The following is a 72,089-nucleotide window of genomic DNA, read 5'->3' as shown; positions in this document are numbered from 1 at the left end:
ATTTCCCTTTGTGTGTGTATGTGGAATAAAGGTGTTCAGCACAATCCAAAGTGCCTCATCTCTGGCACTGCAGCTCTCTTGACAGTTTGCATGCGTCATCTATGGCATACTTGTCAAATATTGAGCATATGTGTATGTCTACTTCGGCAACATGCATGCAGTTCTTCATTGCTAATAATATCTATTGTGCATGAAGTCCCTGGTTGTGTATGTATTTGTGCAGGTTGCTCCACACAACGGGACTTGAACACATGCTGATGGTGTGTCTCCTGTGCGCAGCTCCGCATTTTGTTGCCTGACCCTGTGACCGTCATTTTTGGTGATTGGTCATACATTTTCTCGTAGTGACCCATGAGTTACCTGACACTCCTTCCTTTACATGCACCTGTTGCACTGTGTCTTTCTGACCTCCTTGTCTTTGTGTGCTACTTTTTGCCTAGTTTCTCACCCCTTCCGCCTGCTGCTGCCTCACCTGCGGCACCGCCCCGCCGAGTGCCATGATTCTGCAACCCACACGCCTCCAAAATGCTCCTCCCTTCCCCCCTCCACCCATTTTTAATGCAGCCAGCAGCTTGTCTGTGCCACTGTTGCGCCAACGCCGTGCCAAAGGCAGGACCGTGTGCGCCTGCAACGTGCACAGTGCCCGAGCCTCTGGTCTTTGCATGACCCACGTCACACAACAGTCTCATGCTGCAGCCAACCTCCAAGCAATGTCCTCCACACAATCATCCGCCTGCTATCAGGCAACCCTTAAGCGCACACACGACACCTTCGCATGCTGAGTGTGCAACTCCAACTGCCTACACAGTGCTGCCCAGCCTACCAGACCCTGTCAGAACAACCAGGTCATGTGCCTCCGACTCCACACCCGCTCCGTCCACCAGCACGCCATTGCACTCTGTTACCTCCTCAACACAACAGGGCCACACATCACCTTCATGACATTAACCTGGACATAAGCATCCTCAGCACACAACTTCTTCATTGCGATCTCAGACGGATACAAGATCACCCGCAGGGACGGCACCAACAATCCCGGAGGATGAATTGCAATTGATTCACAAGTACACCCTCAGAGTCACAAATCCGGGTTTGCAGCAACTCCCTGGCAACCCTCAGAATAACACTCATCTACAGATATCCAGGCCTACATCCACAATTGCGCTAAGCCATCAACACGTACATCTGCACGCACGCCCTCACCTCCACAGGCTACATGTGGCTGGGGGCCGGTAACTTCTGGCTGGAGGAGACCCACACCACCATCCATCATTGGTCCATCAACATTTTAATCGACGTCTCCGACAAGCAACACACTGCCCCACACCCTGCTAACGATCCCCCGAAGATGCTTGATGTAAGTCACCACAGACAAACTGTGTGGGACACTCAAAACAACACCAATGCAATACCCTGAAACCTCACGCACTGGATCAGCAACTGATCCAACAATCTTTCCACATTGACGGACTTTCCTGTGAAGCACAACAATAGTTAAGGCACCTGGGACAAGGCATACCTACTGGACTCCTACCGACGTAGCCGGACTCTTGTGCACACCTTGCAACACAAAGAGCCATCATTCACCTTACAGGCCTGGAAAAGACCACACACAGCCATCACCATATCATCAGCAAGGACAAGTGGAGATCCTTCAGATAGTGCTGAGACACCAAAACACACAACATCAAGGAGCTCATCAGCATTGTGAGTGAACTGACAGCAGATCTCCATCCAAGACACCCCACCCTTACAAGGCAGATCACATCCCTTGCAACTTTGTACCACTGCTAGCTCATGGCCATACACAACAGCCTTGGCACACAGAGGCAGACAGCACTATTATCCGCAGGACAAAATCCCCTCAGGGTCTGGACTCCCGTCAGCAGCAAGTACACCACCTGGCTCATGTGCACCATCCACTCTCGCTCTCCATCAGGCCCCTTCCCACACAACATCTCAACCACATCATTCCCCATCCTTGAAGCCCACGTCCAGCGCGTCCTGAATGTCTCCTTTGAGTTGGCCACATTCCATGGGTGCTGGAGGCATGCAGAGACAAAGGCCCTTCTTAAACAACGGACGGCAGTACCGCAGGATCTCCTGGTACATCAGCCTGCTTCCCTACCCAGCAAATGTCATCCGGAAGACACTCAACAAGCAACTGACTAACTTCCTCCACGCAACCAGCTCCAGGCAACCGGCACCAGACCATATTCCACAGTAATCGCACCACTGCAACTGTCATCATTGCCACCACCAACGACAACTTTGCCCTGCTCAACAATGGTGAGCCCACCCCCCTTGACCTCTCAACGGCATTGTACACCATGTGCTACCACACTGTCAGCTCACACATCTCCAACACTGGTATCCAGAGGAGGGTCCAGGATTCAATCAGAAAGTAGCTCACGAGCAAGGCCCAGGGAGTCTGCCTCCACCCTGCAGCATGTAGTACACTGGGGTCATGTGGCACATGCCCCAGGGCTCTTCTCTCAGCGTGACGATCTTCAATGTCTCCATGACCCCCCTCTCCACCATCACATGCGCACACTACCTCATGATCATCCCCTTTGCCATTGACACCCAGCTGCTCCTCAAACTCACCAAAGAGCCAGCCATTGCCAGATCCAACCTTCAAGAAGGCATGAGATCCGTTGACGAATGGCTGAACATCAGCCACCTGAGGCTGGACTTGGACAGGACTGAGGTCATCATCTGAGGATTGTCCCCTTACGGCTGCGTCAACTCCTTGTGTCCCACTGGTCTGGGCACCGCACCAGCACCCAGTGGCCACACACGCAAGCTGGTGTTCATCATGGACCCATCGCTCACAATTACCATGCAACTCACCACCATCTGTACCTCATGCTGCAACACCCTCCGCATGCTGCAAATGATCCACAGATAGATCCACTACAAGGCAAGACAGACCGTCCCCCAGGTCCATGACACCAGCCGGCTCAACTACAGCACCTGCCTCTACGTAGAACAACAGCAAAACTGCAGGAAAACTTGTCCACATCCAGGGTGCATCCGCACACCTCATCTTCAACATCCCCAGCCCCAGCCACATCACCATCCACCTGAGATAGCTAAAATGGCTCACTGTCTGCTGCAGGATCACCTTCAGACTCCTTAACCACACTCAGGAGGCAGTCCACAACCCCAGACCCAAAACAAACCTTGGACGTTTGTCATCCAACACCCGTTGGCCCAACTCCGTGCAGCCCACCTTGCCCTGGCCACCATTCATCACATCCACATAAACACTGCATGCAGGAGATAGTTCTCCCACCTCCCCAAACAGACCTGGGACTCCCTCCCCGGGCACATCAACATGACCCACGACCTCTACACCTTCATGATACTCTTCCAAATTGGTCTGTCTGAGCAGTATTGCAAGCCCCCCCTCAGCAGCTTGAGGCCATCACGGGTGAGTATTGGGCTCCATGTCTGTATTTAGTGATACATTGAGACACATGTGTGTCCTCGACCGGACTCAGATCCAAGTATATGGATGGCTGGAGTTAGTTCCACACTCAGGCATACTTTGACATATCCCCACACGTATGTTGTGGACTCATGCTAAATGACTGCAACATAAAATTTCACGTATTAATTATTTAATTATAGGTCTGGGGCGTGATTTATGCACTGAAAAAGGTGCAATGCAAGGACCATAGAATCCAAAGTTCACAGGGGGAGATGGGATCCTTGCCATTTGAAGTCATCAGAGTCCAGACCACAGTGTTTGGCATCATTAGTCAGACTGTGACCAGCAGGTCCATGTGGCAGATGACGTCAGTCAATGAGGTGATGCTGTCGCACATGAAGGCCAGGTGCCAGGCCAGGTGACCTGGGAGATGTGGATGGTCCGCTGCCTCTCACGGTCTTTTCCGTGGACGACCCACCCTCCTCCGGGGACCCTCAGATGCAGGCCTTGAGGATGCTTGGGACGCTCCGTCGGACGAATCCTCCTCCTCCTCCTCCTCCTCCTCCTCCTCCCTCCCTGTGGCTGGTGGTGGTCTTCGCCTGGTGGCACAGGGAGGGTTGCCCATGTTGTCGGCGATCCAACGGAGTGAATGGCTTATGTCCCTTTGCACCGCCAGGAGCTCAGCCAGTCTTGCCTCCATCCGTCCTTGGTGTTCTTGTTGACTGGCGTGTTGCTCGGCCTGCTGGTTCTTGATCTCTGTGAGGGTCACCACTACCTGGCTGAACTCCCTGGTGTCACGCCGGTATGCCTCCATGATGTTGTGTATGTGTGACATACCGGTCCCTTCAGCTGGCTGGTCAGGTTCTCGCCTCTGCCTGCCTCCACTCCCACCACACCTGCCCACACGAGCCTGGCCTGCCGTTGTGGGCACATCGGGTCTACGGGACCCCTGAGGGATGGCAGTGGCAGTGTTATCTGCCTCCTCCTGGGTGCCCGGCGCTCCTTGTCCCTCCTGGTCAGACTGGCTCAGTTGTTCACTGCGGGCAGGGCTCCGGGGTCATCCGCGGAATGTTGAGAGGCGTCACTGCCGGTGGGATCAGGTTCCTCCCGGGCCAGGGACTGTGAATCTTCACCCCCATTGTTGGGGGTAGATTCATCACGTTGCCCTGTTTGTGAGAGACAGACAATGTTAATGCTGTTTCATGCAACATGCATGTATCATACACATTCAAGTTGGCACTGTTCCTCCAGGTAGTTGTATGTGCCTAGCATTCTCCTCAATGTTCACTTGTGGATGGGTATGTTGCGGGGGACAGATTGATATGTTCTCCTGAGTCTTTGACATGTAGATTTTTGGCTTGGATGCTTCTTTGGCTATGTATTGGTGATGTTGTGTTACATGTCCATTATGACAGTGTGTAAATCCATTGCCTGTCCTGGGGGTGTCTGCTTGTGTAAGGGGTGTGTGTGACAGGGCCTGCTGGTGGGTGTAGTGTGATTTGGCACTGGGGCTCCCAGGTGATGTAGCTGTCCCCCCATGGAGCATGCTGCCATGACAGTGAGTATGAGTTCCTGTCCTGGATATCTGACCTTGTTGACTTGGTGTTTGTGTTTGCACTGGTCACAGGAGGGCCTTCTGCTGCCTACACCCGGGCCGAGTGTGAGCTATCTTGTCAGTACTTTCCCAATCCCTGTGCATTGTGCATGGTGCATGGGTATGTACCTAGGCCATATGGGATGAGGGCAATTGTGTCTGATTTGGAGTTCAACAATGTGTTTTGTGCCACCTACCCTCCCAGCATACGGGACATCCATTCTTGGTTTGCTACTTCATGTAGCATGGGACATAGCATGGCCTTGCTTTCTCAATGGAGCATACACATGTTAGTGGCATTAGCGTTATTTTTGACTGTGGTTCTGGCCGGTGAGGGCTTGGGGGTAGTTGCGTGCATTTTGTGCAGTTGGGTTGTGGATGCCATTACCCCCATGTTACGTAAGTTGTTTGTGTACTCACCAGGCTCTGGAAGTCCTTGCAGTCCATGTACTCCCACCGGCAGAAGCAGGGCCATCACCTTCTCCTCCCAGGGATGGTAATGTACTGGTCTGTGGGGCTCACCACCTCCAGTGATGTTGCTCTGGGCGTAGTCATCATTCATTTTGCGCTTGACCGCCCTCCGCAGATCGTACCACCTGGCTTGGCATTCATTCCTGGTCCTTCTGATGGGTGCAACAGCATTCACCCTATCGACGATCCTCTGCCACAGGCGTTATTTTTCAGCTATGCTGGTCTGTCTGACCAATCTTCCAAACAGCTGTGGCTCGATTCTGATGACTTCATTGACAAGGATCTCCAGCTCCTCCCTTGTGAACTTTGGATTCTTGTCTGTGGGCATGGTGTGGGGTGAGGGTGTGGATGGTTGTGGGTGTGTGGGTCTGAATGTGACGGTGTGGGTGTGAATGTGTAGAGGAGGTATGTGTGAAGGAGGTTGTGTGACGGTGTATATGTTAAGGTCGATGGGTGCAGTTGTTGGTGTGTGCTCCCTAGCTGCAGTGAGTCTGTTGCAAAGGCTCATGGTTTGTGTGTGTGGGCCCTTTTTATTGGTCAATTTGTGGGTGGGCCTCAGTTTGAATTTTTGGTGGGTGTGTTATAAGGGGTGGTTGTGAGTTTGCCCCTCTGTTTGCCTGTTTGGATGTGTCCAGGTCAGTCATTTCCATTTTTAGTGCACTGTAGACGTGTTTTGTGGTGTTGTGCGAGTCCAATAGACCCTCCTTGTGCTGTTTTACAGTGTCCGTGGTTCAGTACGGTACAGGGGTACGAGTCTTACAGGCACACACCCCCATGCGTTGTGTATGTACGGTGCGTACACGGTCATATCTATGTACGGTGCGTACACCGCCATTGCATATGTACGGTGCGTACACCGCCATTGCTATATACGGTGCGTACACCGCCATTGCTTATAAACGGTGCGTACACCGCCATTGCTATGTACGGTGCGTACACCGCCATTGCTATGTACGGTGCGTACACCGCCATTGCTATGTACGGTGCATACACCGCCATTGCTTATGTACGATGCGTGCACCACCATTGCTATGTACGGTGCGTACACCGCCATTGCTATGTACGGTGCGTACACCGCCATTGCTATGTACGGTGCGTACACCGCCATTGTTTTTTTTTCCGTGCGTACACCGCCATTGCTATGTATGGTGCGTACGCCGCCATTGCTATGTACGGTGCGTACACCGCCATTGCTATGTACGGTGCGTACACCACCATTGCTATGTACTGTGCGTACACCGCCATTGCTTATGTACGGTGCGTACACCGCCATTGCTATGTACGGTGCGTACACCGCCATTGCTATGTACGGTGCGTACACCGCCATTGCGTATGTACGGTGCGTACACCGCCATTGCTATGTACGGTGCGTACACCAACATTGCGTATGTACGGTGCGTACACCGACATTGCATTTGTACAAGTCATTCCCCGTGTACGGGATGTTTTCCGTACGAATCGTAAATCGGAAAGCCGGTCCGGATCGTACTTGTACGCTCGGACTGTCTTTTTACGATTCGTACAGAAAAGTGTCCGGGTCCGTCTCGTACAACTTCTCCCGCTGCGATTCGTACGGATCGGGCTGATCCGTATGTACTTTTTCTGTACGAATCGTACTTCACGGGTCGGACGTGACTTGTACGATTCGTACGGAAAAAAATACGGATACGAGTCGTACGGGAAAAAAAACATACAGGATCGGATTCGGCCCCTTAATGTATTTGTTAAAATTGATGTGTTTAATTTGTTACTAATTGTAATGTTTATTAACATTAATTGGTATGTGTTATTTTATTATTGTAAATAGTATTTTTATATGTTTCAATTTTATTTTCGATATGGTTAAAATGTATTTTATCGATTTTTGTGTTGTCAATATTGTTTGTATCGATATTTTTTATGTGTTTCATTTTATTTTAATGTTATCGATATTTTTGTGTTCTATATTTTTGTCGTCAATATTTTTGGTATCAAGATTTATTCAAACGATATTTTTTATTCGATAGTAGTGTTTTTTTTATTTTGTGTATTGTGTGTTGATATTTTTGTTTACGAAAATGTTGGCTCGATAATTCTGTAGTTCGATGTTATGAGAGTCAATTTTGTATCAGTAATTCGAGTTTGACAACCATGTCTGGGTTTAGGCTTCATGTTTCAAGTTTATTTTATTTATAAGAATGGGACTCCAAAGAGGTCCACATAAAATTACATACATATAAAAGAGATAAAATTCTTATTTGCAAATAAATACACATAGTAAAATATTCCACCTCAACATGAGATCTGACAATCATAGAAGATAAAGCAAACACAAACAGATGATAAAAGGAGCACTGAAACCTTTCAGACACTCACCCCTAGTCACAAATCTGGGTTGAATCCATCATCATTCTTTAGCTCACTTTGAAACCCCAGTTCAGACCCAGCTATATGCAAATCATTCTTGAACCTGTGCCTCATGGGAACATTGCAGCCTTACCTGCCAAGCCAGGTATTTCCTGGACCAGAAACTAGCATCCTAGGAACGGTTTCAGGGTAACACACCTCATCAGCCAGGCTAACTTGAATCCAGTGGTAAAGTGAGCAAGGGACTCACGTCTGGGCATACCCTGCCAACTTACGGGTGAACAAAGCAAGCGCAAGGAGCTGATGGACGGAACACTGAAACTCTTCAGACACTCACCCCCAGTCACAGATCTGGGTTGAATTCATCTTCGTTCTTTAGCTCACTTGATAGAAGGGCTAGGGCTTGATGTGTGATACCCAGGTTTTGGAGACGCTCAATCAAATGCAAAGTTGAGATGGTATCAAACGCTAATGATAGATCAAGGAGTATCAATGTCACGCCCTGTCCTTTGTCCACTAAGCGCCTAATACAGTCCGTGGCTGAAATCAGCGCAGTTTCAGTTCCATGGTGTTTCCTGAATCCAAATTGAGAGTTGCCAGCCAGCCCTGCTTTTCTGCAAATTCCATCAGTTGGATATTAAGATGTTTCTCTAGAACTTTTTCTGGACAGGGAAGCAGCGAGATAGGACGATAGTTTTTACAGTCCTTACTATCGAAGTTGATTTTCTTTAGGGGGGGCCTTATCACTGCCCCCTTCCATCTCCAAAGGGGAGACCTTGAGAGAATTGCTTTATTCATCAAATTGGAAAGAGGTGCCGACTGCCGTTTAAGGAATTGCTGGTGGACAGGATTCGAGTGTTGACCCCAATACAGGGGCCGATTCCGATCCGGGTCGGAAAGCGTTCCGACCGACACGGACCGGGACTGAAGTCCGACCGACTCGTACAGGCGCCGTCCGACCTGGCAAGTACGAAGCATCCCGGTCGAAATCCAACCAACTCGCACGGAATCAATCCAGACTGTCCGAAATATACAGAAAACAGTGTCCCGCTCGGAAACTGACTCGAAACCTTCCGACCGACACGGAACGGCTATAGTTCTAACCGACACGAACACCCGCCATACAACCTGCCAAGTACGATGCAATGCGTCGCGGGCGAAAGCAAGTCGCACAGAGTCCAAGCCGTACAACCGATTCGTACGGAACTGAGAGATTAGCAAGAAAACAAGCCCGTCGCGACCAGCGCGTACGTGAAACATGCAAGATTGCACAATGTCAGTGTGACCGACTCAGATCACCCCGCAAGTGACGTCACAGGCGTACAACCCGGTCTACAGAACGTCTCCATCAGGCCCTAAAGAAATCATGGGATTGACACAGAAAAAGGCCAACAGGCAGTTAGAAAACCCCAAAAATTCTAAATTTAAACCAAGACACACGCACAACTCCACCTATAAAAAGGCCAAAAATCCAGACCATGATCCCTTGCAAATCACACAGACCTGCAAACAGACAACACCACCACACTGAGACATACAGCCACAACCAACAAACCACACACCACTAGCACCACACAATAAGCACACTCACAGACACCCTGCCATACACATACTCTCCAACCCTCACTACCACACCCACCCACCTATCCATCTCCACCTACACCCATCACCATGCCCCCAAAGAAGAATCCAAAGTTCACAGACAGTGAGTTGGAAGTCATGGTAGATGAAATCATCAGAGTAGAGCCACATTTATTTGGCTCCTTGGTCCAACAGACCCCCCTATCTCAGAAAAACAAGATGTGGTCGAGGATTGTTGACAAGGTGAACGCACTTTCACCTAGCATGCGCACAATGGACAACATCAGGAACCGGTGGTACGACCTACACAGGAGGGTCAAGAAACTCATCGGCAAAGAACATTCCCTGAGCGACCGCACTGGTGGCGGCCCTCCTGCCAAACAGGTGCATTTCACTTCCTGGGAGGAGAAGGTGCAGGCCATGGTCCCACCAGTTGGCCTCCATGGATTGCCTGGAATACCAGAGCCTGGTGAGTACACAAACAATTATTCCAAATTGTGATGTAATAACAATCTGCACCCACAGACATTAATGTCAGGGGGACAGAGAAAACATTCACTGACATCAAGCCACATCAACCTAAAGATAACTATCCTCACATGTGTATGCCACCTAGAGAAACACAATACCTGCAATGTCCCAGTAATCCTGTCCACCAGCAATTCCTTAAACATCAGCCATCGTGCTACCACGGTTACACACACTGCCAGGGAAGCAGACTTACAGGAAGGAAGGTTTTGTGTCCCGGGAAGGTGGGTGTAGCTGAAAGCATGATGTGTTTTCTAGTCCCAGCCCATAGCCATCATCACACATGTCCCAGGAGTAGCCCCATGCACCATGCTCACCTCACAGGGAGTGGCAAAGTACTGACAAAATTGCTGAAACTGGCCTCTGGTGTGGGGTGCACAAGGCGTTGCTGGGACTTGGACTCCAACAAACACCAGGACACCACTGTCAGACAACTTGAACATGTACTCAGACTCACTGTCATGGAAGCATGGTCCATGGTGGACTATCTGGTCCGGGGGGAGGAGGGCTGCCACCTCAGACTATATCTCCCAGCAGGCCCTGTCACACACACCTCTCCCACCAAGAACAAACAACACAGCTCTAGGTGCACATAAAATGCATCTGGTCATCAGGACAATGTTCCGAACCCACATTGGCACCTGCCTGTGATAACTGAGGACAATGCCATGCACCGACAGTCATCATGAGGCATAGTACCAATTTTAATGTGTGTGATACGTTGATGTGTGCTGAACCACAGCATACATTGTGTGTCTCTTCCACCCACAGGGGCAGCTGGGGAAACTGCAAGAACAGACGAGGAAGATTCCCAGTCCCATACTCTGGTCGACACAGAGCTGGGTCAGTGTGGATGCCTCTCACTCCTCTGACGATGACCACGAACAACCTGGATCTTCCGGTGTGGATCAGCGTTCAGCATCAGTAACATCTGCACCCCCTGCCACCACTACTGCTACATCTGACAACACCCAGATGACCCCTACTAACACGGACAGACCAAGCCAAACCAACACCGAGGGCACAGCAACACAGGGCAACCTGGAGGTGGCTGCCAATGCTACCAGTGCCATCACAGGAGGAGTCCCAGTGTCGTCTGTGCCTGCAACAGCAGGACCTGCTCGTGGGAGTAGGGGTGATGGGAGTGGGCGCAGGCTGAGGGAACGTCATGCCCCTGGTGATGCACCCCAAGCTGATCCCCAGTTGGGACGCATCATTAATGCAAACCAGCAATGCAGCGGAGACTTTGGCCAGGTTGTGCGGCACCTCACGGACATTAAACAACAGCAGGCTATACATCATGCCAGATTGGACGCACACATGTCGCGGGTGGAGACACACATGGCCCGCATGGAGTCCAAGATGAACAAGTTGGATGATGTCACGGCGGTGCACAGACACATACTTGGATGCCTACGTCAGATTGCAAACAACATGGCGCCACCTCCCTGTGTGCCCACTATATCAGTTGCCGCAACATCTGCAAATGCCACAGGGAGGGAGGTGGACTCTGACGGAAACTCCAGCCTGCACCTGAGGGCCCCCTCCAAAGAAGACGAGGGGTCATCCAAAAAAGGACAAGTGAGAGGCAGCTGGCCATGCATATTCCCCAGGAAGTGAACACCTGTTCCTGATTTCCACCATTGTGCGCAAACCCTTCACCTTGTCGACTGTCCCCAAGTCTCCCACATGTGATGGAGGGTCTGTATTGAGCCAATGGGTCTAATGACTGTGGACTTTGCTCTGGTAATTTCAACTACCAACACTACCAACTCCCCTGTGAATTTTGGATTTCCATTGCACTGTACAGCACTTCATGTCACCTATATCATTCACACATGTTTGTAAATAAACACTTCAACTCACAATTGTAGCCTCTGTGTTAAATTTAACTGGGTTTGTCATGTATAGGTGATGATATGCTAAAGTAAGACTGTGCAGGCAAACTACTAGAGCAATATAAACACTGAAATGAGATTTATGTTGATGTGACACTTATGAGAGGTACACACTACTAGGTCAACACAACACAAATTCACCATACCCATCAGATTATTTGCCTCAGACACTGTGAACTGCAAGTGCACACAAATGCCGAAGCTGTGGCAATCAGCCCACAGGTACAGCATGCCAAGGATTATCAGATGTGTGGACACAGAGGAAGCCCACTACAAACAGGTGTGCACCTTTATTACACATACACAGCAAGTAAACTAAACATCTGAAGCAAGTTATCCTCACATGACAGTGATCCAAAAGTAACAAGAATGGCAGACATGCCAGCACCGGGGTGTGTGGGATGATGCATTTGTGAACCATGAAAGGTTGCACTCTGTGACCATATTGTGCAATTCAGAGGTAACATGTCACCAGACAACAGCCAGCGGACCCTGTGAATGACAGACATACAACAGTAGTGAAATCACTAAATCACTGCATACATCTACAATACACATTACAAACACTACTTCAAAGAGTTGTGAAAAGATACGAAGAATCATGGCAACACTGATTGGGCGGACATACTAACTCAAGGGACACATCAATGCAACAATCCGGACACGTAGCATGCAGAAACACATATGCTCTCACAGTGCACAACACAGACACATATCAGGTAATGCAAGAATTGTTGACAACATATCACTGTATACTCACAATTAGGAGAAGAAGTTGTTGATGAGCTTAGTCCGGACATCCCCCTCACCCTCATCGTCACTTGCAACATGTCCCAGGCCCGGGTCCTCCCATGCTGGTGGTTGATGGCCGTCATCATCTTCAATGAGAGGCACCTCCTCCCTCACTGCCATGTTGTGTAGCATGCAACACACAATAAATATCTTGTGCACCTTTCCAGGTGCATATTGGAGGGCCCCTCCTGTCCGGTCCAGGATGCAGAATTGGCTTTTCAGGAGTACAAATGTCCGCCCAATCACTCGCCTGGTCCGCCCATGTGCTTCATTGAAACGTATCTGCGCTGGTGTGATAGGGTTCCTAAGAGGTGTCAGCAACCACAGCATGTTGGGATACCCGGAGTCACCTACATACAAATAGCCAAACATGTCATGGGTCAGGAAAGAGCGTGTAATCCCAAGATACAAAAATCAGACTGGGTAAAGTGCAATTACACACCGACAAGCCAGGCACACTGGTTCTGCAGCTTTGACATCATATGTGGTATCCTGCTATTCCGCATGATGTAGGCGTTGTGTGCTGAACCAGGGAAACGGACACAGAGATGTGAAATTGTCATGTCCACAATACATACCACTAGGGCATTAATTGAGTGACAATGTGCAACCACGGCTGACCAGGGATGGTTTGATCATGAGTGTTCTCTGGCCAACCGTGACTTGCGGCTAGCCTTATCTGCTTGCCCGAGGAATCTGACCAACATGAAAAATACCAGGTCTCATTACAAACTGGCCATTAGCAGAAGGAAGGAGGAGATTCTCGAGGAACGCTGGGAGGTGTTAGTACAAACTGCTGCCCGTGGAAGGGGGGATATCTTTTGGGCCGCAGTTAAAGATTTGCGCTGCTCAGGTCAGCTCTCGACCCCAATGGACTGCACTATTCCCGGAGCTGCATGGGTGGACCATTTTTCTAAGATTTATGCGGTCCCATCTTCATTGACGCCTACTCCAATATTCATCAACCCTCCATGGGTTGACATATCATTATCGGAGGTGGAAGAGGCCATCGTACAGAGCGCAGGGAATAAAGCCCCAGGCTCTGATGGCCTTCCTATTGACATTATCAAAGCATATCCAGATTTATGGGCCCCTCTCTTGCTGAACGTTTTTAAAAACTTAACTTTTACCTCCCCACCACCACTAACTTGGTCATCGAGCATAATAGTGCCTATTTTCAAGAAGGGCGATCGGTCCCAACCGTCATGTTATAGACCGATCTCCCTTATTGATAATACCTTAAAAATCTTAGGCAGAGTATTGTGCAACAAAATTTTATCATGGGCTGAGGACAACCATATTTTGGAGTGCTGTCAGCTGGGTTTTCGCAATAAGGTTGGCACTGCCGAACAGTGCCTCAACCTCAACCTTATTTTGGGCAAATACACCGTTGCGCGTAAATGCCCAATTTATCTTGCCTTCATGGACCTATCCACTGCTTTTGACCTTGTCAATAGGTCATTGCTCTGGAGGGCCCTATTGGATTACGGTCTGGACGAATCCCTGGTTCACTTCCTGGCCTATTTACACAGAGACCTGAAGGCTTGTGTCAGGATTGGTCAGGGGGGCGAGGTTACTGAGTTGGTTAGAGTCAATAGAGGGGTTAGACAGGGCTGTGTCCTAGCCCCTCTTTTATTTATCATCTATATCAACGGCCTACACAAACATCTTGTTTCCCTAACTGGCGACGTCCCGACAATAAAAGGTAACCAGCTCCCCGCCCTGCTATATGCAGACGATGCGGTCCTTATGGGCCGCACCCCTAACGCACTACGCACTTTAGTGAATGGCTTTGTTGACCATATGGATTCCTTAGACTTGAAGACCAATTTTAAAAAATCTTTCGTAATGTCATGTGGCCCGAAGAGACGTCATATGGATAGCATCATAGTGGGGACAGAGAGATTGGGGTCAACTAGCAGTTTCCCGTATTTGGGCGTGGTCTTTGCTGCGAACAACTCCTGGAGTGGGCATATTGCCCACTCCAGGAGTAAGTTCTCAAAGTCCATTAACTCAATCCTGAGTCTCCCCCACCCCAAAATGTCTGGCACACTGGCTGCTATCTTAAAAATATACAAAGCCCAATGCGTCCCGGTCGCCACATATGGTGCTGAGGTCTGGGGTACAGCTAGATGTTCTGACATAATTGCCGAAGAAAACAGATTTTGCAGAAAGCTCCTCTGTGCCCCTATTACCTCCCCACATTACATATGTCATAAGGAACTGGGGTTGCATTTTATAGGGGATTTCATTCGTGCTCGCCCTGCTCTTTTTTGGCTGGCGATTTGGAAAAACCCTGCCGCCAATTTGAGTAGGGATATTATCGAGGATTGCTTACGTTGCGATAAGGGCATGGCTATCCCCTGGTTATCAGGGGTGCTGAGCGCATTTTGCAGCGTGAATTTGCAAAATGTTTTCCTAACACCCATTACCACCACGCTCCCTTCAAAAAGTGAACTTAAAAAAGTACTTTACATGTTATTTAACGATGAAAGGGTAGCGAGGGAGTCCTTGAAACCTAGTGTTTCCAGATATCTAGCCCGTAATCTCTTAAATTACCCCACACCCAGTTATTTAACTCTTCCACTAAGTCATTGGGAGCGTGGCCTTATATTTCGTCTCAGGGCAGGTACCATTAAACACGCTCTCAGTTTTCCTTTATGGAATTTTAATGACCAATGTGTTGTGCCTTGCCCTTGTGACTGCCGGAGTGAGCAAACAATTTTACATTTTTTATTTTTTTGTAAATTTTATTCTAAATACATCAAATGGTTTTTAATTCCGTATTTTAAAAAATGAAAACCAATTAGCCTGGAACTTGCATTTTCAATGATTTTGACCCTGGATGACCATGAACTTGTCTTTCATGTGAGCTCTTTTTTAAAAACTGCGGTTCGTGCTCGTTTAACAATGTCTTAAAAATTTGTATGGACTGTTGATTTTTTTGTGTACACAGCATCTTATTGGGTATTTTGTATGTTTTATTTGCTGTGCTTTTATGGATTATTATTGATCCGAATAAAGTTTCATTGACTTGACTTGAGTGACAATGTTTACGGTTGCGGTAAGTCTGCTCATGTGCCTGTGGTGGTACCAAAGCCACATGTGTCCCATCAATAGAACCAATGACATTTGGCATCCCTCCCAGTGCATAGAAATCTCCCTTTATGCCTGGTATTTGTTGTTGGTTCGGAAATCGGATGCATTGGTCCAGATACAACAACATTGCCTCCAAAACATCACGGAGAACACGACTGAACATGGTCTGTAACATCCCACCAGCACCAGCCACTGTGTATTGGAATGTTCAGTTGGCAAAAGAATGTAGGGCTGCCATCACCTTCACCTTGGAGGTCAGCGCAGTTGGATACGTACGCCCAGGTTGTAAATGTGGGGACAACTGCTCCTCCAAATCCTCAATCAGCTGGCTTGTGAAGCGGTACCGTCGGATGCAGTCACGTTCAGTCATGGTTGCAAGATCTGGGAAGGGTCTGTGGACATTAGGGCTCCTGCAGTACATAGGGAAACAAAGAAAGTATTTCAGTTCCCCCACATCTGTGGCTATGACCATGCTAAATACCACATGCTACATCACATCAGGACACAATTGAGTCAGGTGTGTGCAATTCAGCATGGACACATATGTCAGCCATTTGCCCCTCACCTAACATGTCAGCTCCACATGGTGACACTACAAGTGCCATGCTCTGCTGTTGACATTCTGTGGGCCCTGTCACAGTACATTTCAACATATGTCACATACCAAACACACACCTCAACATATAGTGAGGATAGTTGTGTTGTCAAAATGACAGGGGACTGGCAGTCACACACACGGGGAACATGTATTGCAACATGGACACAGTCACCATGTAACGTATGATGTACACGTTCCAACACCACCATTACACACAAGATGTGTAAACAGACTTGTCTGCATAGCAAACGTGGATGTCTGTGACACACAGATACAACACCAAATCACATTCCCAAAACTGATGGAATTTGGGGGGGATTAACAACTCCCAGATACAAATATGTCCATGTGCCTAGCACTATATGCAGACACTCATTATGTACCACACACAGCAAGCCCAGGGACACAATTGACATATCATATACAATGTATGGTTCATGTAACATAGCAATACATAATGTGCATGTAAACACAAATGGGGCTGTCCCTAGTTGGGATTCCTACAGGATTTCTAGAGATGCGTATCCTGTGGGGGCATCTCACAAAAAGTGAAGGACTGGCCTCACACACCACCTGGTGTCATGCTTCATTATAGGCCGTCCTCACCCTCTAAAAACTCAGTTTGATAGAGGGCGGGCATACACCTGGAGACAAGGATGCACTTCTAAACTAAGTGGTGGCCCGTGAGTTCGTGAAAAGTGATCTAAAAACCATTACAGTTGTCGATAAACTAACTTAATTAAAGGAACAACTGCATGGTATTAAAAGAAGTGGGCGGTGAATTGGGAACCAATTATCCCATCACCGTGCTAAATATGGTCAACATGTTTCTGCTTTAGGGTCCCCGGAGGGTACATAGCATTCGTCAGGACCAAGTGTTGTTAAAGGGCTCCGCCTTTTTACGCAAGTAGTATAAAGGATCAACCACTAAAAGACCAGGGGTTGTAAGGATCAATCCCCCCACTGGTGTGGTACTCACACGAAAAACCCTAGGTCACTATCCTACTTACTCCATGGGAGGTCGAGGGTGGAAGAGCCTACTGTGACATTTGTCATCTTCAGCGCCTCCAGCCATGTGTCCTACAGTTGTCCGCTTCGCCTCTCCACCGGTTAAACCCCTGTAACTGTGCCCAGGCCACGTGTGTTGACCAGCAAAGTCCTCAAGCACATTAGAGAGGTGCATCACACACAATGCCTTTTTGTGACAATGTAACATGACATATCCTGGTAGTGTGTACCACATTGTGCACACCAAATATGACATGTGTAGACATGTACCCACACATGTAATGAAGCATGAATAGTGATTGCCTGTACTGTGTGACAGGCTGTCACTGTGTTGTCCAGCCCCTCAGTCCTTGTCAAAACATTTAGGCTGGCAGCCTCTGACCATCGAATGTAATGGTCACATAGGCGTGGGCAATTCTGAAGGATGCGTCGGACGCCTAGGATCCAAGGCGTATGCACGCCTTGGTCACAGACTGTAATGTCTATATAGGCGGGTGCGATTCTAAAGGACACGTCGGACGCCTAGGATCCAAGGCTTACGCATGCCTTGGTCATAGACTGTAATGTCTATATACGCGGGTGCGATTCTGAAGGACGCGCCGGACGCCTAGGATCCAAGGCGTACGCACGCCTTGGTCATAGACTGTAATGTCTATATATGCGGGTGCGATTCTGAAGGAGGCATCGGACATCTAGGATCCAAGGCGTACGTACCCATTGGCTATTGGCTGTCATGGAGACGAGCCTTGTGTTTTGCTACATGTACAACTCTTGTGCTGCCAGATTCAGTTGGGGCACTACAACAATGTTGCAATTTCAATGGTGTCATGATGCTGAAAGTTTGAACGACGTTGAAGGCGTGTCCGATGCATTCAAAGACATGGATTGGGCTAATTCGGATAATGCGAACGAGTCTGACCTATCTCTTTGGTCGCATCGAACAGATACTGCCTCTGTAGCACAGATATAAGGCTGTGTGTTCCCCAGAGACTGCATTTGCTTGCACTACATGCCACAGGAGTGCATTACATCACACCACTGCTGCTGCCTCTGTATCCTCTGTATCCTCCAATGGCACGTACTGTGGAGAGGTCCCCAGCATTCAATGAGGAGGAGAACCAGGCCCAGCTGGACAGCCTCCTCCCACAGTACTGCAAGCTGTATGGGAAACCAGGGGAGCAGGTGAGTGTAGAGTCCACTGCCTTGGCATTTGAACGTGTTATCTGACTGGCACTCCTAGCATTGTGCTCACCAAGCAAGATCAAGATCAGGGCATACAAATTCTCCCTACTTCCACGGATAGAGTAATTTCACAGACACACGCACACACACTCATCACACGCTTGGGCCCATTTCACTAACATAAGCTCGATTACTCTATCAGCACTGAACCTGCGGAGAGAAAACTCCTAAACACCCTGTATCTACAGTAAGGTCAATGTGATCAGTTTGATACTGTCCTGAGTCATGATCTAAACAACAATAATCAAAATAGAGTACTCAATAATTGACAAGAAATAATCACCAACACAGTAATTCATAAATGAAATTTTATCTAAAATTAGTTCAAATGAAAGTCAATCAAAAGCAAAATCATTATTCTCATAGTTACCTATTCTAGCTAAATGTCATAAATGGGTCAGGACAGGTCTCTCAGTAAAGTCTCCCGAGTCGCCGTCCTCACAGTATCGATCCTCACCAACGCAGGTTTGGGAAGAAGTGGCCTTAGACCCTCTCTAGTCTAACAATATTTATAACAAATCTTACAAACTAAAGCAACATAAAATGTTCTGAATATCCGTTAAACCACTGAGCAGAGCGAGCAGGAAAGGATGTAGCATCGCTACATTTGGAAAATCTCCGCTCAGAAAAATCACAAAAATAAAAAGACGGAAGAAGGAAACTCGAGTTTTGCAAATGTTACTTTCTCGCACGCATTTCCTCAGCACCATAACAAAGCCACCGCTGTAATCACAAAGTTCATTGTGGCTCTCTTGTCCTCCAAGGTTATTTGGACGCTTGCCTGGAGTCGCTGTCATCACGGAAACTTTCAAAACTCCAGCAGAAGCCATGGTCAGGTGACTGTCAACCATGTTCAGCAAGGCCCTCTCATCAAAATTCGATCACTCGAGTGCAGGCTGTAAAAGGCAGCCATTTTGTTATAGGCCAAAACGGACCATCTTAATTAAAAGAAACAAAAACAACGTTACCACAGCATAGTGATTAAACAATGTTAACCCCACTAATACCCTTATGTGTATGTAATTATCTAGCCTTTTGCAACACACCAAAGCATTAGTACACGTTATTTCAAAAGCGTTTTGTGCTTTTATACAAACAGCACTTAGCAACATGCATTTAATTAAACCTGCACATTATTATTAAGCAACATACATGCATTCCCACGTGTAGTTCTTCTCTTGTTAGTTCGTTGGTTAGTCAAAGTTTTCACACAAAACCAATAATTATCGATTATAAATTAGTTATTTTAGTCACAACTTATAGACAAAACTGGAGCTAAAAAACCCGATAAATTTTCAACAGAAAACCCTGCTCCAGCAATCCCCCCTTTGGTGATATTATCACCAAATAAACAACCCAAAAAAAAAATTGAGTCCCATTTTAGGAGAAATTGGAAATGTCTTTTTTCTTCTCCACAACACTACACACCAGACTCCCTTCCATCATCCCTCTTCGTTTCCAAGTACACACTCTCCCTCAACTCTTCTAATTCTATCACTTGTGGATCTCTCCTTGACCTTTTTTTGTTTCTTTTCTGCATTACTTCTAATTTTTCTCTTTTTCCCTCCCCTGTTTTTACAACACAAAAACACCAATCTTAGTATCAATAAAGCAACAATTACACAGGACAGAGGAAACAATATCTTACCTATAATAGTACTACCTATCTTAGCAATAAAACTCTTAACAGCTTTAACTTTATTAGCTAATTTAGTCCAAATACTCTCAGCTTCCAGTGGTACCAATTCTTCATGCAAATCAGTAATATTTTTGATATAGACCTTCAAGTCTTTGCTTTCGTCAGGAATGTAAGTGCAACAATGTTGAACTTTCAGCATTCCACAGACTCCACCCTCCTTGGCCAATAGAATATCAAGGGCAAGTCGATTCTGCATAGACATAGCACGTACGGCAATCATCTCCGTATTCACCAAAAGAAACCCTCCAGCGGTACTTGTCGATAAGCGATCCACCACTGTTGACAGTTTCCGAATCCCATAAGCATTTAAAGAAATTCCCACTGCTGGAATTAAAGCTCCAAAAATATCACCTACAATTTCTGACCAAGTTTCTCTCTTAAAACGTGTTAGTAAATTAATATGTTCTAAATCTTCTATTTTATCTATATGGAAAATCTTTGGAAAGACCAGGCCCACATAACATGTGCCATACCAATGGTCAGGCAACCTGTAATAACCCTTGTTCCAACAAACATAATACACTCCTGGAAAAACTGGATCCTCTCCTCCCTTGAAACCCCATCCTGTCGCAATGAAGTATGTATTATGACACTCACTAGTCCCAACAAAATATGTATCATATTGAGATTTCTTTCTAGTAATGCATAGTTTACCCTTCTGTGGTGCATCTAGAGCCAAAGTTGGACTAGCCCCATTTTTCAACACTTTCCCCATCTCAATGTCCCAAATTGTCTCACTCACTCCATATTTCCCTGCTTTCTCATGCATGCTCATTCTCCTTTCCTCCACCATATTTAGGAAAGCCTTCTCCTCTTCTTTTAAACTGCAAGTTAAATTGTTCTTAAAAATTTAATCTAATGTTAATTCTTCTTTCTCAATAAAAATCTCTCCAAAAATGTTAGCTTCTTTAGCTGGATTCAGCCTTTTATTCATAGGCAATTGCCCAAAAATGTTATCTTTGTTAGACATCTCATAATCTATTTTCCCTAGCAAATAAAAAACACTACTTAACACACTACAAGAAATTCCATACGTAGCTGGTAAATGGTGATAAGTAACACCCTCTGAAACGGACGCAGGTAATTGCATACATACGTAGCAATCCCTAACTTCCATCGTCTTCACGTATTCATACAACAACTTTGAAAAAACATTGCTAGAAAAATCATTAATTGACCTATCTTTATGTATGTAAGCGTTACTAAGTCTAGTAGGAACTACTTTATGCGAACTCTTCTCTGCATTAGTCACATTCTCAGTGTGTATCTCAAATGTACCTATGGTAACTCTAAAAGTAACTAATAAAGCTAGTACACCCCACAATAGCATTAATAATCCAGTACAGCAGCAGCACATTCTACACCATCTTTTTAAGAAGGCACATCTACTTTGATTATTCTCTATGTTAGCCATTTTACTACTTTGACCGTGTCTTTTGACTTAGCCTGTATTATTTTACTACTGGAACTTTTGAAACTTTGGTTTACTTCAAACAGCTTAATTTCAGACTTTCTTCTTTTCACTTTTCTCCAAGTGACTCCTTTAGTTCACTCAATTTGGATATTCATCACTCTTCACTTCAACTTCTTCGACATCAAATTGTATTAGATCTCCAACAACATCCTCAATATCTGACTTTTCTTCAATGTCAGTCAAGATAACTTTCAGGATTTCACCTGTTTCTTCCTCAACCACTTCTCGTACGGTCTCCTCTGGATGTCCTTGACTTTCTGCCTCTTCACCTTCAGACAGTGCCACGTACGTCCATTCCGGCGACCTATACTTCTGGTTAGATTTTCTGATTCTTTTGATTTCTTCTGGTTCCTTCGATTCTTTCTGCTTTTCTCCTTTTGCTGGATTTTGACTCGACACTTCGTTCACTTGTTCAGCTTTCGATGTATTTGCTCGTATCAGTCTGTATCTCAGCCTCTTTATTCTGTTGTTAGGCCAAAGATCTCCTCTCACAACCTTTTTTGGTCTTACTTCTTTATTATTCCTTTCTCCAATCCAAGTTCTCTTTCTCAGAACTCGACCCTCTGATTTCTCATTCTCACTTTCATCTGATTCTGTCTCATTTGCCTCTTGTTCTTCAGCAGTTTTCTTAGCACCACAGTTTTTCCAGCCACCAATTGAGATTTCCCTAACTCTTTCCCTCCTCGGGTCTCCAACACGCAATCTTCTTGCTGTCTACTTGTCCCTTCACCTAACTTATCAGGAATATTCCCTACACCTCCGCGGGGGTCTTCCGCAATCTGTCCCTCTCTAGTTTCTACTGACCCTGCTTCTTCAGGTGTAATCTCAAGTGGATTTTCAACTTCTTCATCTGATTCAGAAGTAATCTCTGTGGAATTGCTCCTTTCTCTTCTGTTTTCTCCACTGCTCGTTTGAACTTCAGGCACTCTTACAGAATCCGATCTCCCTCCTGAGACTCCCAATGGTTCTCTTGAAGCCTCCTCTGTTTCTCTTTCAGAATTTCGATTTCTTCTCACTGACTCAGCTTCCTCATCATCGCTTGAATCTGATTCTTCAAAATACTCCTTACCAGTCCCATCTTTTGGATTTGGAACTCTCAGAGTATGACTTGCATGCACCCAGTTTTTCACACCGGCACACTTTACTGCAGTTGTCGTAGTAAGAATAACTTGTCTTGGCCTTCCCCACCTTGGAACCAAGCAATTTCTTCTTCTGTGCACTTTAATCCTCACCCAGTCCCCTGGACTCAGATCATGAGCTTGCTTCTTCTCAAGTGTTGTAGCGTCTTCTCCAACCTGGTGAAACACAGAATGAACTGCGTCAGCCAGGCCTTTACAGTAATCCAAAACCATGTCATCAGTTATTGTCATCAACTTATTGACAGGCACAAATGCATGACGCATTGCACGTCCCATCAAAATCTCATGTGGACTCAAACTAGTAGTTCTATCTGGAGTGGATCTAATAGTCATTAGCACTAGAGGCAAGACATCAGGCCATTTCATTCCAGTGGCTAAACACATCTTACCAATCCTGTTCTTGATTGTGCCATTCATCTGCTCCACAACGCCAGAAGCCTCTGGTCTGTATGCACAATGTAGCTTCTGCTGTATGCTCAATGCTTCACAAATTAAACTCATGAGCTCATTATAGAAGTGTCCACCTCTATCAGACTCAATCGTTACTGGAAACCCGTACCTAGGAATCAACTCTCTTAACAGTAACTTTGCCACTGTTATTCCATCATTTCTCCTAGTCGGATAGGCCTCCACCCATCTCGAGAACAAACAGACTACCACTAGAACATACCTCAATCTGTTCACTTGGGGCATTTCAATGAAATCAATCTGCATTCTCGTAAAAGGACCACCTTCTCTGCCTATCGTTCCCAGACTCACCACTGTCTTTTTCCCAGTGTTAAATTGCTGGCAAATCAAACATCTTTGACAGATGCTTTCTGCAATCGTCCTGAACTTTGCATTATACCAAGTCTGCTTAAAAGACCTGATCATCGCATCCCTTCCCAAATGTCCCTGGCCATGATACATTTTTGCCATTGTCGACAGCATAGAGTTAGGCATGACTGGTCTACCATCTCTATAGATCCAAACATGATCACTCTCTCTTGGGGCACAACCTGCCTTGATCCAATCTTTCTTTTCTTCTTTTCCTGCCTCATCCTGCAACTGTTTCACTTCATCCCACGTTTCTAGGACATTAGTAAACATCACAGAACACAAAGACATTTCCTTTTCTCGTTCCCTATTGATCGAGTGATTATTTTTAGCACAATACTGTGCAATGTCGTTTGCGAAACGATTTCCAAGTGTTACAAAATCATCTCCTTGTCCATGAGCAGCACATTTTACAACTGCTAATTCTTTAGGCAGCTGTATCGCCTCAAGTAATTTCCCAATCACTTCAGCATTCTATATTGGAGTCCCACTCGACGTCAAGAAACCTCTCTGTAGCCAAAGCTGGCCAAAATCATGCACGACTCCAAATCCGTACTGACTATCAGTCATTACAGTCACTCTCAGATTCTTCCCAATCTCGCAAGCTTTCGTCAATGCCACCAATTCAGCAACTTGAGCAGACTTCACTCCTTTCAATGACGAAGCTTCCATAACTTCCGAAACTTTGCACACTGCATATGCTGCACATAGCACACCATCATCATTCCTCAGACATGATCCATCCTTAAACAGCACATGGTCACTTTCAGGCAATGGAAGATCTCTTATGTCTGGTCTCGGCTTTGTACAGAAATCAAGCACATCCAAGCAATTATGATCATCTTCGTTCTTTACACCCACATTTTCAGTATCTGGCAACAATGTTGCTGGATTCACATTCACACATCTCTCAAGAGTCACATTTGATGCTCCCAGAATGACTTTCTCATATTTAGTCAGCCGACTATGTGACATATATTGAGTTCTGCTTCTCGTCAAAAGAATTGCCACATTATGAGGTACGAATACCCTTACAGGATATCCCATTATTATACCCTCACTCTGTTCCAGGCTTCTGCATGTGGCAGCTACTGATTTCAGGCAACCTGGTAAACCCACAGCTACAGGGTCAAGTGTCGATGAGAAGTACGCAATAGGCCTTCTCAGCTGTCCATGCTTCTGGATTAACACTGAAAGTGCACACCCATTTCTCTCACTGCAGTACAACTCAAACTCTTTTTCATAGTCTGACATTCCCAAAGCAGGGGCTTCACACATTCTGCTCTTCAACTCCTCAAATGCTGCCCTCTGTTCTCCATCCAGTTCAAATGGATCTTTCACCTCACTTTTTGTCAGCTTAATCAGTGGCTTTGCTATCAGGGAGAAGTTACTAATCCACTGACGACAATAACCCACCATCCCCAGAAACATCCTCACTTCTCTCTGGGTCCTTGGGGCTCTCATTCCCCTGATAATTTTGATCCTGTCATCAGTCACTTTTCTCAGACCCTTTTCAATATTGTGTCCAAGATAATGCACCTCTTTCTTGCAAAATTGCAACTTGGCTGGAGATACTTTTAACCCTCCATCTGCCAGATGATTCAGTAAAGCTATAGTATCTACTTCACAAGCTTCACGTGTCTTTGATGCCACAAGTAAATCATCAATATACTGCACTAGTACTGAGCTTTCAGGCATGATCAGACTCTCCAATGATTTTTTCAATAACTGATTGAATATCGAAGGACTCTCTGTGTACCCCTGTGGGATTCGACACCATGCTAAAATACGCTGGCCAAACCTAAATGCAAAAATCGGCTGGCTGTCATGATGCAATGGAATTGAAAAGAAAGCATGGCACAAATCAATCACTGTGTACCACTCAGCATCATGTGGAATCTGATAGAAAATTACTGACGGATTTGGCACAATGGGACAACATGCCACCACAATCTTGTTAACCTTTCTCAAATCTTGTACAATCCTGAACTTCCCATTAGGCTTCTTTAGCCCCATTATCGGTGAGTTACACGGGCTACTCAGTAGTTCTCTCAAAACTCCTTGCTGGATCATTTTCTCAATAATAGGAGTTATTCCCTCAATTATTTCTGGTGTCATTTTGTACTGAGGGATATTAGGATAAGTAATTCCCTCTTTCACTGAGATTTTCACAGGATCTACATTATTCATCAATCCCACATCTTCTCCAGTAAAATCTGTCGTTTTCACTGTGTCTCTCAGCTCTTGAGGCAAATCCTCTGGATTAAACACAGCATATGTACCGACCATCTCACTCTCTCTATTATCTAGAGTCATCCGGTACAAAACATCCTCATCGGGTGTTTCAAAAGCTATTCCATCCGGTGTACAGAAAATTGTACAATTCATCTTGCACAGCAGGTCCCTGCCTAACAAGTTTACTGGACTAGTGTCACAGACCACAAATCTGTGCATGTCAGAAAATTTCCCTATTCTTACCCTTACTGGTTCGGTAAGATGTGTCTTGATTTGTGTATTGGCTACACCAACTACTTGGATTGCTTCATCCGAGAGAGGAAGATTTCTAATATCTGCTGACCTGACAGTTGATCTCGTTGCTCCTGTGTCTACTAAAAAAGTAACACCTTCTTCATTTATTTTCCCATCTACAAATGGTCCTGCCTGGTCTATTTCTAGAGTTGCACCAAGTATGCACTCTTCCTCCTCTCTTCGGCACCGTCAATAATCACCTTCAGACTCACTCCCTTCATTCTTTAACAAATACTGTTGTACCGGGTTAGAACGCCTTTGTTTGTTTACCTGCTCATCATTGTAGAATCCCGAATCCTGATTGTACTTTTGGGACCCTCTATTCTGCGGCAAGGGCGGTCTTGGCTCTTGACTCTGCTGTTTAACAATATTCTGCTGTTGCTGCTGTTGATTACACCCCTCTGTCTGCACCTGTTGATTTAATGATTTACTTTCATTATTCACTAATGGTGGATTGGTACTCTCGGATCTCCAATGTCCCAGTTGACCACAGTTGTGACAAGGGAACTTTTTCTTAGCTTCCTCAAGATTCCCCTTTCCTTTCCCTGCATATCTGGGCCTATTCCCTGGATTATTTGCCTGTTCCACCAACTGTGCTTCTTGTCTTTCCGCAACTTTCACCTGTGCCCACATTGCCTTTTCTTTCAGCTTTCTTTGCTTTGCTTCAATTTCATCACTGAAGTACTTTGCATGTCTCAGGATCTCATCTATTTTCTTACTCTGCCAGTCCACTGTATGCTCACGAATTCTCTCACTAATCTCAGGTCTCAGGCCATATACAAATCTGTTTCTAAAATGACTCAGATCCTTGTCACCCAGGTGTTCATCCCCACTGAATTGTTTGAAAGCCAGTATCAGCCTTTCGTAAAAAAAGCATGAACTGATTCTTTTGCTTCCTGATGTGTTCGATCTATCTTAACCCAGTCTGTCTCTTTTGGAGGCACTTTATTTTTCAGGAATACAATTACCTGATCATATTTTTTCATTACCTCTGGATCTGGTGCTCCTGTTTTCTGATCTCTTGGATATTCCTCAGTAGGCCAACTCACAACTATTTTACACTCAGCCCACAAGTCTGCTGGAACAATTATATCAAACAGACTATTCAGGTCAATCCACAGCACCTTTGACAATTTCACAAACCTGTCTACCTGCCTATACCACTCGACGGGCTTTTCTCTCAGTCGAGGGAAATCATTTGTAAATGATAAAATATCCTGTCTGGTCCATGGAACATGTACATATCCTCCTCCAGGTATTTCTCTCATAGGATAAGCATCCACTGTTTTCTCTTTTTCTCTCACAGGAAATGCTGAATAAGTCCTGTCCACTGATTCTTCCCTTTTCTTATACCACCTATCCTTCCATCTTTCTACATCACCCCATTTCCTCAATAAGGCAATCATTTCCTTAATCTGACCCGTTCTGCCAGCACCATTTAGATTTTCAATATCCTTATCCGTGAAATCCACCCTGTAAGGTTTCTGCAAAACTTTCACCTTATCCATGTCAACTCCCTGTTCACTCGCTATTGTCCTCAACCTTTCATGTGTATTCTTAACCCTCCAAGTGATGCTTTTGCACATAAATAACAATTCTCCATCATGATGGTTTTTGAGTATGTCTGTAGAAATTGTCCCTGCAACAAGCTCCTCCAATTCAATGCGTAACCTGGCTACATCAATTACCTGCGAATCTTTATCCTTCTTTTGAAGAACTTTCAACCAATCATTCAAATCTTCAGCTGTTATTTCTGTAGACTTTTTCACTGCACCCACTTTCTCTGGCATCCTTTGTGGTTCCAGAATCGGCATCCCTGAACTACTAGTATCACTAGTATCCAATCTTGAATTAGACTGCACCTCTAATCCTCCGCTACATGTGTCACGTCTTGTTTGTCTTAAATCATTATTTTCTGTCCTTATTCCTGACTCACCCGAAGGACCAGCCAAACTTGTTAATGTATTCCCTACATACGGAACCATCAAACCCTTCTCACCTGTCCTCTGCTTATCAAAAATAGGCATAACCGGACCTATGGTTACAGGCACCGTAACAGCTTCCAAATTCTTTGTCAGCTCTCTAATCTTTTCAGTCAGCTCCGATGTAGTTTTGGCTAATTCTCTCGTATTCTCGTCACCACATCGATTCTCTCTCTCTTTTTCTCTGAAAGAGCTACCACTTTTTAAATCAGGTGTCACGACTTCTGTCTCAATGATACGCAAAGTATCTCTTATTGGAGTAGCAACTGGTGTGCTCTCTTCTGGTTCTGGTCTATATGGTGGTGGTCTCTTGTAAATCATGTCATCCAAGACCTCATCCTCATAATCATTAACTCTATACCTTTTCACTTCTGTTTCAGGTACCCCTCTTGTTTCCCTTCTTTCTTCCTTCTCTTCAATTTCCCTCATAGGATATAATCCTTCTGTCATGCTAGCATCTCGCCATCTCCTCATTCGATCATGATGAGTTTCACGATCATATTTCCTCCCAAACATATACCTATAGTTGCCTCCAGACCTCTGTTTTTCTCGCTCATGTACTTCATCTTCCCATTCCACCAATGCCTCAAATTGTGTCGGCCTTGGTCTCGGGTCAAGACACAACATCTTTTCCCGTAAATTTCTCAACACAGCCATATTAAATGAACCATGTTCCGGAAAAGCCAAAACACCATCCTCTCTAGTGTACCTAACCCAATTGTCTAACCATATACAGGTATGATACCCATATCTCGCAACCATGAAGGATGCAGGCGTTTTCGTTGGAGGTAACAATTCACCTTCTCTTGTTTTAATGTCCTTATCCTTGTCAAACCATCTTTTTAATTTACCGAACAAGGATTTCTTCTTTTTCTCTTCTTCGTAATACATTTTAGCGTTTCCCAAATCTTTTTAATCCCTTCCGTAATGCAACTATGCGGTACAATCTTTTGTCCAATAACAGCGCGACTCACACCAACGCACCAATCCTGGAGCGTCTACGTCACCCTGTACTCCTTCCAATCCCAGCGCGGCTCACACCAACGCACCAATCCCAGCGCGAACCCTGTTCTGATCCACTACCCAATCAGAGCGCGGTCTCTTTGACGTCACCAGTCGCTGACTGCAGCTTCTGCTCTGTCTCCTGTCACTCGTCTACCCCTCCTTTACAAAATCTCCTCAGTAGACTTCGTTTTAAATTTTCACAAAATCTATTAGTTACAACATTAAAACATCTCCATTGTCTGCTTCGCTAACCACAGAATAGTAAAGAAAATCTGTTTTACAAGAATCCCGTCTTTCCCTGAAACAGCACTCACTTCTGCTCCACTACGGAATTAATACTCTCGTTGACACAGTAGCACATCTCTCTACTTTGCCCTTCTAACATGCACTCATTAACTGTTTCCTCTAGGACTGCTCCAAATAGTCTTACAATCAATTAAATGCTCATACATTCACGCACTTTCATACAAGAAAAATGTAGTACATACACACAGAATCCTGCCTTTTCCGAGAACAGCGAATAGTCTGCCTCACTACAGAATTATAACACACGTTAACCAAGCAGTATATACCTCTGCCCAGTCCTTCAAACAAGCTCAGTGAATACCTATTACTTCTCCAGCGGTAAGCTTTAACGGCAAACCTTACGGATCCCTGGGACTTAAGACCAGAGTTTCACAGATAACCTTCGCTACCATACACACTCCTTTTATACTGAAAATATGTCCCTAATAGTAACACACGACGATGTCACTGATTCCGAACTCAGACAATGTGACGCGCAACATCGATTGTCACACGTTTTTCCTGCATACATACAGGACCAACAATCCCGTCTTTCCCGAGAGCAGTATATACTTCCCTCTGCCCTACTACGGAACTGCCATCAGCTCCCAAGTTCCAGAAGCACTACATAAAACTCAACACGACGACTTTAACATATAGTGTTAGTACATATACCAACATCAATCAATAAATCAATGAATCAAAAGCCAATGTACAAGCAATCTAATCAGATCAAGACAATAATCAAAACCATTACTCTGCTACCAGGAAATTGCTGCAGATCAGGGCATACAAATTCTCCCTACTTCCACGGATAGAGTAATTTCACAGACACACGCACACACACTCATCACACGCTTGGGCCCATTTCACTAACATACGCTCGATTACTCTATCAGCACTGAACCTGCGGAGAGAAAACTCCTAAACACCCTGTATCTACAGTAAGGTCAATGTGATCAGTTTGATACTGTCCTGAGTCATGATCTAAACAACAATAATCAAAATAGAGTACTCAATAATTGACAAGAAATAATCACCAACACTGTAATTCATAAATGAAATTTTATCTAAAATTAGTTCAAATGAAAGTCAATCAAAAGCAAAATCATTATTCTCATAGTTACCTATTCTAGCTAAATGTCATAAATGGGTCAGGACAGGTCTCTCAGTAAAGTCTCCCGAGTCGCCGTCCTCACAGTATCGATCCTCACCAACGCAGGTTTGGGAAGAAGTGGCCTTAGACCCTCTCTAGTCTAACAATATTTATAACAAATCTTACAAACTAAAGCAACATAAAATGTTCTGAATATCCGTTAAACCACTGAGCAGAGCGAGCAGGAAAGGATGTAGCATCGCTACATTTGGAAAATCTCCGCTCAGAAAAATCACAAAAATAAAAAGACGGAAGAAGGAAACTCGAGTTTTGCAAATGTTACTTTCTCGCACGCATTTCCTCAGCACCATAACGAAGCCACCGCTGTAATCACAAAGTTCATTGTGGCTCTCTTGTCCTCCAAGGTTATTTGGACGCTTGCCTGGAGTCGCTGTCATCACGGAAACTTTCAAAACTCCAGCAGAAGCCATGGTCAGGTGACTGTCAACCATGTTCAGCAAGGCCCTCTCATCAAAATTCGATCACTCGAGTGCAGGCTGTAAAAGGCAGCCATTTTGTTATAGGCCAAAACGGACCATCTTAATTAAAACAAAGTTTTAACAAAACCAATAGTTATCGATTATAAATTAGTTATTTTAGTCACAACTTATAGACAAAACTGGAGCTAAAAAACCTGATAAATTTTCAACAGAAAACCCTGCTCCAGCACATGCACACAGAGTAAGTTTAGGTTTCTGAGTGTTCTGATGCATGTACACAGCTGGCAATGTTTCTGATTGGCTTAGTGTCCTTTCCCCTTATTTAAATGTGTTCATGTGTGACCTAGAAGTGACTAATAGTGATACTTCCTGACCTGCAAAACCTAGCAATGTTGAAGAGGGGAATGTGACAATGTCTGCCATTTCAGCAACCAAAGGATTTAAGGGCAACTATGTACTGCTGCAATACACCAGACATGTAAGGGTACCAATCAGCTGGAGGGCCTCATGGTGGTTTGGGAATTATAAACTGTCAGTTCATTGCAGTGAGATAGTTGGTGAAGAGTTGCACCACAGCTGCAGACCCTAGTGTGAGAAGGTGGCCTGATATATGCTGTCCACTAGTTCTAGTGGGCACCTTGTATCAGTCCAAACAACCCCTTATGGTGATAGGTTAAAGACAACCGTTATTGAAAGCTATCCTAGTGGTAGCCATGGAGAGCAGCCTTCAGGCTAAGTCTTGAAGGAATGTGAAGCAGCTTGTTTTACCAGTCTATAATCTCTTGAATGATCAAATGAAAAGACAACCACACCAGGTATATATTTAAAATATATGTATTTAAAATCAAACACACCCCTCTAGTCTCTTTATGAGACTGGAGTTCGAAGTACTTAAGTTACAAGATAGCAATCATCAGTAATAGCACAAATACACGTTTGGGCCCTAGGGGCGTACCAAACCATATACCAAAAAAGTGGTATAAGAACCACGACTGAACTAGACACAAGGCCTAGAGCCTGTAGAATCTTTGGGACCCCAAGGAACCACCCAAGGTAGTGACACAGGGGACCCATTGGGACTCTATGCAGTGTGAGAACACAACCGCGGGTTCCCGTTATCTTCTATGGGCAATGTCGCGGTTGGAAATTTAAAGATTAGGGACACTTCTAATCGAGTCAGGACCAAACCCTTTTGGACTTAATAAGTTCTAGGGTTAGCACCCACGGGAGCACTGGAGTACTCGAGTTACCTCACCCAGGGAAGCCGGGTGCATAGGTATCTTTTGGTGTCGGGTCGGGTCGCGTCGTCAATTTCAATAGGAGCCTGCAAAGAACTGCTGCTGCCGTGAAGAGGAAAAGTGTCCGAAGAGATCCAAGCCTGGATTTAGGATGGAAGGAATCGGAAAGCAGAGGGGAAAGAGTCTGGGTCACTAGCCAGTGACCGAGGGCAGGATGGACCAATGACCACAGATGTCGGGTGCTTCAGGTGAGTTGACGGGTGTCTTGACTCTTCAGCCACGAGGTCCAGAAGGAGTTGATGAAGTCCATGAGCCGGATTCAAGCTGTCCCACAAAGTCTGTCGAGTGGTGCGGTGTCGGTAACCAGAATGGACCCAACAAGCCTTGGCAACGGCAAGTCACTGGAATTCAGAGAAAGGACTGCGGTGCAGACCAGCAAGGTCTGAGGGACTCACCCAGCAAGGGTAAGTCAAGGCACATCTGGAGCAACCAGGAAAGCCCAAGCAGAAAAGGAGTTGCCTTCGTGGGGACCTGCTAGCCAACGGGCTAGTGATCATGAAGGATCCTCAAGCAGTCGCACTTGAAACTGGCCCACGGGTCACTTGTGGAGTGGAGGCCAGCAATCTTAGGTGCAGGAGGTGCTCAAGGCTGGGGCTACTCGGAGCCCATAGCACAACTTCGAGGAAGACCATGGAGATGCTTTTGCTGCAAAAGATCACGGTGTCCAGGGGTCATGGTTCCACGTCACCCACGATAGCCACGGGCCTCAGCTTTGCTGTGGACACAGGGTAGCCTCGGGCAAGTCTGGAAATCTACCTCTGGTGATGCAAAGACTTCAGCGTCCGGCGGGAGCTTCAGCGATGCAGACCGGTCAGTTGCTTCTTTGGTGCCTGCCGAGCAAGGGAGTCACTCCTTGACCCCAAGGGAGATTTCTTCCATCTTCTAGTCATGATAGAAGGTCGAAGGTCCAGGATATATGATGCAGAGTTTCGTCCAGGGTAATCTAAAGTCACAAGGACTGGGTTCCCATACTTATACTAAGTTTGGGGGTTGGACATACTCTAGTGACCCACCTACGATAGGGTTTGGAAAGAGGGGTGGTTACACCCATTTCCTTTGTCCAGTTTCATGCCAGAGCAGGGGCAGGTAGCCCCTGCAACCGGTTTGAACTGGACTATGCACAGGGACACCAAGTGTGCCCCCAGTACAGGACTTCAAAGCACCAGAGAGTGCTCCCCCCCAGCCCCAATACACATCTGCCTGTCTGGGGAGGTGGTTACACCTCCCTTCGACAGGAAACCTATTGTCCAGGCCTCCCCTGCCGAAGTTTCGGTCAGCAGTAGGAGGCCAGACCCGTGTCTGTGGCAGAGGCATCCATTTTGTGATGCCAGGGCTCAGGAAAGTCCTACCGGGTTTGACCAGTGTGAACATGTCTTTCCCTCTAGAAGGGTGGAATGCTACCCCTGCCGCCAGAATTGACAGGGGGTAGTATTCCAAAGCGTTTGACACCAAACACAACATGTTTTGATGCAGCCATTCCAAAGTTAGCATTTACCGCAAGGTTATAATGCACTTAAGAGTATATGGTATGGCTGTATCACAGAACCGCTATAAGGAAGGATTTCCGAAAGCTGCAGAGGGGCTCAGCTCATGCTTGGGCACCCTCTCACACAAAACCAAGCACACTGCCTTCAGGATTGTCAAGGCCTGCCATAGGAGTGGCTTATAGGTTTATATGTGTCTGTATATATATGTGGATATAGGTAGCCTATACCACGATAAGGGGTGCAAGCACACCCTTACCCTGGCTGCAGTAGCAGACCTGTGGTGCCATTTTGGAGTGCTTCCCAGGTGTGGCATAATACATGCTTCAGCCCCTGGTAGGCCTCTGAGGTACCTATGCCCTAGGTACATAGTATATCATATACTAGGGGCTTATAGGGCACTCCAGAATCCAATTAGATATGTACCTAATGTACATGCAAACCATTTTAGAGAGGAAGCAGCTAGGCTGTGGTCCTGATTAGCAGGGCCACAGCCAGACTAGTGTCGAAAAACAGTGAAACACCAGCAAAAAGTGGGGGTAGCCATGTGAAGCAGATCCTACTTTCTTACACTGATCATGTGGTTTCTTTGTAAATACTAATGGAAATTGTTTGAGTTTTAAAATTTACATATTGTACTTTGGATCAACTTAATCATGGTTTGTTTTAGAATGCTTTTATGGATGTATATTTTACTCCGAATAAAGCTGTTTTGAATTGAATGAATTGAGCCGCCCTTTTTGAAATGGGCCATAAAGGCATTCCAAGATGGCCGCCCTGCATGTGCATGTTCATTCATGACAGCGCACGGGTGAACAGAATAACATTCAAAATGGCCGCCTGTGAATACAGCATGCATGCAGATACGCAGAGAAGCATTTTAGAATGCTTTCTTTTGCATGTTGTCAATAGTCTGTGGGTCCATGATGCCGTCCTTCTGTTTTCTATGAAACGGTGAACTAACACCAAGCTACAGCAAATTGAAGCAGGCACAAAGCCAATAACTGTGCAAAGTCAGATGTATTGGATCTGCGAGTGACTATTTTTGCGGTGGTATGTGGTATAGCATAAACCTTTCCATAAGGGGCTTGTTGGGAACCGCACATTAGAGCTTTACATTGGGCACATCATATTTTGGATGTCTATGAGGTGATTAAACATTGTGAACTAGAGGAATGTGGCTATCTAGAGGCAAAGCGAAAACCAGCGCACAAAGGTGCAGCACTGGCAGGACTTTGTTTGGACTGTGGTGCCCAGTTCCGGAGACCACTTTATAACTATATTGGGGGCAATTACTATAATGGTACCTTCACTTTTACAGCAACCACTCTTTATGGGCATCTTGGTTTGAGGAATGTGAAAGCGCGGCATGGGGCGCTTGTTAACAAAAAAAAGTGAAGAAATAGAAAAGAAAAAAAAACATGCCACTGTATCAGCATGGCATGCCGTGCTATGAAAAAAATAATAATAAAGCGTTGTTGGAGAGCATGTGCAGGTGAAAACCATTTAACAAAATAGTGCTCTGAGGCTGTAATTAAAGCCTTCTGAGGTGTCCGCATGGGAGGTTACAAAATGAGACAAGGCGCTACTAAGGAGGGACTACTACACCTATTGACCAATGAAAACCCACAGCTTACAGTGGACAATGACACAAGCCAATGAGAAATATGGGCAGAGAGTGGGCGGAGCTTCAAGTCCATACCTGAATACAGCATGCCCCGCAGAGCAGCGCATGCGCTGCCCAGGCTCGACCTAAAATGGGGTTCCTTTGCGGGCTCGGCATCGCCACTTTGCAGCTCAAAGGTTTTCCCTGGTAAGACTGCGCTGGAGCTGCAGCTGACCTATGCTCGGCCTCTCTGCTGAACTAGGACAGGCTGCAGATAGCTGCTTCTCCAGAGGGCTAGCAGAGACGCGTGTCCTCCACGCTGTGAGCGCTCTGCTGCCTTTGGAATAGGTTCACTCTGTAGAAATAAAACATTCCTGCGGAAACGCATCCACTATGCCGAATATTTTTAAGTCCTTTTATTATTCTATTTATACCTTTTGAATTGAATCTGGTGAACACCTTCGCGCTCCTCCTGTGTTTTCAGTGCCTTCTTGTTGGAGTTGGTTTCTCACATACAACTAACTGCCCCCGCCCCAGCCCAGAAGCTTCTAACCACTGCCTGCCCGGGGCCTGTCTCTGTTTCTTCCCCGATGACGAGGTGGGGGCTACGATCACTGCCACTGAAACAGGCTCCAGGCAGGTGCTGAACCCCCAGATCTAAGGGGTGAAGGGCAGCCAGCAGGAATCCAAAGCCTCTGTGGGGGGGGGGGGGCGGGGGGGGTAGACAGGGCTGCATCTGTGTCAGAGCCTTGCACCCTGGCCCAGCCTGGAGAGAGGACAGGCCGCTTCCGCAGGGACATGGCTGTCAATAGTGCAGCAGGTGCAGTGGCACCGGTGTCCGTGGCTGTGAAGGATCCGCTTTACTCTCATTACTGACTGTTTTTTCACAACCCTTCCAGGGTTGAAGACACGATATATTTATTTCCTTCCATTTGCATCCATGGCGCCCTTGTCACGTCAGTGTCCGCAGAAGAAGGGCCTGGGAACGTGTAGACATGAATCTTGTGAGCCGAAACATATCTGCTTGATCGACTGAGAGGGTTTCAAGAGAACGGGCCTGGAACTTCCAGCAGTCTCTGAATACAGAGAGGAAGGGCAGGGCGTGTTTCTTCTGAGAGAAGGGCTCGGCCTTATGAAAAGGTGTAATTCCAGACACCTTCCTGAAAGAAACAAGTTGTAATATTATAATTACAGACATGTTGTAACATTATCCTTACAGCAGCAGGCAATGCTTCGTAAACTTTCCCTGTATTAATCACGTTAAGGATGACATTAACCTTGCAGGCAGAGGAATACCTGGAGCTGGGGGGGGGAGGGGGGGGGGGAGAGGGGCAGATCACAGCCTCCTCTGTCTGTCTGTCCAGGACATTGTGTCTGTCGGGCCATGCCCTGCGGCCACTGCTGAACTGTACACGTTCACTGCAGAGTAATGTGCACTGTCCTGGGACAGTGAAGGAAGGCGGTGACCAGCCTCTGTGGGGGACACCGGATACAGCTGTTATTTCCAGGCACCACCCACACTAGGGGGACAATCGTTTGCTGTTTCTGGCACCAAAATAACTTTTCAAAGCAGGTCAGACAGCTGTGTGTGTGCTGGCATGCCAGGGCTTTGTGTGACTGATTCAGCCCTTCATCCGTCCAGAGCTTCAGGAGGAAATGGGAAATCATTCAATTTCTGCAGGGGGTGCTGCATTGGGGGTGGGGCCTGCAGCTGGGGGCCATTTCCCCTCCATAGATATTATTGTGAAGGGAATTCAGTGCATCGATTATGATCATTCATATTTGGTCCAGAAAACAGAGCACTTCCCATTACTACAGAACCCTAAAATCATAATCTAGGCTTCGTAGGTACAATTTGTAATTTGCGCTGTTTGGAAGCAGTGGCGGCTGGTGGATTTCAAAAGTGGCGAGCGGAAAATTTTAGATACAACTGTAATGTGCAGCTAGCGAACCCACACTTAAAATGGAAGACTGCGGGAGTGGGGGTTCTCCCCCTACAAGTAAATATTGAAAAAATATGATTCAAATAGTGGATTTTACATCCTACGTTTGCAACAATTTCTTTTGAAAAAAAGATTAGATGCAAATGTGGCACTTTACCACACAAGTGTCAAGAATCATTACAAGCAAACCAAAAAATTCCCCAGACATGATACCTAGCTGGTCTGTTTCTAAACTGTCCAAATATCCCAAGCCAATCTCTCATACCCACCCATGAAAATAGATACCCACGGTGTATTCCACCTGTAACATAGCTCCACTTCTTCACTGTATTGGTCCATCGGGGCAAGAAAATTGGTGACACCATACATAACAAATATCCCCAAAACTAAGATGGCGAAAGATGGGTCTATCGATAGCATTTCACCTTTGCACTTTTGAATTAGCCATAAAGTACAAATAAGATTTCGGCTGCCAGATACCAAGCGCTTTTATTTGCAGTTTTATATAGCGCTTTACATGCGCACCAGTTGCACTACACAAGGACACATTCATTTCTGTATTTTAAGTATGGAGGGATTAAGTGATCTGCCCAGAATCATGACAGTGTACACAATGCCAGATAATGCCAAGACATTCTACTTCAGGTGATAGAGGGTAAACCTCCCACCTTTGGTTCATCCAGTAGAATGATGCTGTGTTTGGCGTCAGAGTTCATGAAAGGAGATAAATGCAGTGTTTGTGTGTTCAGGATTAGTGAGCAGAGTGGCACCCATATTTGCATTTTTTAGAGGAGATCGTAGGGTCAGGGCCTCAGGCAGTACCTTGGGGCAGCTCTTGTGCAGAGTTTGAGTTCATAGGCCTTCTTTAACTCTTACTACGGTGATTAAAGTATCTAAAGGGAAAACCTAAAAATAACAATTAGGTGTAGTGACAACAAGTAAGCCTGGGCAAGGCACTACGCTACGCTCGCGTAGTTTGCGCTACTTCGTACTACGCGAATTGCACGTGGCACAGTGCAAACACGCATAGCGGTCATTTTTTGCTTGCTCGCGGTCCTCAACGTCAAGTTGGCAATCGCGAGCAAGCAAAATGAAATCCCGGCGAGACTTTTTCCTCATTCGCGATCAGCAACATCAAGTTGCCGATATCGAGCGTGAAAAATAAACCTCCCGTTAGCTTCTCAATGCGGGGAGGTCAGGTTTCTCATTGCGAGTGGTCGCGTATGCTCGCGACCGCTCGCGATGAGAAACTACCAGTCCGCGTTGAGAAAGCTGCCGCTTGAGTGGAAATCTACTCGAGCGGCAGAAAACGACCGCTTGCACTCTGCAAGATGCAGTTTGCACTGATTGCACAGTGCGGACAAGCATCCGGCACTGTGCAATCAGTGCGAACAGCATCTTGCACAGTGCATTACGCAGTTTGCGAAGCAACGCGAAGCTCGCGTAGTGCGAAGTGACCTTCGTGTAGCTACGCGTAGCGCTACTTCGCAAACTACGCCCGCACCTAACAACAAGTCACCCTTTGACATTTCACAACACTTTCAGACACTGTACAGATGAAGTGAAAATTACTGAATAATTGAGGAAACGGATGCAGATGCAGCAATGCAGCGGCCACTATGGATAGGGCAAAGGGCATGTGGGCTTCGATGAAATCCTGCTTTCGGCCAGTGCACGGAGCGAGGAGTCACGAGCTGGTCGCCTATGGCCATGGGTGTTTGTTTATTGAAGAGCAAGCAGCGGGCCCTGTACCCATCTACTTAGGCCTGGCCCGGGCTGTCCCCTGGAAGCTGTTGAATTCAAGGGCCTCTTTCAGTGAATCTTGCCCTGCACACATACACATTGACCGCATTCTTGTCCTAACATTTCAATTGTGTCTGCATCACCCTGAAATGTTTTTTCAGAATCGGGTGTAAGGCACATTTGCAGCATGCGCTGTTCAAGCACTTAACACACAAAGTAAATGAAAGTCCAGATGGAAATGATGGTGTGGAAGGGCACCTGGGGCTCCCTTGATGTCTTCCCGCCTGCCCCCTACCTCCCTATGCTGGTAGGTAGAGCTTATCGAGGGCTGCCCTGGGTGCAAGAAGTCCCGGTGCTGCGGACTCTTGGCGCTGCTCTCCTTGAACCACATGCAGGACACTAGAGAAATACGGCTGCCCACGGTGCACGCAGTAAGCCCTGAAAGAGGCCGGCCCCCTAGTGCCGCTTCAGACACCTCCCCGCCCTTTGTCGCTGGGACCCCCTCTGGGAGTCCCCCCCTCAGGTCCGGCGTCATTTCCGGAGCACGGTGGGCTGGGGACACGTATTTATACCTGCCCTCACCCACTGGCCACCCTCTTTGTCCCCCGCTGGACACGCTATCACCCTCCCAACCACTTACCCTGCATGACAGGGTGAGACCTGGGCTACTGACTTGAACGTATTAATGTATTCATTTGTGTTGCAGGCGGAGTTACAGGGCGATCCAGAGGCTGATTAATACGAGGGCTACCCTCTCAGGAGCACAATAAGGGTGCATTATGCCAAAATTCCAGGAGTGTTTATGGCAGGACCCTGGTTGCATGTGACGGCGCCCCACTAATCCTTCGGGTGGTTGTAAGCCTGAGCAACTGAGGGCTTGCCTGGTTATGCTCTGCCCCTAAAAAGGCGTGAGTAAAAGGTATGGACTGGTGGTCCATGATATGTAAGGAGGATAACCCCCATATACATTTTAGCACCAATTGGTTTAGCCACGGTGCAGTTTGGCTCATCAGGCGGGCAGGGCAGCTTGGGCTAGTCACTGCTGCCTGCCCTTGGATCGCCCGTAAGTTAATGAATGAATGAATGAATGAATGAACATTTGTAAAGCGCGAATTGCTGCCCGGAGGCGTCCAAGCGCTAAGAATACTCATAGTCCGTACAGTGGCCCACACAGGGAGAGAAGGGGGCTTAGACTGGATGAAATAAAAAGGTTTTCAGCTGTTTACGGAAGGACGTGAGGTTAGAGTTGGCTCTGAGATGCAACGGGAGGGCATTCCAGGCTGTGGCAGCATTATGGGAAAATGCTCTGCCTCCAGCTCTGGCTCTTTTAATTCTGGGGGCTGTTGCCAGAAAGGTCTGACTAGAGCGTAGGCTTCTACTAGGCATGTAATGAGAGATTAGGTCCCGCGTGATCCTTGGGCCGGTGTTCCAGAAGGCCTGGTGAGCTATGCACATAGCTTTAAACACAACTCTCTGGCGCACCGGTAGCCAATGCAGGGACACCAGTCCAGACCTCACTGACTCTCTCCGGGGAAGGTCGAGTAAAATGCGTGCTGCACAATTCTGGACTATCTGAAGCCTTCTTAGAGTGGATTCAGGAGAGCCAAGATAAAGTACATTGTTAAAATCAAGGCGTGACTGAATTAAGCCTTATACCAGTGTTTTTCAACCTTTTTCAGCCAAGGCACACTTGTTTCATGAAAAAAATCACGAGGCACACCACCATTAGAAAATGTTAGAAAATGTTAGAAAATTTAACTCTGTGCCTCTATATTGACTATATATAAAGTAATTCTGTTGAATAGGAATCAAATAAACACAAAGAAAGTATTTTATAATTACTTTATTATGAAATAGTTAGTAAGTAAACAGAAATATGAAAAATTATAAAATACTTATTTGATCAGTGCGCAACCTGGGCCTGTTTGGCTGAACACAAAGCTGATATTCTGGCTGGAATTGAAGAAAGACACACACGTAGCTCTTCGTCAACAGCTCTCAGTCTCTCTCTGTATTTAGTTTTTATAGCAATCATGCTTGAAAAGCTCATCTCACACAGATATGTAGTGGAAAATGGGAGCAATGTCAAAATAGCTTTGTTTGCAAAAAGGGGGAACTCCTTGGCAGTATCCAACCAAAAACTTTCCAAAGGTAGATCAGCAAATCTTAGCTTGAAACCACGATTTTGCCTCAGTTCAGTTAGTTCCTCCTGCTCCTGTAAAGTCATGTCCTTTCCACCAACTGATGCTGAGCTATAAGGGTCCCTGACCCAGTCAAGGCATTCAGTGGAGACTGAAGAGAAATAAAATGACAACTTCTCCTCGAGAGTTTTTAAATGTTTAACTATTATCTCACACAGTGCAGCAGTGTGAACACCTTGCCATTGCTTGGTGAGTGTGAACATTTCAAGATTGCCACTTTCCACGTGTTGATGCCAGAGTTGCACCTTTGAACGGAATCCATTTATTTTATCTGTACTTGTAAGCAGGTTTTCATTTCGGCCTTGCATTCGTGTGTTCAGTTCATTCAGATGATGAAATATATCTGCCAGGTATGCCAGCCTTGCACACCACTCATCACTTGCAAGCAGCTTTGCGTAATCTGCCCTCTCATTTGTCAGAAATACTTTAAGTTCCTCCCGCAGCTCATACACACGAACCAAGACCTTGCCACGCGACAACCACCGGACCTCCGTATGAAACAGCAAGGTTTTATGCTTCGCTCCCATCTCCTCACACAAAGCTGCAAATATGCGACTTTTCAGGGGTCGTGACTTTACAAAGTTTACCATGCGCACAACATCATCCAACACATGAACTAGGTCTGCTGGTAAAGTCTTGGCTACGAGGGCCTCACGGTGTAAAAAACAATGCGTAACAATCACATCTGGATTTCTTTCCTTCACTCTGCTTACAAAGCCTTTGGTGCGCCCGACCATGGCTGCAGCTCCATCGGTGCAGACACTTGTGCAGTTTTCCCACTTAAGTCCTCCTTGTTCAAGGTATTCTGATGTGACCCGAAAAATTTCTTCTCCTGTTGTTTTTTCTGGCAATGCCTTGCAAAAAAAGAAGTTTTCTCTAATTGCATCACCATCAACAAAACGGACATTGGCCAAGAGTTGAGCATGTCCACTGATATCAGTAGACTCGTCAAGTTGCAATGCAAATTTCTCACTGATACGGATCTTTTCCAAAACCACACTTTCGATGTCTGCAGACATGTCATTAATACGTCTGGAAATTGTGTTGTCTGAGAGAGGGACTTTGGCTATTTCCTTAGCTGCTTCAGGTCCGAGCATCTCCTCTACAATAGCTTTGCAGGCGGGAAGTATTAATGTCTCTGCCACAGTGTGCGACTTTTTTGACTTGGCTATAAGTTCAGCAACTTGATAGCTAGCTTTCAGAGCTCTTTCATTTACCTTTGTGGTTTTTCTCATGAAAGTTGCCTGTTTCTCCGTGTTTTCACGCAGGCGAACAAAATAGTCCGCATTCTTGTTTTGAAGCGAAGGGTGTTTCGTTTGGAGATGGCGTTTAAGTTTGCTTGGGACCATAGCACTGTTAGCTAGCTTTTCACCACACACCACGCACAGTGGAGTTGGTTTGTTTGCATCTCCGGTGACAGTAAATCCAAATGAAATATAGCTTTCGCTATATTGCCTTGTGCCAGAGAAGCTAACCATCTTTGCTTTCTTTTGATCCCCACTCATACTTGGGCTCTCATCTGGCTCCAAATTTTGTTCAGAGTCCAGTTCTTTCCTTTTCAAAAACTTGTCCATCACTGCAGTATCTCACTGTCACTCAGTACTAGGCATACACAAGGACGCTGCACCTGCAAGTTACCTATAAAAGAAATTTAAGATTTGTATCTATAAGGAGCAAATTGTGACTGGATGGTTTCTCAGAGAGAGCCTTTGATGCCAAGTACAAAGCTAACCCAGAGAGTAAACAAGTATTCATAAAAGCTGTAATAAGGTGTTATCACTTAAAATAAAGCAAAAAACGAGCTAGGATAATCTCTAGGCTTAAGCACAGCTAAAAGGGACAAAAGAACATGAAAGTGAACGAAAGTACAAGCCATGGGACCTTTCTCAGTACTTTTATTTCCCCCTCGTTGGAAGGCAACATTTCCAAATCATGTGAATGTGAACAAATGAAGGAGCAGCTGTAGAGTCGAACCTGCATGTGGATTATTATGTAAAATGTCTTAATGTTTTAATAAACACACTCCGAATTCAATAATTTTGAGCGCTGTCAGTTAACAGAAGTTAAGAGGGAAGGTTGATGTGCTCACGTGCCCTCAAAGTAACTAAGCCCAAGTCAAAGGCACATAATGTGGGCAAACGGTAAGAGGCATTAACAATCAACAGTATGTTGACAATAAGGATATTAGCAGCCACTTGCTCCAACCACTACAAGGTTACACGCCAACTATACTGGCCTGCTGTTGGTGCCTTTGCTAGCCTTTCACTGGACGGGAAATGCAGCCTAACTAAAGTAGTTATATGCCACGCCATCACCTTGCTTGAGTGAGATAATCTCGCATCTTAATAGTTTACTGCCCATCCCCCTGCCTACTCTAAAAGCCGTCAAGAGTGAATGCGGGTTTTGCAACTAGAGTCTCGGCACAGTGCTCACACCCAACAACCAGCTGCCAGCAGCGGGGGCCAGCTCATATCTCCCTTCATACAAGAGGCTGCCTAGGTCTTTATTAAGTACAATGGGCCACTGAAATCCCTGGGTTCAGGCATCACGCTCTCCCGACCTTTGCACAAAACAGAAACTTTTATGTTGTGTAAATTTCTAAAAGTTAAAAAAAAACTGAAATAGGCCAAACGATATCATTCTAAATATCAGGTTGTACCTCTTACGCAGCCCCTCTGTAATATTATTAGACTGTTGCAGTGTTTAATATGTGTTTAAATTAAATATACGTTTAACATCCGTAGCGACTGATTGCACCTATGTACAGCAGGGGCTCGGGGATGGTAAGAAGGATTGCTAAGAGAGCGGATGAAAGAAGTTTACAAGAGTCCTACGTCAGAGACTGAGTACGCCTTTCTCACATACTAATAAAATTGCATTCCTCTTGACATTAATAGAGACAACTGGCACTGTTGGAAACAACGGGCTGTTTGTGCAGCGAGCACATCCGGGCAGGCTTTTGTTGCACAGTTATGCGATTCACATCAATGCCTATCAGCTGACGGTATCATGCCCTCATTTTCATAGAAGGGCTCGCAACTCCCTCCTCGATATAAAGTGATTTATCACCAAGAATCAGTCGTCAGCAATTAAATACACAGATGCAGATAGCCAAGGGTGATAAATGGGAACTTGGGGAGCACTTGATACTCGTGTTGTACTCTACTGGCAAAAATCTTTCATTCTGTTGAAATTAGAAACAAAAAATAAGACTTCCAGATCATCGGAGCGCTGCGTGCGGCCACCTCCCAGGCGCGCGTACATTCAATGAGGGTGCAAATGAGTGAGGCTCACCTCGCGCTGCACCTGCGGCCTGGTCTGGATCCGGATGCGGTCTCTCTGAGTCTGCAGTGCTGAGTCCTGGTCTCCGTCCGTCTCCTCCTGCTCCTGCTCCGGTCCTCCTGGGAGTCCTGGTGACTCGAGTCGCGACGTCTTCTTCTCTCCGCTGCTGCGCACACTGCGCTCGGGCGGGAGATACTGCTCTGTGATAGGTCCAGGCTGGAGTCTGGACCAATCACAGCCCGGACATCAGAAAGGTGGAGGAGCGCCAATCAAAAACCCCACCCCCCCCATACCCAGGATACAGTCCGGCGCCGCCCGGCCTAGTGGGGGAAAATTTGACATTTTAAAAAAAAAATCTTTCGATTGCTTCCATTTTCCCACGTTTTCCCACGGCACACCAGGCAACATCTCGCGGCTCACTAGTGTGCCGCGGAACAGTGGTTGAAAAACGCTGCCTTATACGGCCACTTGTTTAGCTTCCAGGGGGAGGAGAGGGAGAATTTTTTTTAACATCCTCATGATGGCAAAGCAGGTGGCTGAAAGTTTTATGGATTGAACGTTGAAGGACAGGGATCTGTCCAGCCAGACTCCAAGACTCTTAATACTGTCTTTAGGAGTAGGGGGGGGTCCCAGACTTGACGGCCACATGGAGGGATGGAGACTAAGATTAGAAGGGCCTAGGAGCATAAGATCAGTTTTGTCCCCATTCAATTTTAAGCATGATAGGGACATCCAGGTCTTCACTTCCTCCAGGCAGTCTCTGAGCCCACCCGGAGCCGATGGATTAGCTGCCTGTGTCATAGAGACCACCAGCTGCGTGTAGTCCGCATAGGAGATGATCTTAATTCCAAATGGGCAGACAACATCAGCCAGCGGCCTCATGTACAGATTGAAGAGTGCAGGGCTCAAAGAAGAGCCCCGAGGGACTCCGCAATTAAGAGGTTTGCTGGACGAAACGGACTCGCCTTCGAACACGCGAAAAGATCTGTCCTCTAAGAAGGACTGAAACCAGGACCAGGCTTTATCCTTAATCCCGGCTTGGGATAAGCGGTCCAGCAGGATGTCATGGCTGACCGTATCAAAGGCCGCGCTGAGATCAAGAAGGATCACTGCCACTGATCCTCCTTGATCCAGGATTTTTCTAGCTTCCTCTGTGACCATGAGGAGGGCGGTCTCCGTTCCATGTTTTGGTCTAAAGCCTGTCTGGGTAGGGTCCAGTAGGTGGTGCTCTTCCAGGAAGCTTATCAGTTGAAGGTTTATATGTTTCTCCAAAATTTTGCTGATCCATGGGAGCAGGGAGATGGGGCGGTAATTGCTCAGGTTGGTGGAGTCCAAGTTAGGCTTTTTCAATAAAGTTCTCACCATGGCCTGCTTCCATGCAGTCGGGACCGTTGCAGAAGAGATGGAGGCATTTAGGACCTCCCTAATAATGGATAGGGTGGTCTGCGAGGCTGCCATTATTATGTTTGGAGGGGCTGGGTCATCCGGGGAGCCGGATTTTACTTTTTGTGCTAAGGAGCCAAGAGTGACAAGATCCAAAGGGAGGAAGTGAGTGAGCGTGGGCGACTGTTGGCTGAAGGGGGAGATCGTGGGATGGAGTGAGGGGGAAGGGTTTTTCGGGGGAAAGGTAGAGTAAATAGAACTTATCTTGAGATGAAAAAAGTCGGCAATGTTGTTGCAGTGGGTAATGGACTTATCCGCCTGCAAGCTAGGAGGCTGTTTAGTGAGATTTTTAATGATATGAAAAATTTCCTTTGGTTTAGATATGGCATGCAAAATTTGCGAGGAGAAGTGTAAGGCTTGTGCAGCTTTAATCAGTGTTTTATATTCACTGATGGCTTTTTGATAGAGGGTTTTGTTATCCATGGAGAAGTCGGATCGCCAGCGCCTTTCGGATTTTCTACAGAGGCGTTTCTTGTCTCTAAGAGTCTCGGTGTACCAAGGGGCGGTTTTGCGGGAGCGCTTAAGCATAATTTTCTTTTTAGGCAAAACAGCATCCAGAGATTGAGTGATCCAATTGGCATAGGCCTGATTAGCTAGGCCGGGATTGTCAATGCTCATAGGTGGATTCTCCGAGAGTTTGCTGGTCCACTTATCGACTGCTAGGCGAGACCAAGCTCTCATGAGTCTCGTGGTAGGTGTTGGACCGGGGGTTTTAAACACCGTCCAATTAATGGGGATCAAAAAATGATCCGTCCAGGGCAGGGGGATAGGTGGACTGGTTGAAAGATCAGGGCAGTTGCTAAAATCCGGGTCCAGCAGATGGCCCTTCACGTGGGTTGCAGAGGAGACCCTTTGAGAGAGTTGCAGAGCTGCTAGATCCTCTGCTAGGGTCAAGGCTATGTGGTCTGAAGATGACTCAAAATGGAAGTTAAAGTCACCTAACAAAATGAAGTTGGATGAGGTATTAAGTTGTTCAGCCACACAGGGTGGTAGACTCACATGGAACTGTTTAGAGGGACCCGGAGGGCGATAAACAAGAGTGCCGGAGAGGCCGCTATTTGGTGATAGTTCCACGTTGAAGGTAAGACTCTCACAATCCATGATGGTTTCGGAAGCCACTCGGCAGTGGAGATGTTCTTTGTGAATTATCGCCACGCCTCCTCCTCTCCCTTTAGGTCGATCCTGGCGGGAGATTTGGAAGCCTGTTGGAAGGGCTTCTATGACTGCTGAATCAGCCTCAGGGGATAGCCAGGTTTCTGTAAGGAACAGAATGTCTGGAGTAAGTTCCTCTATTAAAAGTGCGATTTCAGCCGTATGTTTAGGAAGAGAACGACAATTTAGTAAAAACATACGGAAATCGTGTATCAGTTCCATAGTTGATTTGGGTTTGAAAGGATGGTTGCAATCAGGGCAGATAGGCGGGAGGGAGTCGGCTTGCAAGCTGTGTCCACTACAGTTGCTGTTATGTGTCCTGAGGTTGTGGAGAGTTTCACTACTGTAGTATATGTGTTCTGAGGGCTGGGTAACAAAGGGGGTGGCCCTAGGCCCTGACTCCACCAAGTTGGCATACTCCTTGTATGTAATAAACCTGCAGCAAACTTTCTCCTTTAAAATCTTGTGTGGACTGTTTATTTTGCTCAGCGCGATTAATTACTGCTGAGTGGGGGGGGGGTTGCCGATATCGGCACTATGCCTCCAGGGAGTAATGCAAGGCTGAGCACCCGGAGCATGCAAAAATGTAAATGTACGATTAATCAGAATGCGTGCAGATGTGTCAGTGATGCGTGCAGATGTGTCGGAACCCATTCACACAGTGGCCGATTGCTGCCTCAGCCAAGAATTCCTTAAATGACCTCATATTTTCAGCATTGTGGTGGTGGGCATCTTGCGCTGTCTCAGAGATGAGTTTGGAGGTAAATATTAGTTTTTGCTGCTTTGTGAAGTAAAGTAACATATTTTTTGTCCCCGGTTTTGATATAAGAAATCAATACATTACACATACAGAAAACGGATGCCATTAGGAAAATCATGAAAAATTAAATCCGGTACCCTCTGGGCTTTATGTAACTATGTACCCTCAAATATTCTTAACTTTTGTATCATAGTATCTCTTTTTATAACATTTTTATCAGAGTGTTTTTCTATTGTATTGATTTGAATTAATCGAACAATAAAGTGTTTCATATGTGAAAAATATATATTTACGCAATTGTTGTCATCATGCAATTCGAATAAACGTTGGGGCAGATTTATGAGATTTTGCCGTAGGGAAGCGCAGCAGGCCTTCCTGCTGCGCTTCCCTACGGCAAAAGAAAAGGGCAGGGATGCGCCGTATCTATAAAATGCGGCGCATTCCTGTCCTTTTCCCCTATGCCGGCGCACAATGGGCTGCCTGAGAAAAATCCTAATTTTAAGACTTTCGGTATTCACAGAAGGCATTTAGGTGTCCTAAAGTTAGGACTCCTAACTTCTGTGAATACCGAAGTGAGTAAGTGTCTTCTGTGAATACCAAAATGAGTAAGTGCCTTCTGTGAATACGAAAATGGTAGTAAGTTTAGGATTTTGTCTTAAGTTAGTTCTGTGAATCGGGCCCTTAGAATTTATATCTAAGGAGGAATCAAGGGCTGTTTGGACATTGACATCCAGTATTCCCGTACCTGAAATGTGATGTTGTTATCGAAGGGTGTAAAGGTTTAGGGGAAGAGAGACCTGAATCCACACATCCATGCCTTTTTCTGTCCGCCTGTCCATCTGCCTCTACTTAGGCCAGCCTGTGCACTCTGGAGTCTGGGGGCCATATTCATAAGAAAGAGGCGCAGCGCATCGCAGCAGCTCACCTCTCTGCGTCTCTGAAAAAGGGCAGGAATGCACCGTATTTATTGCAATTCGGAGCACTCCTGTCCTTTCCACTGCGCTGGTGCACAATGGGCTGCCTAGCGTCAATGCTGGCACCCTTGCATCCTGGCGCACGGGGGCCTGCGTTGCATGCAAGATTATTTTTGTGCAAGACAACGCACCTTCCTGCACAAAAACAATCCTAAGAGGCTTTTTCCTCATTCTATAGGGACTGCAGGATGCAACAGACATAGAAAGAGGAAAAACTAGGAGAAATAAAGATATTTGTCCTTGTTACAGCTCTCCTGGGGAGGCGTATCTTGTTGGCGCATTCCAAAGTTTACCTGTTCTTGTAAATCTGGGAATGCGCCAAAATCCATGGATGTTGCATGGGAACAACGATGCAGCTTCTTTGGAAACGCCTCCCTGGTGCAGGGTTATATAACGCAGTGCTTTGCTCTGCGTTACATTACTCGAGATGTATGAGGCTGTGCAGGGCCACCCAAGGTGTCCTTACGTGGCTTCATAAATCTCATTCTTCATTTGCGCCACGTTGCGCGGTGGAAGAGCGACACAAAGGGGCTTATAAATTTGCCCCTATCTGTGCTTTGCAGCATTTTATTTGGGCTTGTAAGTTTGTTGTCTGTCTGCGTCAGTATTGGGGCCTGGCTTGTGGACATGGGTTCCCCAGCTCTCCCTAGCTTGCATTTCTATCTCTGTAGCAGTCTACCATTCCTGCCTTTCCCTCAGTCCCTGGTTCTTCACACTGTTTCACCCTCCTTGATTCTTGCATTCCCCTACATTCCTGCGCTCCCACCTCCCCTCGCCTGCAGCCTATTTTCTCTCATTATTTTTGCATCTTACAAAGTGCTAAGCTGCCTATGGTGGTTTCCCGGAGTTAAACACAGGTAAAGAGAAGTCAGCCCACAATTTGCAAAACACCATGAGGGAGGAGTAGCTTCGCAAAGACTTCGGAAGGTTGTTCCATAGCTATGGGCCACGGTACGAGAACGACCGCCGCCGCTATGCGCACTAGATGAATTCTAGGCACTTTACAGAGGGACTGGTTTGATGACCGAAGCGTGCGTGCAGGCTGGCAAGTTGCCACCAGATCTTGAATGTACCTTGGAGCTGCGCCGAAACTAGCCTTGTGCATATAGCACAAGGCTTTAATCTGTATTTGTTTGTCCACGGTCAGTCAGTGAAGCTCTCGGAGCAGATTTGACGCATGCTTTAGAAGGCGGAAGAGCAGCCTGGTCGTGGTATTTTGGACGACTTGTTGCCCCTGAATGGCTGCCTTCTTTGTCTCCAAATATAAGATGTTCCCATAGTTAGTTCTCAACAGGATCAGAGCTTAAATCACTGTTTTTTGGGCAGAGAGTGGTGTTATGCAGATGATATTGTTTACGCACCTCAGTACTGCAATGCAGGTAGAGGCCACTTTGGCTACCTGCGGCTTCATAGTTAGCCCCTCATGCAGCTAGAAGCCGAAGTTCTTTACCATGGACGATAAATCCAGAAGGCTGTCCAGAGCATCCGGCCAGTCCTGAGAAGCCCATGTTTGGGTATTTTTCACCAAGACCTCAGTCCTTCCACGAATGAGCCTGAGTGAGTTTACGCCCATCCATGTGGACATCCTGCTCAGGCACAGGTCCAGGGTTCCAGTGCGGTGACCCTGTGCAGACGACAGAGCGAAGATGATCTGTGTGTCGTCTGCATGCAAGAACAAAGTTAAACCGCAGGTCTCAACCACCTTTGCAAGGGGGCGCACATAAATGTTAAGGAGCATCGGGCTCAACGCCGAGCCCTGGGGAACGTCACAAGCAAGCGCCTCCGATTCTCATCTAGCAGTGCCTTAGAAGACCTGAAATGAGCGGTCTCCAAGGAACGAAGACATCCAGGCTAGTGTGGTACCCAGTGACGTTAGCCTTTGCAGGAGGATGTAACGGGACACAGTGTCGAAAGCCGCACTGAGGTCTAATAAAATCTGTTTGGCTCTATCGTCCTCCTCCAGGATCCATCAGGGATGTTCTGAAAGGCGTTCTAAAAACAATTAAAAGGCCCCACTGAACACAAAAATGCAAACACAACACAAGAGGTATTTTAAAACAAGCATTGGCATAGCCAATAGGTCTCGTCTTTGGGACCTTATAAGTGTTTAGCCATGCAACAGTTGCATAACTAAATACTTATAAGGTCCCAAAAGCGAGACCTATTGGCTATGCCAAGCGGCCGTGTGGCCGCGAAAGTGATCGCGATTGCGATCAAACATCAAAGCGGCCGCGCACATGCACTGTAGGTCTAGACTGGCCTGGTAGCACTTTTTGGAGCCCTCTCAAAAAGTCTCGCCAGACCAGCGCATGCGCTGGGTCAGGCGAGACCTAAAAAGGCACACACAGCGTAGCGGGGCCTCAGGCGACAGCCTACCTGGACCATTCCCCACGCTTCATCCTTGCCAACCACACATGTCAGGCTGCCTAATCACTGCTGCTTCATTGTGTGAAAGATATTGACAGGCTTCCATCATCGATCCCTCTCTCTTGGTCCCTCTTGTTCACTCTCACATTGGGCACTTTGTGATGGTCTTAGAGCAGCCGTCACTTTGCAAGCCGCCTGCGAAAGGTAACACAGGTCTCTTGGTCTGTGACGGTCACGTGAGGGGGTCTGTGTGTGTGTGTGTGTGTGTAGGGAGGTCTGTGGGCCTGTTCGCCTGCTGATCTGTGCACATAAATGGCTCTATCGATATTGTTCCCTGTGTGAATGGATGTGGGTGTGTTTGTTGCTTTATGTAATTATTTGCATGTCTGCCTCGCCAATATCAGTGTTTGCATAAATGTTATGTGAATGCTTGTGGTCGGGCATTCTACAAAGGTTAAACCTATTTGCTTTATCAATGCTTGTTTGCATATGCCAATTGCTCGTGCTCTGAGTTACTGCCCTCTCCAATCAGGTTAAACACTAGACAGCAGCAAGGACTGAAGAGGGAAATAGAAGACAGACAAGTGTTGTTGCACGTGCACTGTGCCTGGAGTAAGGGCTGAACCCTTCATCAACTGGGCGTGCAGAATGAATGACACGTTATTTGTACTCAATGCTGTGGTGTCAACATAGATTAATACTTCACAACAGGACTTTACATCCTGCTTCAGTAAGACATTAAGTCGGATCATGTTACCAGCACAGACAAAGCAGACTTTGCAACTGACTAGACTTCACAATCACAAAGGAAGGGTCAGGACAAATGAAACGTGAGCTGCGCCTTTAAAGAAAGGAGGGGGCGTGCCTAGAGGCTGCCTTTGTGCGCTGCTTCAATGCGGCTGTTCACAAGGTCCATGGTCTGGACGCGGCGTCAGGGCGCGTTGCTGACACAGACCTTCCGCCAGCACCCCTGGAAAAACAAGTAGTCCCTCGCACTAGCAAACGTCAGTCCACAGATGGAGGGCTCAGCGTGACAATGCACACTTTGAATCAGGTACATCAAAAAAACCACACGTGTCCCCCCTTAAATCTGGCCTAACTTGGAACATTAATACTCAAAAATAGGCCGAGACACCCTAAAACAGCGGCCCACATTGATGGGTTGCGCCTTTTCGCAAAGCACTGCTTCAGTAATTTAAGTGTTATGAAAAGAAGAGGGGGGTGTTTAGAAGAGGCATCTTTTCTTTACTTCACTGAGAGAAAAAAATTCAAATGTTGCCAGGAATCTTTGTGCACGGATTAGTTCACAGTTAGTTCACACTGGTGAACCACACCTGCAATAACTGAGGCCGCTCCTGCTCAGGCAACCTGGCTCTGCTCCAACTATGTACATTAATGGGCCGGCCCAGCGAGAGACTGGGAATGACGCCTCCGCCCACTGGTAAAAGGGAGGTAACGGAGGCCCATCTGCCTCCGGAGAGGCCGTTCATGCCCCACTGGGCCGCTGGGGGCATCTGAACAGCACAGACACCGACAAAATCAGCTCCATGCTGCCCAAAAAAGGGGCCCACAGCTGCTACTCAGGTACCAGACCACTGCCAATCCGACCCTGATGAACCAATTACCACCAACCACTCATTCAAACATTCGGAACTTCCTCCTGTCCGCGTGGCAGTCGCCACTGGCACGCCCTGGAGAGCAGGCACCAATTATGCATACCCCCGAATGGGGTGAGTAGCTGAGGTATGGAACAGGCCATGGGGAAGATTTATTGTGCCCAGCGTCGAATTAGTAATGCGGGCACTCGGGCAATGCCCGAGGGTCGGTGCGAGTTCCAACTGTGCGCTGCTTTTTGGAGCATTCTGGGGGGAGGCAGATTTGGGCGGTGTCGCTGTTATTCGAATACAGCCAGCGGTTTTGAGGAAAGGCAATATGCAAATGTGTGCCATTTTTTCTAGCGTGCCCGGGCCGATTTTGAATCCCAATCCAACCGTGATCGTGCCCTTGCTTCACTAGGAAGATACCAGAAATCTGTTTATCTATTTCAAATTGTCAGGGACGGGACTTGGTGAAAACCACTTCTGTGTCCTTCTGGAGTGCCCAAGGAAAGGGAGACACTTCTCAGTGGCCATGGTGCCACCCTGCATGGCATAACACACGCGAAAGGCGTCAGGTGCCTCGTGAAGAGGTCAAGGTGAGGTACAAAAGGCCAATCGAAAAAAAACTCCTTGGCAATCGAATAGTACTTGATGGGAGATGTGATCTTGCAGTACATACGCCAGGAACCAAACTCCTATCACAGCGCTGGAATTCATTGCGACCCGAGTTTCTGAGCAGAGCTTTGGGCACCGGCACTCATTCTGTTACAAATAAAGCCCTATCTGGAGGGAAGAGGAAACAAGCTGAGGAATCCACAACAAGAATCCGAATGAAATCCAGCAGCAGGAAGTAAAAATTAAAAAGACAAAATAAAGAACAAGTGAGCGAGGAACACAACGAAAAATAGTGACCAAACGCAATGACACATCATCTGTGTGTCTTGTTTTCGTCTGTCAGATGCCTTCTGACAGTGGTGAGTTTTTGGATACCGAGACAGTAGCCTCATTACTCCACATTCATTTTGAGTTTTTTAGTCGCTGTTTAGGTTGTCTTATTGATGTGTGACTCTTTATCACAGTTGAGGTTGGATCACAAGGTCAGCGCTGTTATAGGCCGTGGGTTGCGGTCAAATAGGTTTGCAGAAGTGTCAGCAAGTTTTCTCGCAGAGTCTTGTATTCGTCTGTCAAATGTCTTCTGACGGTGATGAGCTTTTGATGGCTGCCGCGGCGGTTGCCTTCTGACAGTGATGAGTTTTGGGTACCTGCCGGGGCGGTTTACCCTCTGGCAGCGATCAGTTTTTGGATGCTGTGTTGCTGTTTCAGACAGCCTGGCTCTGCTCCATCTACGTACATTAATGGGCCGGTTCAGCAAGAGACTGGGAATGACGCCTCCGCCCACTGGTAAAAGGGAGGTAACGGAGGCCCATCTGCCTCCGGAGAGGCCGCTCATGCCCCACTGGGCCGCTGGGGGCATCTGAACAGCACAGACACCGACAAAATCAGCTCCATGCTGCCCAAAAAAGGGGCCCACAGCTGCTACTCAGGTACTAGACCACTGCCAATCCGACCCTGATGAACCAATTACCACCAACCCACCACTCATTCAAACATTCGGAACTTCCTCCCGTCCGCGTGGCAGTCGCCACTGGCACGCCCTGGAGAGCAGGCACCAATTATGCATACCCCCGAATGGGGTGAGTAGCTGAGGTATGGAACAGGCCATGGGGAAGATTTATTGTGCCCAGCGTCGAATTAGTAATGCGGGCACTCGGGCGATGCCCGAGGGTCGGTGCGAGTTCCAACTGTGCGCTGCTTTTTGGAGCAGTCTGGGGGGGGGCAGATTTGGGCGGTGTCGCTCTTGTTCGAATACAGCCAGCGGCCCAGTGAGTGTCTGAGTGGCCTTTCTGGAGGCAGAAGGGCGCTCATTACCTCACGTTTAGCAACAGGCAGAGGTGTCACTTTCTTTCTCTCGCAGGGCCGGCCCATTAATGTATGCATACAGAGCGGGACAGGGGGCCTAAAGAAGTGGCCTCACTTGTTTTTTTCAGTCACCAATGTAAACAAATTCATGCATTTTTTTTAACCCCCCCCCACCCCCCCCCACCCTTTTTTTAAATAAAATTTCGCCGAAGCAGTTTTGAGGAAAGGCAATATGCAAATGTGGGCCATTTTTTCTAGCGTGCCCGGGCCGATTTTGAATCCCAATCCAACCGTGATCGTGCCCTTGCTTCACTAGGAAGATACCAGAAATCTGTTTATCTATTTCAAATTGTCAGGGACGGGACTTGGTGAAAACCACTTCTGTGTCCTTTTGGAGTGCCCAAGGAAAGGGAGGCACTTCTCAGTGGCCATGGTGCCACCCTGCATGGTATAACACACGTGAAAAGTGTCAGGTGTCTCGTGAAGAGGTCAAGGTGAGGTACAAAAGGCCAATCGAAAAAAAACTCCTTGGCAATCGAATAGTACTCGATGGGAGATGTGATCTTGCAGTACATACGCCAGGAACCAAACTCCTATCACACCGCTGGAATTCATTGCGACCCGAGTTTCTGAGCAGAGCTTTGGGCACCGGCACTCATTCTGTTACAAATAAAGCCCTATCTGGAGGGAAGAGGAAACAAGGTGAGGAATCCACAACAAGAATCCGAATGAAATCCAGCAGCAGGAAGTAAAAATTAAAAAGACAAAATAAAGAACAAGTGAGCGAGGAACACAACGAAAAATAGTGACCAAACGCAATGACACATCATCTGTGTGTCTTGTTTTCGTCTGTCAGATGCCTTCTGACAGTGGTGAGTTTTTGGATACCGAGGCGGTAGCCTCATTACTCCACATTCATTTTGAGTTTTTTAGTCGCTGTTTAGGTTGTCTTATTGATGTGTGACTCTTTATCACAGTTGAGGTTGGATCACAAGGTCAGCGCTGTTATAGGCCGTGGGTTGCGGTCAATTAGGTTTGCAGAAGTGTCAGCAAGTTTTCTCGCAGAGTCTTGTATTCGTCTGTCAAATGTCTTCTGACGGTGATGAGCTTTTGATGGCTGCCGCGGCGGTTGCCTTCTGACAGTGATGAGTTTTGGGTACCTGCCGGGGCGGTTTACCCTCTGGCAGCGATCAGTTTTTGGATGCTGTGTTGCTGTTTCAGTTTCACAAGGTTAGCGCTTCGATGGGCCACGGGTAGCGGTCAAATGGGTTTGTAGAAATGTCGGCAAGTTTCCTGATCAGTGGGTTTTCTTTTTGATCCAATCCTTTGTAGAATGTCCTGTTGAGTTTGCGGGGATGGTCGTCCAACATCTCAACGCCTAGGTCTCTGTGGAGGTCTGCTGTTCTTGTGAAGATAGGAGCACCTGCTGCAATCCGTAAGGCCCTGCTCTGTAGTCTCTGTAGGTCTTTCCGATGCTGCGGGCAGCAGCCACTCCAAACTGGTGAAGCGTACGTAATCTCTCATGATTGCCTCTTTTATATCTGATGAAAACAGGAACTGACATCACAGGAAAGACTCAGACTTCATCTTGGATTGGGACGGTCCAATAGGTTTCTGGATAATCCACCATCTTGGCAAGGATAGTTCATAGACTTGACCATGTCTCTTCCCTCAGAACCATGGTGTCCGCTAAACATGTGAAGTAGAAGACCGAGGGTCTGACTCACGAAGGGATTTACGACTCGTAAAGTTACGAGTGCAGAGTTTCCGCACTCATGGCAGAATCTTCGCACTCGGGCAACATCTCCACACTGAGAACTGTAACAAAAACATTATTTCACAACTTTTATGTCAAGACATCCTTCCTTGGGTACTCGCTCCCATGGTCATTTTAAAGATCCTCTGGGTCTGCATCACAGATAGGAGACTCCGCCCTAAACCGCCCCATGGTATAGCTTTAGCACAGACCAAGTCACTGCACCAATCACAATGAATGTGCTTTTCACAGTGCAGACATAATCAGTCAATAGTGAAAGGACGATCACCTGTTTGACGTCATCTGTGAACCTTACTGCGCATGTGACAACCCACCTGCATGTGGAGGTCATGGGACAGTCCTCTTCATCCCCATGCACCGCCCCATGTGTCGACCTCAAGGGGGCTCACTGACTGTCAGCGGCTGCTCGCCATGATGAATGACGGGCTGAAGCGGTCAAACCTCAGACATGATACGATCATCGTTACGTGACACTCAGACCCCAAACCTTCCATTTCCCATCGCCCAGCATTCGATTCTCTCCCAATTCAGCAATAACTGAGTCTACAGATCACCCGCACCTATCCCACTCTGGAACACTGTCACTCCGCACTATTATATCTCACCCTGGAACTCTGTCACTCTGCACTATTATATCACACCCTTGAACACTGTCACTCTGCACTATTATATCCCACCCTGGAACTCTGTCACTCTGCACTAATATAGCCAACCCTGGAAACTCTGTCACTCTGCTCTATTATAGCCAATACTGGAACACTGTCATTCTGCACTGTTATATCCTACCCTGAAACTCTGTCACTCTGCACTATTATAGCCAACCCTGGAACTCTGTCACTCTGCACTATTATAGCCAACCCTGGAACACTGTCACTCTGCACTATTATATCCCACCCTGGAACTCTGTCACTCTGCACTATCATATCACACCCTTGACCACTGTCACTCTGCACCATTATAGCCAACCCTGGAAACTCTGTCACTCTGCTCTATTATAGCCAACCCTGGAACACTGTCATTCTGCACTGTTATATCCCACCCTGGAACACTGTCACTCTGCACTATTATCATCCACCCTTGAACACAGTCACTCTGCACTATTATATCCCACCCTTGAACACTGTCATTCTGCACTGTTATATCCCACCCTGGAACACTGTCACTCTGCACTATTATCATCCACCCTGGAACTCTGTCACTCTGCACTATTATATCCCACCCTGGAACACTGTCACTCTGCACTATCATATCACACCCTTGACCACTGTCACTCTGCACCATTATAGCCAACCCTGGAAACTCTGTCACTCTGCTCTATTATAGCCAACCCTGGAACACTGTCATTCTGCACTGTTATATCCCACCCTGGAACACTGTCACTCTGCACTATTATCATCCACCCTTGAACACTGTCACTCTGCACTATTATATCCCACCCTTGAACACTGTCATTCTGCACTGTTATATCCCACCCTGGAACACTGTCACTCTGCACTATTATCATCCACCCTGGAACACTGTCACTCTGCACTATCATATCACACCCTTGAACACTGTCACTCTGCACTATTATATCCCACCCTGGAACACTGTCATTCTGCACTAATATATCCCACTCTGGAACACTGTCCCTCTGCACTATTATACCCCACCCCGGAACACTGTCACTTTGCCTTATTATATCCCACCCTTAAACATTGTCACTCTGCACTATTATATCCCACCCTTGAACACTGTCACTGCACTATTATATCCCACCCTGGAACTCTGTCACTCTGCACTATCATATCCCACCCTGGAACACTGTCCCTTTCCACTATTATATCCCACCCTGGAACACTGTCCCTTTGCACTATTATATCCCACTCTGGAACACTGTCACTCTGCACTATTATAGCCCTCCCTTGAATACTGTCACTCTGCACTATTATATCCCACCCTGGAACTCTGTCACATTACACTGTGATATGTCACCCTGGAACGCTGTCCCTCTGCACTAATATATCCCACCCTGGAACACTGTCCCTCTGCACAGTTATATCACACCCCAGAACAATGTCATATTGCACTATTATAACCCACCCTGAAACACTGTCACACATTCTGCAGCACACATGGAAGGAGCAAAACCCCATTAATGATTGTGTGTGTGCAGGAAGGTGCCCCTTCCTGCATGAAAACAATCCTCCCCGCAGCGCAGGCACCCTTGCTCCACGCTGCAGGGGTGCTGGCGTTGGAGAATGGCATTCCATTGTGTACTCCCGCCCCTTTATTGTGACGTACGGCAGCGAAGCAGAAAGGCTTGTTGCGCTGACGTGTATCAAAATATAGTAAATTAGGCCCTGAATTTTTAATGTGACGATGGCATTTCTGTTAATAAAATGGATCAAAAACCAATTGACGCAAGCAAGAACCACTCGTTTTCTGGTTGTTCATCTTGTTTCCACTCTTCTACATTACAGTTTTGACCTGTCCCCAAGCCTCCTCCCGAAACCCCCCAAAAAAGCGTGCTGAGGCTGGTTCCGATGTCCTGGGGTGTTTTCACACCCCTTAATGGATGTCGACAGTTCAAAGCCCCAGAAAATGAGCTGGAAAACCACTATTTACAGGGGTTTTCAGCTCGTTTTCCCTGGCACCGTGTGATATTGGCTCTTCACCGGGTGTCCGTGTGATGGGAGCTGATATTGTGTGTCCCGCGGTGGCACTGTGTGAGTTGGCAGGTTAGCAGCCGCTATACCCGCCCGTCCTTGCTCTTAGGTGTGCGTGGGTGGGACAACTCTGAATGGTAGAATGGGAGGGTCAGGTCCTGTGTATTCAGAAATAAAACCACCTGCTACCGAATTCCTTGTGGGTGCAGGAGTTTTCAGGAAACGATTCAAATGTAAGATAAGACAAGTGAATAATGTTCCTGATAGAGTGAGTGAATAATGCCTGCTAAAGTGGGGTCAGTGTTTGGTCTAGTGCCATTTTTCAGTAATCATGAAGTAGCGCAGGGCGTTAATGTGCATGCTGCAAAGAACATGTGCCATGCAGTTCACTAAACTGCATTTTATGTTTCTAGCTCAGTGGGTTACTGCTTTGGTCACAGAGAGCCTTTTGTTACTTGCAGTTCATAAGCTACAATCCTCAAATGGCACAATTACATATGAGCTGCCAACAAGGAGCTGCATTCAGACTGCAAGGTATAGCTTGAAATGTTATATTCCCCCAAGTCCTTTATTATCCTAATGTTGCTAAATGGGGTTTGTTTGGGTACAAATACATTCTTTTTATAGAGAAGCCACTGTGGTACATTTTAAATCCTGTGTGTGCTTCTCTAGATATAACAATTTGTAACAATATACTGCCTGCTAGTGTGGATGACATGTCATTCCTCTAACTTGTATTCCTCACTGTCTTTTGTAACATTTCTAGGCTGATTACACACATATGAATCATTGTCTCTGTATAATGACAATATGTATGATGTAAAGTGCTCTGACACCCTACACCGGTATGAGGAGCGCTATAAAAGAAACTAAACACATGAAAGAGAGAGTTTAGTGCCTCTCAATTCAGGTGCTTGGCAGCAGTTTCAAGATCCTCTTACTGTTTCTCGCTGCTCATATGGGTGTAACTTCTGAATTTTATAAATCTCCATGGACTACATTGCCTGATTTTACTAGCAAGAAAATGTCACTCTTAAGTGTCACACATTTGGTCGTTGAAAGTCATTCATAGTCATTGAATGTCACTCATAAGTACACTGAAACTGCCCTTCCCTTCTCTACACTTGGGCGGGCCACTCAATTTCTTGTGCTGGGTCCACAGCTCTCCGGCGCGTTAGCCGCAACCCCGAGTCCCGGCTACGGCTTCAGAGTCGCTCTTTTACCTATTGCAGGTGAGAGTGCCGGAGTGATCAGTTCGCTCTGTTTGTCATAATCAGCTGAGTGCAGGATGTAAAACGAGAGCCGGCTTTGGGAACAGTGAGAGGCTATCATCACTGCTGACAGTTACCAACAATACCATAGAGGTCCAGAAACATTGATGTGCCCAGACACACAAGCCGCCTGTAAAATGCACTGCATGTTAAGTCAACACACTCTTTATAAACATATATAATCAGGGACACTGGAATTACGCGGCAGGAGAGCGACAAATTATGCGGCAGGGTAGACTAAACGATGCATCAAGAAAAGGCAAATTATGCGGTATACTGGGGCACATTTTGTGATAGTATTGTTTAATTATTTTGTCTTCTTTTAAGGTCGAGCCTGAGCCAGCACGCAAGCGCTGATCTTGGGATCATCTGTGGTAGTTCAGTACGGAAGAGAAGCCCCGCCCACTCCACCGGCCATATTTTTCATTGGTTTGTGTCGTTGTCCTTTGTAAATGCTGGCTTCTGATTCCTTAATTGGCTTGTTAGTCCATCCTTAGTATGGCCATGTTGTCATTCTTATCCTTCCATGGCTACTGGCCCCTTTACTTGGTTGTTACACTGGACGTGTTCTATTTTCTCTATTGAGATTCTCCTATTTCTGCCACTCCTGCTCAGCAGCCTCCTCCCACTGCCCCCTCGCCGGCCCGGGAGAGGCGCCAGTCCAGCCTGCCTTGGTCGGCAGCAACTTTTTCACCTCCATATCCAATGCTGTGAAGCAAACAGTGGCCGCTGCCTTGGTGGGGCTGGTGGAGCAGACCTCGGCGTCAACAGGACAAGCCAAGAAGTTCAAACAGCTCCTGGTCATTGACGAGCCACATGTTGACTGGGAAGTGTTGCATGGCATGCAAGTGGCCAGCGCGGACAGCATGACTGAGTCTTGTGCCCGCCCAGCTCGGAGACCGCAGATAGATACATTATACAACATCCCCACGGGGGTGCAAGGACAAGAGAAAGCAGGCATGTTCAACAGACGGGCAGTCTATGACATCCTTATGCGTTCACAGGCATATATACAAGTGTAAAAATCTTTTACCATGGAAGTGCAGGCTGTAGCGCCTGGCCATTCCTGGTCAACACCAAAAGTTTGTGACTGTAATTTTGTTTATAGGAACCTCTTTCTCATGCCAAGTCAGCGTTTCCATCTGGAATCCTCTGGTGACCCTTCTTTTATTTGGATAAGGCAAGATGTACATAAACGCCTCGACTGTGGGAGAGCCGCTCACCTCCTTGCCTTAATTACCAGGACCAAGGGGCTAAATCCATTGCAGCTGACACCACAGTCGGTCTTTTTTCACTGGGTCCATGCTAATATGAGGTTTTGCAACTCGAACGGGGAATATCAAACGCAACTAGGACTAACCAGGCCTTTTCCCTTGAGTTAGGGTTTTCTATTTACATAAGGCAACTTCCAACTGGAAATGGAGTGCTTTGCGGGATGGCTACACGAGGAATATACCATGCTTAAAATGTCACATCATTTGGGAGTCTGAGACGCTGTTCATTGAAGAAGTTTTCACATCTATGCATTTATACAATATTTGTCATAAATGGTGGCCATCAACATTTTGAACAGCGGAAGCCCACTGTTGCATCATCTAGAAGCAGAGTGCGCATGCTTAAAACTGCAAAGTTAGAATTACTAAAACTCACAACAACATACAACAGCACCCCCAAATATACAAAAACAGCGAAACATAAAATTACAATAAAACACTATAAACATCAACAATTCAACACGATGCACACAAAAAATCAACACTCCAGTGGAATACAACAAAATACACCACCATGACCCGCTTGTACTGTTGCGTCAATGTATGTTCTGGGGATGTCAGTGTGTTGTGTGTAATGGGTCTCGTTGATGATAAAAAATACAAATAGGCCACATTTTATCACACTCTCGAGGCCTTGCCCCCTCTGTCCCAGGAAACTTTCCTCACCCTGCTCTCCACGGTAAAGAGCGGTTCTCCTAATGATCTGGCTCCACTTAATATTTTGAAACAGATCACCTCAATTACAGCCCCCAACATAACCAATCTGATTAATGCCTCACTGTCCCACTGTAAACGGAAAGGTGCTGTGGTAAAAGCCCTACTTAAGAAGCTCAATCTGGACCCAGCAGACCTGGGCAACTACCGCCCCATATCCCTTTTGCCTGCAATAAGCAAGGTAGCAGAGAAACACGTCAATCAGACCCTCTCCAACTTCCTTGAAACCCACAACCTGCTCCACTTCTCTCAAACAGGGTTCCGACTGCGCCAGAGTACCAAAATGGCACTACTGGCAGTGGTAGAGGAAAGCAGGAAAATTCTTGTCTCAGGAGGTTCGGCAGCCATACTACTAGACCTGAGCGCCGCATTTGACACGGTGAATCATTCAACTCTGATCCGGCGTCTCAGGAGTAGAGGAATAGATGGCACGGTGCTTCAATGGCTATCCTCTTTCCTGGAGGGTAGAACCTTTCAGGTATTTGAAGAGAATATTGCATCTAAACCCACCTCCCTGCTGAGTGGTGGACCGCAGTGCTCGTCACTTAGCCCTACGCTTTTTAATGTTTATATGGCCCCTCTGGCAGCCATTGTAGCCCCCTATGGAATCCGGATGATTACCTATGCCGATGACACGCAATTGGTGGTGGGGTTAAACCAAGCAGACCAAAAAACTCATGCCCTCTATACCCGCCTAGAGGACATTTCAAACTGGATGGAGGCGTCCCAGCTCAAGCTTAACGGAGGAAAAACCGAGATCATGATACTGGGCAATACTCTTAGTTTGAAGTCCAGTTCCATGTGGCCTTCCAGCATGGGTCCAGCCCTGGTCCCCAAGTCAGAAACTAAGAGCGTGGGTATATGCTTGGACCAGGACCTGAGCTTTAGGACGCAGGCTAGGAAGACGGCAGCCCTATACTATAGCCTACTCAGAATGGCCCGAAAAGTTCTGCCCCTCCTCCCCTCCCAGGCAAGTACTGGTCCAATCACTCATACTCTCTAGATTGGACTATGAGAATGTTTTGTATTTGGGCGCACCCATTTCAGCAGTCGCTAAACTCCAATCAGTTCAAAACAGCGCCGCCAGACTTCTGACTGGAACCACCAACAGCCAATCTGCAAAACCTGCTCTTTGTTCCCTCCATTGGCTTCCAGTGCAGGAACGCATTAGATTCAAAGCCTTGTGTCTGGCACATAAGTCAATGCAGAGGATTGGTCCGCCCATTAACTCAACCCTGATACGTCCTTATAAAGCAAATAGGAATCTCCGGTCAGACGACCTGTATCTAGCAGAGATTCCTAGGATCAAGAGGTCCAGAAGTGGCGGCCGGCTGTTTTCTTATAACGCCTCCAAACTCTGGAACTCTCTGCCTTTACACCTTCGCACAGTCCCCATCCATCTGGCTTTTCGTAAGCAATTAAAGACCGCGCTGTTTCCTTAGCTTTCTGCCTCCTCCGTGTTAGTTCCTAGCGCTGGGACGCTTCCGGGTAGCCATGCGCTCTACAAATGTCTTTCCATTCCATCCCATATAAACCTGTTTTTTTGGATTTATCCTTGCCTAAGTAGTACTAGTATTAAGGACTGTATCTCAGCTGGGTTTCTTCCCAGTAAGAGTATATATACTTCAGAAATGTTAGCCTGGGTCAGTTTCCAGAAAAGTTTAACTTTCTGAAATATCCGCCTCTAAAGTGTCTGTGCACGGCTGCCTGTACAGTCAGTAATCTAGACAGACTCTGAAGCGAATACTGCATTTCTCAATCCTACAACCACGTGGAAGGACTTTACTATGCTCAATATTGTGAAAATGGGTGCAAGAACTAGTCAGCCAATATCACTTTGCATATTGATTTTTAAAAAGCCACTGAAGTCCTTTGCAGTCTCTAGCTTCTACAGTCATGAATCCCAGGGAGTGTTGGGGAAACCTAATCAAAATGATCTCATGTTTTTTTTTTATTTATAAGTGTTTGGTTGCACAAAAAACAGATAAACATGACCACTGCCCCAGTGGGGAAGTTTTAATAATCAGCCTTTGGATCTTTTGGTGTACAAAGGCATAGGTAGGCTTAGAAATTAAACATTTCACAATATGTAGTTTTCACTGTGACTGAATGAACATAAGGAGATGCTTGTGTTCCTTTTAAAGGGGAAATGATTTAGTATTAATGCTCAGCTTACAGTTGGTACGTCTACGGATCAGAGTCTTGGCTCAGCTGGCTAGCAGCCTTGGACAGTGTGAACAACCCAACCTCAATGTAACACTTTCACATACTGTTTAAAGGTCGAGCCTGGGCAGCGCATGCGCTGCGGGGCCTGCTGTATTGCGGGAAGGACTTGAAGCCCACTCTCCGCACATATTTTTCATTGGCTTGTATTATTGTCCACTGTAAACTGTGGCTGTTCATTGTATAAAAGGCTTTGTAGTCCCTCCTTAGCACCACCTTGTCTCATTTTGTAACCTCCCGTGGCGACACCCCCTGTTACGTGTGTTGTTTCTCAGTAGGCTTTAATTACAGCCTCCGAGCACTATTTTCTCAAATAGCTTTGTCCTGCTCTCTCCTAACGCTTTTTAAAATATTTATAGCATGCATTTGCAATGCAATAGTGCTAACATTTGCAAGAGTTTAAGCTATTTGCATTGTAGATGATAATGCCTTTTATTTATCTGTTTTAAAAACAAAACATAAATAAAAGGCATTGTCATTTACAATGCCAATAGATAAAACGCTCATAAATGCGAGACCTATTGCATTGCAAATGCTTGTTTTACTCTTTCTAACACTCTCAGGGCTTAGGTTGCACCTCATTAGTGCCAGTGTAACACGTAAATATAGCAACAAGCAAAAGAAAGGTCACCAGTCAACCTTTGCAAAAGGCCTTCCCTGCACAACAACACACATTTCTGTGTCTTTAATAACTTTTGAACCATTTGAGCTAGAAACCATTTTTTTTTGTGTGAGAATCTGAGGATTATGCCGCAGATGGTGGATTATATGACACATGTGGCACATCCATAATTGTGTGAAAAACACCGTGGCCACACAATCGCATTATTTTAGTGGCCCTGGTTATCATTAAGAAAATCGATAAAGAGGGCGCTCAACAAAAGTGATCCGAACCATTCCAGTATATCTATACTGTGGTGGGCGGAGGGAAAATGGGAATGACACTTAACCAGACCAATGGATAAAGAGCAGTGGCTGAAAGACACTCTGGTGCCAATTACGATCCGGTAAAAAATGTCCCCGTACGACTCGTATCCGGTCTTTTTACCGTACGAATCGTACAAGTGCCGTACAAACTGGCAATCACGATTCGCATGGTAAAAAGTCCATGCGAACCGCATTCGGAATATTTCCCCACACGTCCTCGGGTCGGAAAATGTGTCCGACACGTCCTCGGACGATTTACCGTACAAATGTGAAAAGTGAAGTCCGACCGAGGAATCACGATCCAACCCGTGCGTCCGATCTCACAACCGTATGGTAAAAACACCGTCCGCACCGAACTCCCATTGCAACCATGGAGACATGTGCCCGCATACGCGCCCAACACTCCCCCCAGCACCCATACGTTCGAGTCGTACTCCCCGTTAATGTACACCCCCCCTGTATGTACACCCGTGTACGTGTCGAACCCCCACCCGTGTATGTACACCCCTGTACGTTCGAGTCGTACCCCCACCCCTGTACGTGTCGTACCACCGTGTATGTACACCCCTGTACGTTCGAGTCGTACCCCCACCCCTGTACGTGTCCTACCCCCGTGTATGTACACTCCTGTACGTTCAAGTCATACCCCCACCCCTGTACGTGTCCTACCCCCGTGTATGTACACCCCTGTACGTTCGAGTCGTACCCCCACCCCTGTATGTGTCATACCACCGTGTATGTACACCCCTGTACGTTCGAGTCGTACCCCCACCCCTGTACGTGTCGTACCCCCGTGTACCTACACCCGTGTATGTTCGAGTCGTACCCCCACCCCTGTACGTGTCGTACCCCCATGTATGTACACCCCTGTACGTTCGAGTCGTACCCCCACCCCTGTACGTGTCCTACCCCCGTGTATGTACACTCCTGCACGTTCAAGTCGTACCCCCACCCCTGTACGTGTCCTACCCCCGTGTATGTACACCCCTGTACGTTCGAGTCGTACCCCCACCCCTGTACGTGTCCTACCCCCGTGTATGTACACCCCTGTACGTTCGAGTCGTACCCCCACCCCTGTACGTGTCCTACCCCCGTGTATGTACACCCCTGTACGTTCGAGTCGTACCCCCACCCCTGTACGTGTCCTACCCCCGTGTATGTACACCCCTGTACGTTCGAGTCCTACCCCCACCCCTGTACGTGTCCTACCCCCGTGTATGTACACCCCTGTACGTTCAAGTCGTACCCCCACCCCTGTACGTGTCCTACCCCCCTGTATGTACACCCGTGTACATCAGAGTCGCACCCCCACCCCAACCTCCTAAGTACGGAGCGCACCCCAGGCCCCAACATCACAACCGCATGTACGAGTCGTACCAAGCCACACACAAGGACAGCACCGTACAACCAAATGGCCCATGTACACACCGTACACACGCTAAAAACGCACGTACACAACCAGGACAAACCAAAACAACACAAGAATACACCATTCGAATGGCACAAAGCCACAAAACATGTCCAACAAACACTAAAAAAACACATTCACTGACCTGCAACTGCCAAAAACAAACAGAGGCCCAAAACACCACCACTCCTTATAACACACCCACCCAAACTTCAAACACAGCCACACCCACCAATGGACCAATAAAAAGGGCCCACACACACAAACCATGAGCCTTTGCAACAGACTCACTGCTGCCAGACCCCACAGACAACCTACAGCACCATACTACAAGCTTCACCACACCTTACACTTGCACACCTTCACACAACCACCTTCACAAACACCCCCTCATCACATTCACACACACACATACCTGCACAACCACATCCACACACCCACAACCATCCACACACCCCCCCACCATCCACACCCACACCCCTCACCATGCCCACTAACAAGAATCCAAAGTTCAGTAACCGAGAGTTGGAAGTCCTTGTCGATGAAATCCTCAGAGTCGAGCCACAGCTCTTTGGAACATTGGTCAGACAGACCAGCATGGCAGCAAAAACAGCCATGTGGCAGACCATCGTCGATGCTGTGAATGCTGTTGCGGACACCAGAAGGACCAGGCATGAATGCCAAGCCAGGTGGTACGATCTGCGGAGGAGGGTCCGAGCCAAGATGCTGGAGGAACACAACCAGGCCAACGCCACTGGAGGAGGGCCCTCCCGCAGACCCGTACACTACCAGCCCTGGGAGGAGAGGGTGATGGCCATACAGCCGGTGGAGGCAGTCGAAGGATTAGGAGGACTCCGAGACCCGGGTGAGTACACAAACAACGCACCTCACATGGGGGGAATGTCATCCACAACCAAAATCACTAACAGGCACGCAACCACCCCAAGCTATTGCATGACTCAACCACACTCCATGAACACGCACATGCCACTGCCGCCACCATGCCCCATGCACCCAGCTGGACAATGTCAAGTCACAGGCCACAGAAGACACCAACACATGACACGGTAACCCGGATGGCGGGAGGGTGGGCCCCAAAATTCACATCGTGCAACTCAGAAGCAGACAACAATGCCCTCTGCCCATATGGCCTAGGTCACAGCCAGACAAACACTGTGTCCCCACACAGGAAAGACCCGCCAGCAAATGGCGGACGCCTTGCATCAACACATGGGGGTGAAGGCACTGTTTTGCACATGACAGCAGCTAATGAACAGCCAACATTGTTAAAGAGTGGCAGCACACACCACCACAGCAGCAGCGCCGAGACACACACTACACCCAATGGGTGCCTGGAGATCAGAAACAAACTCACATCAACAAGCCAAGGGCCATTCAAAGATCTGCTAACAGCGTGTGCCCAGGAAGCTGGGCTGAGGTGACAGAGGGTGACACACAGAGGGAGGGAGAGGGGGACAGAGAGGGAGGGAGACACAGGGAGACGGACAGAGGGAGGAGGCTGACACACGGAGGGAGGGAGAGGGGGACAGAGAGGGAGGGAGACACAGGGACACGGACAGAGGGAGGAGGCTGACACACGGAGGGAGGGAGAGGGGGACAGAGAGGGAGGGAGACACAGGGACACGGACAGAGGGAGGAGGCTGACACACGGAGGGAGGGAGAGGGGGACAGAGAGGGAGGGAGACACAGGGAGACGGACAGAGGGAGGAGGCTGACACACAGAGGGAGGGAGAGGGGGACAGAGAGGGAGGGAGACACAGGGACACGGACAGAGGGAGGAGGCTGACACACAGAGGGAGGGAGAGGGGGACAGAGAGGGAGGGAGACACAGGGACACGGACAGAGGGAGGAGGCTGACACACAGAGGGAGGGAGAGGGGGACAGAGAGGGAGGGAAACACAGGGACACGGACAGAGGGAGGAGGCTGACACACAGAGGGAGGGAGAGGGGGACAGAGAGGGAGGGAGACACAGGGACACGGACAGAGGGAGGAGGCTGACACACAGAGGGAGGGAGAGGGGGACAGAGAGGGAGGGAGACACAGGGACACGGACAGAGGGAGGAGGCTGACACACAGAGGGAGGGAGAGGGGGACAGAGAGGGAGGGAGACACAGGGACACGGACAGAGGGAGGAGGCTGACACACAGAGGGAGGGAGAGGGGGACAGAGAGGGAGGGAGACACAGGGACACGGACAGAGGGAGGAGGCTGACACACAGAGGGAGGGAGAGGGGGACAGAGAGGGAGGGAGACACAGGGACACGGACAGAGGGAGGAGGCTGACACACAGAGGGAGGGAGAGGGGGACAGAGAGGGAGGGAGACACAGGGACACGGACAGAGGGAGGAGGCTGACACACAGAGGGAGGGAGAGGGGGACAGAGAGGGAGGGAGACACAGGGACACGGACAGAGGGAGGAGGCTGACACACAGAGGGAGGGAGAGGGGGACAGAGAGGGAGGGAGACACAGGGAGAGCAAATCAGCCGTGTGGTGTGTGGGAATGTCTGCTCGTCAGCAGGTAGACTGCGTGCATGTAGCCAAGGGTGGCCAGTGCCAGAACCCCCCCTCTTCTCCATGGCAAAACACAGGGCCATGTCACAACCTGTTCACAAGCACAACGACAGCTACCTGCATTATATAAGTGTGTGGATCCACTCCATGTGCACATGTACAGTGCTACACGGAAGGCGCCAATGCATGGCTCGCCACACCTGCCCACTCCACTGCTGACTGCAGTCACACTTGACGCAGCAAGTAAGACTGTGCCACACATAGTTAAAGGGGCCAAAGTGGTGCCCAAGGGACACACCCATGCACAAGTGCACTGTGAGTGGAATGCAAGACAGATCCTAATTCCAAGAGGAAATGTGCCAACTTTGAAACTGATAAAACATGGATGTTGCATGGACCAAAATTAACATTGCCTCTCTCACACACAGGTCAACCTCGTGGTTCACCCCCCAACACTGGGGGGGAAGACTCACAGGACCCGGATCTGCGGGAGCCCGATCCCACCAGCAGCGACGACTCTCACCACTCTGTGGACGACCCCGACCAACCTGGCACCTCTGGTGTCCAACCACCTGCAGCACCTGCGTCAGGTACAACGGGGCCAACCACCACCCCCACTCCTGCCACATCCCAGGAGACACCCAGGATCCCTGCCCCACCACCACAAAGCAGCCAGGCTGGCCAGGAGGGACTCGGTGTCCCAGGCACCCAGGAGGAGGCAGGCGACAACGCCAATGCCACCCCTCAGGGGTCCCGGAGACGCGATGTGCCCACAAGGGCAGGCCAGGTGCAAGTGGGCAGGGGTGGTGGGAGTGGAGGACGGCAGAGGCGCCAGCCTGACCAGTTGGCTGGGGAACCGGTATATTCCCATGTCCGTAACATCCTGGACACATACCGGCAGGACACCACGGGCATGGCCCAGGTTGTGTCCACCCTCAATGAGATCAAGGGGACCCTCGATGAGATAAAGACCCAGCAGGCCCCGCAACATGCGGAGCAACATGCCTGTCTACTGCAACACCAACGGAGGATGGAGGACAGACAGGCTGAGCAAGTGACGGTGTTCCAGGGGATTCACAATACACTCCGTCGGATGGCCGACAACATGGGCAACCCTCCCTGTGCCAGAAGGCGTAGAACATCACCACCCACAGGGAGGGATCAGGAGGAGGAGGAAACATCCGATGGAGCATCCCAAACATCGTCACGGCCTGCTTCTGAGGGTCCCCGCAGGAGGCCGGGTCGTCCACGGAAAGGACCGTGAGGGTCGACGCTACATCACCATCTCCCAGGACACCTGGCCTGGCACCTGGCCCACTGGAGCAACAGCATCACAGCATCAAGTGACATTCTCTGCCACATGGCCTTGCTGGTCACTGTCTGACCAATGTTGACAAAGACTGTGGCATGGACTCAGAGGATTTCCAATGGCAAGGACACCAACTCCCCTACTGAACTTTGGATTCCAAACTCCCGGAAAGCCCCTCACGTCATACCCCCCCCCCCAAAATAAAAAATCACACCATGAAGAGAAGATGCCTGCTGGTTGCATTATTACCTTACATGTGTCTTGTAAAGTCTAAACATGCCTGAGTTATCTTTTGACTTCAACCATCCACACCCTGGGGCCTGAGTCTGGCACAGGACACACGGGTCACAGTGTATTAGGCAAGACAGACATGGAGCACCATACACACCCGTGATGGGCCCAACCAGCTGAGGGGGTGGCCGCACAACCGTGCTGACAGACACATTGAGTACAGCAACAGTCATGCGCAGAGGTCAGGGATCCAGTCCAGTGTCCTGGGGGGCACCCAGGTATGTGTAGACAGGTGGCAGAACCATGTCCTGCAAGCTTGAGTCCGGTGGATGCAGAGAATGGGGGCCTGGCCAACGTTGGATGCATGGGGATGGCACATGTCACAATACCCACACAGTCATGGACATCATGCCCAATACACAGTCTCAGCCCACACACACAGCTTGCATCTTGCAACTCGACACATAGACACATAGCCACTATCCGGGAAAAGCATGCCAGACATGCTGGATGCACCGTGGCAACACACCAGCATTGACTGAGAAGAGGCACCTTGGAGGCATAGGGACACCTTTATTAGTCATGTTTTCGGGATTGCAGAGGCAACTTGAAGTACACATGAACACTTCATGTGGAGTAACATGTGGGTCCAACACTGGCACCCCCCTTCTGCAGCCCAAATGCGTGATAGCCATGGAACTGGCACACAATTGTCGGGCACCAGCTAAACACCCACAGCTGCTCACGGAGAGACTGCCATACACCATTGATCCGCTGATGTAGCAGTCCCACACCATGTCAAGCCAATGCAAACCGTATGTGTCCGAGGGCAGTGTTACACACATTGATGCCATCATCACAATCCACTATCCCATCACTGATGAC

The 72,089-nt window shown here is 47.4% G+C and overlaps 1 protein-coding gene across 1 annotated transcript; it reads right to left on the bottom strand.

The window, feature by feature from the left end:
• Positions 1-15,953: 15,953 nt before the first annotated feature.
• Positions 15,954-42,967, bottom strand: LOC146813439 (zinc finger BED domain-containing protein 5-like). The gene is made up of 2 exons (XM_085615427.1): positions 42,107-42,967; positions 15,954-16,232 (listed from the first exon to the last, which is right to left on the bottom strand). Exons 1-2 carry the CDS (start codon positions 42,965-42,967, stop codon positions 15,954-15,956), a joined length of 1,140 nt encoding a protein of 379 aa, XP_085471553.1.
• Positions 42,968-72,089: the final 29,122 nt, after the last annotated feature.

The sequence above is a fragment of the Triturus cristatus genome, chromosome 7, assembly GCF_964204655.1.
Source record: "Triturus cristatus chromosome 7, aTriCri1.1, whole genome shotgun sequence".
Lineage (NCBI taxonomy): Eukaryota > Metazoa > Chordata > Amphibia > Caudata > Salamandridae > Triturus > Triturus cristatus.
This window is presented reverse-complemented; position numbering and strand designations above follow the sequence as displayed.

What these genes read in the sequence shown, in the direction of transcription:
- LOC146813439 (XM_085615427.1), bottom strand. Translation starts at nt 42,967, where the DNA reads ATGGACAAGTTTTTGAAAAGGAAAGAACTGGACTCTGAACAAAATTTG. An exon ending in TCGGGCGCACCAAAGGCTTT is followed by an intron (nt 16,233 to 42,106) that starts GTAAGCAGAGTG and finishes GATGTGATGTAG; the next exon opens with CATGTGGTATTTAGCATGGT.